This window comes from Trichomycterus rosablanca, chromosome 23 (assembly GCF_030014385.1).
Source record: "Trichomycterus rosablanca isolate fTriRos1 chromosome 23, fTriRos1.hap1, whole genome shotgun sequence".
In the NCBI taxonomy this organism is placed as follows: Eukaryota; Metazoa; Chordata; class Actinopteri; order Siluriformes; family Trichomycteridae; genus Trichomycterus; species Trichomycterus rosablanca.
Genome location: NC_086010.1, coordinates 15049028 through 15121116, shown reverse-complemented (window position 1 = coordinate 15121116; position 72089 = coordinate 15049028). Strand labels below are relative to the sequence as shown.

Below are 72089 nucleotides of genomic sequence, written 5' to 3'. Positions count from 1 at the left end.
AATCCTGTATGACCTTAATTTGATGTGCACAGGTGATTATTACACTGCACTGCAGACGAAGGGCCATGGTGCTGAAACGAATTGGTGTAAATGTTGCAGGCTTTTTTTTTGCGCACAACAACAGCAGGCAGTCGATCTTTCATTTACAATTATCCACCAGCAATTGTAATTAATATCTAGCAACAGGCAGCCACATGTGTGTGTGTGTGCCACAAATACACGCCTGGTCTAAACTTCTAGGGCAGCTGTAAAGGAGATCAACAGACTAATGACAATAATAACAATATATAACTTTTTTTTTTTCCTTTTGGTCCCAAACAGGCGCTCAATTCAGACCCGTATTTAAAGTCGCTATGTAATTTAGGGCCACAATTTGATTCATTTATACGCACTCTGTTATTAACCCAAGAAAAGAAATGTCAGGGACTATTACCGCCAGCAGGATATCCGCGCTTTGTTTAAATGCACTAATTACACGCACACACGTTTGAGCGAAAAAGGCGCAATTTTCACATATTCATGCAGTTTTCAGGGGCTATTTAGCGCCGGGCGCGCGGGCCGCTCGCGTGTTAGTGCGGGTGCCCGTCACTCCGCGCGCTCCTGCATTTAGCCGATGCTACCGCGTGTCATATTTTCCCAACAAGCCCAAATTGATAATTTCCAAAACAATCTGCTGTTGTACGGTGTGTGCATACAGACCAGAATGGAGCCTCCAAACGGACTGGGCTGGATCTCATGTCAGTCTTGGAATTTTAATGATTTCTGGAACTGTTCTCTTCTGTGACCGAATTAGCTGGTAACAGGTGGTGGTGTAAAATGTTTTTCACCCTCTGATTTAACCTTGTCATTAGCCTCATCATTCCTCATTACTAATTATGATTGATTGAAGCTGGTGACTCCTTTGTGCGCATATAAATAGGGCTAGTTTGCCGACAGCCCATAGGACTGGGACAGTGGTAGCCTAGTGGATAGAGTTTTGGAATATCAATTGAAATTGAGGGCCAGTGTTGGGCAAACCTCTCAGCTCCAGGAGCGCAGTGTAATAGCTGACCCTGCGCTCTGACCCCAGCACTGTACACCTGTGTATGTATATATGACAAATAAAGGCATTCTATTCTACCTAAAACAACTTTGCTATGATTTGAAGACTGGAACATCATCAACACTGTCCAGAATCAAGTGAGCTTATGCCTTTGTTTTTTTTGTCCATGTGATTAACAACAAACTTCAGGAGCTTTAAGGTGCCGATGTGGACAGTATCACCTCTATTCCAGAACCTTCCACCTCATGTACACTTACATATTTCTGAACAATCACAAGAACTATTTTTTTTCCCAACAAATAGGTGTGTGTGTGTTCCCTAGTCACAGCAAACTAACACTTGCAAATATCATTGAAATTCCAAGCCATAATTCTTACCTCATACAAGTGTATGTAAACACTTAAATGGTCTCAGTGGCATTTGAAAATGATCGATATCAAACGGAGGGGACCAGCAAAATCCAGCCATTCAGCTCAAGGAGGGATTGTACTTTCCTAAGAGGCATGTAAAGAGGGGTATTAATTTGTGAGATTTTTCTAGAGGCCAACATATTTATATATAATAATAATAATAATAATAATAACAAAATAAATATAATAATATTATGAATAATAATGGGCTAACAACAACAACAATAATAATAATAATAACATAAAATATAATAATATTATTATTAATAATAATGGACTAAAAACAACAACAATCATAATAACAAAAATACCAATACCAATAATATTTATATATAATAATAATAATAATAATAATAACAAAATAAATATAATAATATTATGAATAATAATGGGCTAACAACAACAACAATAATAATAATAATAACATAAAATATAATAATATTATTATTAATAATAATGGACTAAAAACAACAACAATAATAATAACAATAATAATAATAATAATAATAGGCTAACAATAATAATAATAATAATAATAATAATAATAATAATAATAATAATAGTAATAATAATAATAATAATAATAATAAGCTAACAACAATAATAATAATAATAATAATAACATAAATATAATAATAATATTATTAATAATAATGGGCTAACAACAACAACAACAACAACAACAATAATAATAATAATAATAATAATAACAAAAATACCAATAATAATAATAATAATAATAACAGAAATACCAATAATAATAATAATAATAATAATAATAGGCTAACAACAACAACAACAATAATAATAATAATAATAATAACAAAAATACAAATAATAAAAATAATAAAAATAAGTCAATATAAAATATATTACTGACTGCAGTCCATTTGTTTCTCTACATACTGTTTTAGCCAATAAATAAATATAATCAATATAAATCACAAAGCTGTTCGGTTACATGAATCAAAATGAGTAAATTCTCGGACTCTTATGTCGGCTCACCAAAATGATTCGATTCAGATTCCCTTTATTGTACCTACTATGCATATAATGTGAACGTTTACCCCTTAAAAACAGGACGCATGATTCTGCAATACATGCCCTATTTTAATTGTGCTCTTGCCCCTTTAACAGTCTCTTCACGTTCCTGCTGTCAGTCATGTTTGCATACATGAAAGAAGAGAACAACACACCTAACAGAGGTGCTGGATATGATTGCTTGTTAATCTTTCAAATCTTCGAGCTTCAGCCAAAATGACTGACAAGTATTTTAAGTGCTCGTGTTGATCCAGCTCTGAACAACTAAACCCTGTGTGATTTTATTAAGGTTTATTAGTGTAATAGGTGGGGTCAATGTTCCCGATTTAGCAGTAGTATTTTTTAAGAGCATGACTTTGGGGGCACAGTGAAGGAGATAAATGTGTTTGTTTTGATAAAAAACTGACAGAATAGCTGACTGTACAATTTAACACGTTACATAGTCTACATGGCTTTGTTCTACATGGCTTTGTTTCTATTCTTACTAGATTTTGCTGTAAATAATACATTTAAATTTGTTTCCATGTTTAATGTTTTCCATAAAATGTATTATAAAATTAAACACATGTATAATAATAATAATAATAATAATAATAATAATAATAATAATAATAATAATAATAATAATAATAATAATGTCTTACACTCAAAAATATATCTTTTACAATAATAATACTAAAAGCACAACCAATAAAACTATGGATTTTAAAATGATATGCATTTTAGAATAAACTAAACAAGCCAATAGATCAGAGACAAGATTTCATTTCATTTATAGCATATCAAAATTATTGTTTTTTTGTTTTAAAAATTCCTAAATTGTGCCCTGTTCTGTTCTCTATATATGCTTAAATACAATTAAATAATGCAATTTTGTCATACAAAATAAAGCTTTTAAATTACAACATTTTGCAAAAAGGTGGCTTTATTTTTTTCCTTAACAATGTCCACACAAATTAAAATCTCAAACCTGTAGTATTTTGACAGAATACAGCTTGCTATGTAGAAAAAAGTCAATTGTTGTTGACAGTAATGGTGCAGTAAGTATAGATCAGTAGCCTGTAAAAATTGAATTATATTGCGTTCCTTAAAAAAACAAACCCCAGAATGTATAATAATAATAGCAATAATAATAATAATATTAATATTAATAATAATAGTAATATTAATAATAACAATAACAATAATAATAAGGATGATAATAATAATATTAGTAATAATAATAACAACAACAATAATAATAACAATAACAATATTACAAATAATAATAATTATTATGATAATAATAGTAATAATAATAATAATAACAACAACAAAAACAATATTACAGATAATAATAATAATGATAATAATAACAATAACAATAATAACAACATTGCAGATAATAATAATAATGATGATAATAATAGTAATAATAATAACATTAACAATAATAATAATAACAATAACAGTAATAATAATAATAACAATACCAATAATAATAATAACAATAACAATATTACAGCTAATAATTATAATAGTAATAATAATAATAATAATAATAATCATCATAATAATAATAATAGTAATAATAGTGATAATAATAATAATAATAACAACAATAACAATATTACAGATAATAATAATAATAGTAATAATAATGATAATAATCACAATTGTGTATTTTTATTTAGTGAAGCCAATTGCATGCACTGACCAATTTCAAAAGTACCAAATTAATCTGGAGGATTTTAATGACTCTCATCATTTGCACACTTCTCTGCTCGGTGTTTCTTCTCATTGCCATGGTCCCAGGTGCAATTTTTCTGTGTGGAGTTTGCAGTTTCCTCCAATGTACCATGTAAGTGAACTGGTTATTGAAAACTATGTACTATTAAACTAGGTATTATTAAGAGTGTGATTGATGTTTTATAAAAAAAGTGCTTGTCCATGTTGTTTTCCGGCCTTATGCTGGACAGGCTTACTGGACTCTTTGGATAGCTGTTAAGGGGTCTTTTTGAGATGCATTTTGTAAAACAACCCTAAAAGTGATCTCAATCTTCTTTACTCTACTGATGGCTGCTTCTCTCTTGTGTGGAGTCAGCTAAGCTGTTAAGTCTATTTGCTCAGTGATCACCAACCATACTCCTGGTGATCAATCAGATTTCAGCTCCAGCACTAATCCAGCCGAGCCAATCAAGTAGGTATTAGTGGGCAGATTAGGGTCAGAATTAATTCTGTGAAGTAGATCGGTCTAGAAACAGGGTTAGAGATGACTTTTTCATGTGGCGCCCTCTTCTGGTGGCTCTGAATGCAACACGTGTTGGAAATGAACTCCTTTGCATTGCACATTGCATAAGTTTTGGTAAATACTGGTAATGCCCATTGTTGTGCAGAGCTTCCAACATCTGATCCAGTCTATTCAAAAGAGAATCAAATACAGTATTGTCATGGCTTTAGTAGACCATGTTTGTGTTCTCCTAGATCTAAAGATATGGTTAAACCAAAAGTAGCATGTGACAATAGTTCTAATAAGGCAGTTTTCTGTCCCCTGTGGACAAAGTAATGTCCATAAAGACAAGGTTTAATAATAGAGCCCTGGCCTTTACCCCACTGAACAGTTGTGGATAATTGAAATAATTCATTTCAAACCAGGCTGTCTTACAATGTCTAGAAAAGCTGGCCCAGAAGAGTCGAGCCTCTTAATTTTCAAGGTTTTGGAATGGGACGTCCATATGCATGGGTCAACAAACATTTGGCTATCAATCAATCTACACCTAACCACTCAAATCAAAAGTAAAAGATGTTTTAGAGGTTTAAAAACATTAAAAACACATTAAACCCCCCCTATTTGTTTTATTTATGAAAGTATTGAGATGTTTTCCTGGGGCACTCCAAATTGTGGTCAGGTTGAATCTTTGAGATGTGTCTTGAACTCAACTGGAGTCCTCTATTCGCAATCTGAACTGATTGGACATAGTTTGGAAAGGCCTTCACCTGGACGGCACCCACTATTTATAATGCATTGTCAAGACAGAAACCAAGCCCTCAAGTCCAAGGAACTGTCTGTGGATCAAACATAGATCTGGGTAAGGAGAAAAACAATACTGAAGGCTTGGAGTCTTCCCAGGACCACAGTGACCTCAAATAAATTGAATAAAGTGGAAGAAACTTGGCATAACTTTGAACCTTTCTAGAATTGGATGTCTAGGCACCTAAATTCCTAAATTGTGCCCTGTTCTATTCTCTATATATGGTTAAATACAATTAAATAGTGCAATTTTGTCATACAAAATAAAGCTTTTAAACAAAAACTAAATAAATTTTTGTTGACAGTAACGGTGAAGTACATTAGTAGCCTAAAACAAATTGGGAAAATATAACTTGAGTTATATTGCACAGTTGTGTTCCTTAAAATAACTCCAGAATGTATAGTAATAATAATAATAATAATAATAATAATAATAATAATAATAACAATAATAATAATAATAATAACAACAATAATAATAATAATAATAGTAATAATAATAATAATAATAACAACAACAATAATAATAATAATAATAACAACAACAATAATAATAATAACAATAATAGTAATAATAATAATAATAACAACAACAATAATAATAATAACAATAATAGTAATAATAATAATAATAATAACTATAATAACAATAACAATAATAGTAAAAATAATAATAATAGCAATAATAATAATAATAATAGTAATAACAACAACCCAGGTGGCACAGCGGGATATTCTGTTAGCACACCAGCACCAACGTCTTGGTTCGAAACTCGGTGTTGCCACCGGTCGGCTGGGCGCCATCTGGCGGGCATAATTGGCAGTGCCTGCAGCAGATACTAATTGGCCACCGTATCTGCAGGGTGGGGGCCGGACTATGTGTGGGTGGGTGGGTCTTCATACGCTGTGCAAGGACCCTGATTGGCGGAAGAGACGTGCTCTCCTTGAATGCAATCTGGTTGTCTGGCTAAATTGGGCATCTGGGCAAGAAGGACCTTGGGAGCACTTGTTGGATTCATAACCATCTCTTCAGCTCTCCACAAATCAGAGTTAAATCCTAATGAACGTCTGTAGAAAGACCTGCTGATTGCAGTTTACAGATGCTTACCATCAGATCTGACAAAGCTTGAGATGAAGCCATGAAGAAAGGGATAAACTGCCTAAATCTAGGTGTGTAAAGCTGGTAAAGATGTAGCCAAGAAGCTGCCGAATGGGTTTCAAATACTGATTAAAGAGCTTTTATCCAAAGCGACTTACAGTACTGTGACAGTATATATTGTCTAAGCAATTTAGGGTTAAGGGCCTTGCTCAAGGGTCCAACAGTGGCAACCTAGCTGTGGTGGGGCTCGAACCAGCGACCTTTTCGATTACTAGTCCAATACCTTAACCGCTAGGTACAGCAATCCTACAAATCAGAACTCATGTTCTCATGACTCTGTATTCAAATAAAGTTAATCCGCTCAAAACTTATGAAGCATATTAGCGATTCAGCTTGCGCTATTTCCGCACGGATGAGAGGAAATGAAGGGAATATACAGTGTATCACAAAAGTGAGTACACCCCTCACATTTCTGCAGATATTTAAGTATATCTTTTCATGGGACAACACTGACAAAATGACACTTTGACACAATGAAAAGTAGTCTGTGTGCAGCTTATATAACAGTGTAAATTTATTCTTCCCTCAAAATAACTCAATATACAGCCATTAATGTCTAAACCACCGGCAACAAAAGTGAGTACACCCCTTAGTGAAAGTTCCTGAAGTGTCAATATTTTGTGTGGCCACCATTATTTCCCAGAACTGCCTTAACTCTCCTGGGCATGGAGTTTGCCAGAGCTTCACAGATTACCACTGGAATGCTTTTCCACTCCTCCATGACGACATCACGGAGCTGGCGGATATTCGAGACTTTGCGCTCCTCCACCTTCCGCTTGAGGATGCCCCAAAGATGTTCTATTGGGTTTAGGTCTGGAGACATGCTTGGCCAGTCCATCACCTTTACCCTCAGCCTCTTCAATAAAGCAGTGGTCGTCTTAGAGGCGTGTTTGGGGTCATTATCATGCTGGAACACTGCCCTGCGACCCAGTTTCCGGAGGGAGGGGATCATGCTCTGCTTCAGTATTTCACAGTACATATTGGAGTTCATGTGTTCCTCAATGAAATGTAACTCCCCAACACCTGCTGCACCCATGCAGCCCCAGACCATGGCATTCCCACCACCATGCTTGACTGTAGGCATGACACACTTATCTTTGTACTCCTCACCTGATTGCCGCCACACATGCTTGAGACCATCTGAACCAAACAAATTAATCTTGGTCTCATCAGACCATAGGACATGGTTCCAGTAATCCATGTCCTTTGTTGACATGTCTTCAGCAAACTGTTTGCGGGCTTTCTTGTGTAGAGACTTCAGAAGAGGCTTCCTTCTGGGGTGACAGCCATGCAGACCAATTTGATGTAGTGTGCGGCGTATGGTCTGAGCACTGACAGGCTGACCCCCCACCTTTTCAATCTCTGCAGCAATGCTGACAGCACTCCTGCGCCTATCTTTCAAAGACAGCAGTTGGATGTGACGCTGAGCACGTGCACTCAGCTTCTTTGGATGACCAACGCGAGGTCTGTTCTGAGTGGACCCTGCTCTTTTAAAACGCTGGATGATCTTGGCCACTGTGCTGCAGCTCAGTTTCAGGGTGTTGGCAATCTTCTTGTAGCCTTGGCCATCTTCATGTAGCGCAACAATTCGTCTTTTAAGATCCTCAGAGAGTTCTTTGCCATGAGGTGCCATGTTGGAACTTTCAGTGACCAGTATGAGAGAGTGTGAGAGCTGTACTACTAAATTGAACACACCTGCTCCCTATGCACACCTGAGACCTAGTAACACTAACAAATCACATGACATTTTGGAGGGAAAATGACAAGCAGTGCTCAATTTGGACATTTAGGGGTGTAGTCTCTTAGGGGTGTACTCACTTTTGTTGCCGGTGGTTTAGACATTAATGGCTGTATATTGAGTTATTTTGAGGGAAGAATAAATTTACACTGTTATATAAGCTGCACACAGACTACTTTTCATTGTGTCAAAGTGTCATTTTGTCAGTGTTGTCCCATGAAAAGATATACTTAAATATCTGCAGAAATGTGAGGGGTGTACTCACTTTTGTGATACACTGTAACGGTGGACGTAATGTTGGGTGGTTATTAACCGCTTCATTTAGGGATTTTCCAACAGTCTGACCGACTGCTCCGTGTCTTCAGGACGTTCAGCAGTTCAGAATTTAGGAGGCACGCTGCTGACAGTTCATTCCAATTGCTGGGACTTAATTGGATGCTGCTCTGCCTGGAAAGGCAAACAAAAAAAAAGAGAGAGAGAGAGAGACACGAGAGCATGAGCAAAGTTAATTAGCGGTTATTAACACTCGGCATAATGAGGGTGCGAGGGAGTCAATTTAATGACTTTGTTAGCCCAAGTTTAGAATGACAGGCGATGATCGCAACAACAATAGCGATCCCGAGCGGGAGTGATCATCCGTAATTTTCCAACGGCAATACGCTCTAATAAAAACAAAAGCTCTCTAATTTCGCTCGACTGACTCGATAATTTGAATTTATTGAAAAAAAGAGGATGACTCAAACATTTAAACCCAAGATTAAACCCTTTCCTCGAAGACAAATAGGCCTGCACAGCCAGACTCCAGCGTGCAGCTTGTTTATTTGTGTATTTAGCCAGTTTATCTCTGTTCTCACTTTTCTCCATCACTAAATACATTTGCATCTTCTCTCACTATCCATTTTATCAGCTCCACTTACCATATAGAAGCACTTTGTAGTCCTACAATTACTGACTGTAGTCCATCTGTTTCTCTGCATACCCTTTTGCCCTGTTTTCACCCTGTTCTTCAATAGTCAAGACCCCCACAGGACCACTACAGAGCAGGTATTATTTAGGTGGTGGATCATTCTCAGTACTGCACTGACACTGACATGGTGGTGGTGTGTTAGTGTGTGTTGTGCTGGTATGAGTGGATCAGACACAGCAGCGCTGCTGGAGTTTTTAAATACCGTGTCCACTCACTGTCCACTCTATTAGACACTCCTACCTAGTCGGTCCACCTTGTAGATGTAAAGTCAGAGACGATCGCTCATCTATTGCTGCTGTTTGACTTGGCTGGATATTTTTGGTTGGTGGACTATTCTCAGTCCAGCAGTGACAGTGAGGTGTGTCTTATCCTCACTGCAGTGCTGAGAATGATCCACCACCTAAATAATACCTACTCTGTAGTGGTCCTGTGAGGGTCCTGATCATTGAAGAACAGCATGAAAGGGGGCTAACAAAGCATGCAGAGAAACAGATGGACTACAGTCAGTAATTGTAGAACTACAAAGTGCTTCTATATGGTAAGTGGAGCTGATAAAATGGACAGTGAGTGTACAAACCAGGAGGTGGTTTTAATGTTATGGCTTTAGTCATCAGTCCATTACCATTGAATATTATCTCAGAATATTTTACATTTTGTGGCATTGAGCAGATGCTTTAACCTCAAAAGACTTTATGACAATTATGACTGTGGTGGGCTTGAACTGGCAACCTTCTGATCACTAGTCCAGTACCTTAAGCGCTGAGCTATCACTGGCCTGTATATTTTACTTGATGTAATTTGTACACCAACACCCTATATATGTTTCACTTTTATAGTGTTTTGCTTATCCAGCTGTCACTGAGCGTTAACGTTGTTGTTCAGGGCCAAGTTGGCATTGGTGGGGCTTGAACTGGCAACCCTCTGATCACTAGTCCAGTACCTTAAGCACTGAGCTACTACTGGCCTGTATATTTTACTTGTTGTCATTTGTACACCAACATCCTATATTTGTTTCACGTTTATAGTGTTTTGCTTATCCAGCTGTCATTGAGGGTGTGAGAGGGTGTTGCTCAGGGCCAAGTTGGCATTGGTGGGGCTTGAACTGGCAACCTTAATAGGCAGCATTTTAAGGCATCAAACTATTTAGGCAGCCTTCTTCTCGGGAGGTGACATAAAATGCCGCCTAGAGAGCTCACTAGGTTTTCGGACAGACCCATAGAAAGCCCTTCCAGAAGAGCACAGCCTGTTATAGGAGCAAGGTGGGACCTAAATCTCATAGAGGACCTTTAGGATGTCACGTCCCCTGACAAATCTGCAGCTATATGGACCAAAATCTAAAAGCAAGGCCAACATTTCTAGGAACCCATTAAAGCAAAAATGATTAGTGATTTATTTGAGCTATAATGGACTTCAAACAAGCACCAAATGTATTCTGTTCTATTTCTTCCACCAATAGTTTTACTTTATTTTCTGGGGTAATCTCAGATGTGCAGAATAGCCTCTGCTCGCCCTGCGCTGGAAGTTTCTGCAGATTGCATTTTGCGCATCATTTCATACGAAGCGATATTGTATATGCGCCGTGTGTAGATTAGGGTGAGCGCGCACATCGACTCGACCAGGCCGAGGCGCGGAATGGACTTTTTCTCCGGCGTGCGGGGGGTCACCGGGTCACGCGCCACGCCGCTCGTTACGGCTCGAGCGCCGAGCACATGCACGAGTGCTTTTCCGCTCTCGATCTATTTCTGTATCTGTGTGTCTTCCTGGGGTCAGCGCGAGCGGCAGGGCGTGCGTGCGTGAGGGCGCGCTAGGTCTTTATTGATGAGCGCGCGCAGTGGAGACGCGCAGTCCTTTATTAAGTTAATCAGAGTAATGCATGCAAATGATGCTCCTTCGAGTGAGCTTTATCAAAAAGCTTATCAACGTGCTCTCCCCTCGAATTGGAACAAGTCCGATTATTCACTTAGCGTCAATATCGCGCGCAAATATCGTCATGCAAATGAAAGCTGATTAGAGTAAATTAGGGACTTAGCTGCTATTTGACCTTGTCTGAGTTTTATGTAAATGGCTGAAAACCACACAATGAGGCAAATGCCATTTACCCAGCATTCATATACAACCACTAATCAAGGGATTTTCTGCAGAAGAGAAAAAAAGGGTGTTTTTCTTCTTCCTTTATAAAGATCTCAGTGCATGTGGCTGTGTGCACTGATCAGCCATGCCATAACATTAAAACCACCTGCCAAATATTGTGTCCTCTCCTTGCTGTACCAAAGACATGGACATTACAAGACCTTGAAGTTGTCTTGTGATATTGGGCACCAAACGTGGGGCCTCCATGGATCAGACCTTTTTGTCCAGCACATCCCACAGCTACTCAGTCGGACTCATATCTGGAGAACCTTAAACATTTCTGCAATTTGTACTACAACCAGATGTAGCCTTTGCTCCCCACACACTAAACCTGCAGTTAGACTTGGGCACTGAAGATGCTGTTGGGCACTGCATGCATGGTACACCCCACAAGACCTGCTGTTCTGGAGGTTCTCTCCATTGTCAAGCCACAGTTTGACCCTCGACATTCCCCATTTTTCCTGCTTCCAACACAGCAACTTCAAGAACTGACTGTTCACGCCGCTCAGGTGGCGCAGCGGTAAAGTGCGCTAGCTCACCAGAGTTGGGCTTTCGAATACATCGTATCGAACCTCAGCTCTGCCTTTCCGACTAGGCTGGGTGGCAGTATGAACAACGATTGGCTGTTGTTCAGGGTTAGAGGGTAAGAAAGTCGGATCACAGGTCCTCATAACTGGTGCGACTGATGGTGCCTGCACAGGGCTGAGGAATAATGCTGATGGGGGTGTGGCCCTCCGTGCACAGTGCCTGTCAAGTATATGAACCCGACTCGTGCAGGTGAAAAATGCAGTCTGTACTGACTGTGCGTACCGGAAGGGGGCGTATGTCAGTTGAGAGGCGTCCTCAGTCAGCGGTGAAGGGTCGAATCAGTATAGAGGACGCATTCAGGGTAATTGGACACGACTAGACTGGGGATAAAAATTGGGGGGAAAAAAAGGGGAAAAAGGTGGTCACAGGATGATGCCCACGGGGCGCCGTTGGCTGGACGTTTATGGTTGGTGGACTATTCTCAATCCAGCAGTGACAGTGAGGTGTTTAAAAACTCCAGCAGGCTGCTGTGTCTGATCCACTCATACCAGCACAACACACACTAACACACCACCACCATGTCAGTGTCACTGCAGTGCTGAGAATGATCCACCACCTTAATAATACCTGAAAGGGGGCTAACAAAGCATGTAGAGAAACAGACAGACTACAGTCAGTAATTGTAGAACTACAAAGTGCTCCTATATGGTAAGTGGAGCTGATAAAATGAACAGTGAGTGTAGAAACAAGGAGGTGGTTTTAATGTTATGGCTCATTGGTGTATACTGTATATAGTCCTATATCCACTGATTAACTAGGTAAAGATTGTGGATAGCAAAAGATGGGCAACATTTAGTAATTGTACCAACAACTCGCCCTGTGTGGACGGTATTCCAAATAAAACCCCAAGTTTTACTGACATCTAGTGGATGGAAGGAGTGTCGAACCTGCTTTAATGTGATTACTTGTTGAACCATCAGATCTGAAACAGTGTCCATATGGGACCTCATTCTAAAAAACATTTATATATATATATATATATATATATATATATATATATATATATATATATATATATATATATATCATATATCATATATCATAATGTTTTCGGTAAGTCTTGCACCACTTGAGTATGGACACTGTAGTTTGTTAGACCCATGCATGAAGTGTTGAGTAGATATTCATACAGAACAAGTATTCATTGGAATAGAAATAGAGAACATTGTGATCTATCTATCTATCTATCTATCTATCTATCTATCTATCTATCTATCTATCTATCTATCTATCTATCTATCCATCCATCCATCCATCCATCCATCCATCCATCCATCCATCCATCCATCCATCCATCCATCCATCCATCCATCCATCCATCCATCCATCCATCCATCCATCTACTCGGCTGCTCCCGTTAGGGGTTGTCAGCGGATTGTGATGGCACAGTTTTTACGCCGGATGCCCTTCCTGACACAACCCTCCCTATTTATCCGGGTTTGGGACCGGCACTACAATGCACTGATTTATGCATCCAAACAACTAGGTACCTATAGGACAATTCAGTTGTTAGCTGAATTAGCCTGACTGCACGTTTTTGGACTGTGGGGGGAAACCGGAACACCCGGAAGAAACCCACGCAGACATGGGGAGAACATGCAAACTCCACACAGAAAGGACCCGGACCGCCCCACCTGGGGATCGAACCCAGGACCTTCTTGCTGTGAGGCGACAGTGCTACCCACTTAGCCACCGTGTCACCCGGGGAAAAGCTCAATAACAACTTGATTACAAACAGATTAAAAAGATCAAGTGGCTGATGAAACTAGAATGAAATAAAATTCAGGTTAGTCTAGCAGCTCCCTGCCTTCAGTCTCACCCTCCACATAATGGCATTTATTTGATTCATCCTCTCTTTCAGTCTCTGTTCCCATCAGGTGGCCCTACCTTGGAATGATCACATTTATTTAGCCCCTTCTGCAGCCAGCCGTCAAAAAAGTTGAAGCCTGTCAAAGGTGATTGGTCGCGGCGAGTACAGACACTTCAATTTGGTTCTCCCTGAGTGTGCTTGTGAGATACAAATTGAATTTGACCAACACCTCAAGCACTGACTGGGCATCCTGAGAGGCCCAGGTATTTTTATGGGGAGAAAGCAGAGGACATCATTAGGTCCGTAGTGACCCAGAGACCGAGGGCCGAGGACTCGGCACTGAAACTCTTCGGAGCAGTTTAGGAGTGAGAAAATGATTTGGATCCTTGACTGAAGGTCTAAACGTCACAGTGGGGGGTGTAGAGGGGAATTTACTGAAACTGTGCAATCTATATTGGATTTATTCCTGTTCTGTCTACGGGTGTTCGGGGTTCCCCGCGGCGAGAAAGTCATAATAGTAAATTTTGCGTCTGTGTGGGGGTCGTGACGGTTACCTGCTGACAGAAGAGACTTAGGAGCTGTCGCTCAACTCGCCTCTGCCTCTCGTATTGCTTCTGGCTTGTTTCAATCTCCTGTTTCATTCAGTCTCGCACCCGTATATTTTCTCCCCATTACGTCGATTACACGACTGGTTGTGTAGTCCATGAATGACTGTAGAAGAGGATTTGGTACAAGCTTGAAAAGTGAATCCCAAAACACCTTTGCATCCCTGCTGCTGTGCAATATTACTTCTTGATGAGAACATGCCAGAAACATCACCATACACTACCCACCCAAAAGTATCTGGACATCCAAACACAGCACCGGTATTTACTCGTTGCTTCTCTTTGCTGGTCTATAGACTCCAATCTGGGTGACAAGGCCTGGATTGCAGTTGGCATCTCAATAGGCATTGAGCATGTATTAGCCATAACATTAAAACCACCTCCTTGTTTCTACACTCACTGTCCATTTTATCAGCTCCACTTACCATATAGAAGCACTTTGAAGTTCTACAATTACTGACTGTAGTCCATCTGTTTCTTTACATACTTTTTTGGCTGCTTTAACCCTGTTCTTCAATGGTCAGGACCCCCACAGGACCACCACAGAGTAGGTATTATTTAGGTGGTGGATCATTCTCAGCACTGCAGTGACACTGACATGGTGGTGGTGTGTTAGTGTGTGTTGTGCTGGTATGAGTGGATCAGACACAGCAGCACTGCTGGAGTTTTTAAATACCGTGTCCACTCACTGTCCACTCTATTAGACACTCCTACCTAGTTGGTCCATCTTATACGTACATCTATTGCTGCTGTTTGAGTTGGTCATTTTCGAGACCTTCATCAGTGGTCACAGGATGCTGCCCAATGGGGCGCTGTTGGCTGGATATTTTTGGCTGGTGGACTATTCTCAATCCAGCAGTGACAGTGAGGTCACAACACACACTAACACACCACCACCATGTCAGTGTCGCTGCGGTGCTGAGAATGATCCACCACCTAAATAATACCTGCTCTGTAGTGGTCCTGTGGGGGTCCTGACCATTAAAGAAAAGCATGAAAAGGGGCTAACAAAGCTCACAGAGAAACAGATGGACTACAGTCAGTAATTGTAGAACTACAAAGTGCTACAAAGGGGTGTTTTTCAGGAGTTGGACTCGGCCCCTTAGTTCCAGTGAAAGGAACTCCTAATGCTTCAGCATATCAAGAGATTTTGGACAATTTCATGCTCCCAAGTTTGTGGGAACAGTTTGGGGATGGCCCCTTCCTGTTCCAACATGACTGCGCACCAATGCACAACCTCAACCCGATAGGCCTTCTCGTCCAACATCAGTGTCTGACCTCACAAATGCGCTTCTGGAAGAACTGCTAAACCTTGTGGAAAGCCTTCCCAGAGGAGTCGAAGCTGTTATAGTTGCAAAGGGTGGGCCGACATCATATTAAACCCTATGTATTAAGAATGGGATGTCACTCAAGTTCATATGCGTGTGAAGGCAGACGAGCGAATACTTTTGGCAATATAGTGTAATTGATTTCGGACACCCAGTGGGTGTGGGGAAAAAACATGAGCCCATTAATCAGAGTTTCCATAGCCGTATAGTGGATTTAAGATAGCCATATTAATATAGACACATGAGCAGACATGGAAGACCTTACAAATCTCTTCATTTTATTGAATCCTTTGAATCATCAAGCAGGAAATATATTTCAGCAACAATAACATTTCCATCTAAAGTAATTATGCTGGAGCGTTCATGCATGTGTATAAAGTATATGTGTGTTTATTCCTCGCTTTTACAAAATGCATCTGTATAACCAAACAATTCCGGGGCAATTTTCTCTGTGGGAAGAGTGTGTAATTTTCTATTTGGTGACATTCTGATGTGTAAGAAACTAAAAGCTGATGTGCTTAGAAGTGTGTGTGTGTGTGTGTGTGTGTGTGTGTGTGTGTGTGTGTGTGTGTATCTGTGTGTACAGCGCTTTAATGGCCGGAGTGGGCGACGGAGGGGAGCGATGTCAGAGAGGGCACAGCTTTAATGACTCCAGAATAATTCCTTTCTCATTAGCGGGAGCTCACAGGAGCCGCCGGGGCTCGAACTATCACGGCGTAGTGCCGGGCAACGGACTTTGGCTCCGTATTATCGCATTTGCATAACATTATGGCCCCCCGTGGGAGAGGGTCCACTCCGAAGGCCGCGCGCACTTAATTTCAAAAGGGTACAGTGGATGTCCCTGCAAATCTAATCAGAAGTAAGTGGAGGTGGTGGCACCGCCGGTGTGGTAGGAGGTAAGTGGAGAGTCGGCACACAATATGACATGCGGGGGAAGAACAGAGTTATTCGAGCCATTAGAGCACCATTAAGTAATATTTACAAAGACTGACTCTTAGACTGTGTGGCCAAAAGTATGTGGACGCTTTGAATAATCAGCGAGCTTGTGTATTTCAGCCACACCCTTTGATGACAGGACTTCTTAGACATAGACATTTATGACCGATACTACCCTCCACTGACACACGCCCCCTCCGACACGTGTGCAGTACCGACTGCATCTTTTCACCTGCACCAGCTTTGTGTACGGAGAGCCACATCCTGTCCGCAGGCGCCATCAATCAGCAATTATGAGGAAACCTGGTCCGGCGTTCCCACCCTGTATGAACAACAGCCAATCGTTGTTCATGTAGCCACCCAGCCCAGTCGGAAGGCAGAGCTGAGATTCGAAACGATGTGTTTGAAATCCCAGCTCTGATGTGCTAGAGTGTTTTACCGCTACCTGGCCACCTGAGCGGCTCACTGCTGCCTGAGAAGCGCCGCAACTGACACACGCCCCCTCCGACACGTGTGCAGTACCGATGCATCTTTTCACCTGCACGAGGCGAGTTCATGTGTGGATCAGATTTGTGTACGGAGAGCCACACCCTGTCCGCAGGTGCCATCAATCAGCCAGCAGAGGTCGTAGCTGCAGCAGTTATGAGGAACCCTGGTCCGGCTTTCCCACCCTGTATAAACAACAGCCAATCGTTGTTCATGTAGCCACCCAGCCCAGCCGGAAGGCAGAGCTGACATTTAAAACGATGTGTTTGAAATCTCAGCTCTTGTGTGCTAACATATTTTACCGCAACCTGGCAACCTGAGCGGCTCAGGATGCCACTCTTCTGACAAATCAGCCTCTCAAATTCCGTCCCTCTTAAAGCAACCTTGGTCAGTTGTGTAATGTGGAAACATCTACAAGTCTTGAACCCTCTTTACAGAATCCTGGACCAACAGACCAAAACCCCCTGTTGAGCAAGCAGAGAATGACAGTGGTACGGAAAAACTCTCTTAAAATTACAGGACGAAACCCTGAGAGGACCAAACTTAGCAGGAACCCCTGTCCTCCTTGGGTGGCCTGGAGGATAATGTGAATAAATAGATATATAAATAGATATAATCAGCCATAGCATTAAAACCACCTCCTTGTTTCTACACTCACTGTCCATTTTATCAGCTCTACTTACCATATAGAAGCACTTTGTAGTTCTACAATTACTGACTGTAGTCCATTTATTTCTCTGCATGCTTTGTTAGCCAGCCCTCTTTTATGCTGTTCTTCAGTGGTCAGGACCCCCACAGGACCACCACAGAGAGGTATTATTTAGATGGTGGATCATTCTCAGCACTGCAGTGACACTGATATAATGGTGGTGGTGTGTTAGTGTGTGTTGTGCTGGTATGAGTTTTTAAATACCGTGTCCACTCACTGTCCACTCTATTAGACTCTATTATATTTCCTACCTAGTTGGTCCACATTGTAGATGTAAAGTCAGAGACGAGCGCTTCATCTGTTGCTGCTGTTTGAGTTGGTCATCTTTGAGACGAGGCGCTGTTGGCTGGATATTTTTGGTTGGTGGACTATTATCAGTCCAGCAGTGACACTGCTGTGTCTGATTCACTCGTCCACACACCACCACCATGTCAGTGTCACTGCAGTGCTGAGAATGATCCACCACCCAATAAAAATACCTGCTCTGGGGGGGTCCTGACCATTGAAGAACAGATGGACTACAGTCAGTAATTGTAGAACTACAAAGTGCTTCTATATGGTAAGTGGAGCTGATAAAATGGACAGTGAGTGTAGAAACAAGGAGGTGGTTTTAATGTTGTGGTTGATTGGTGTATGTGTGGAGACAATCAATGCAGCAGGAAAGTACAGATGTAATGTTAAGTCAGGTCAATGAAGTTGTACAGCTCTTCTTACAGAGTGACCATTGTCTCAAAGCATTCCACATACTTTTGCCAATGGCTACAGTTAAACCTCAAGAGCTTTTCCTGATCTGATGGCCTCAATATCGAGTCCGGTGATAGAAAAGCTATTTCAAAGCTATTTATCAGCATGTAGCTTTGTTCAAATGACAGCGCACCACCAAGATACTGTATGTTCTCTACTCTGGCCTATTTCTAGCCTAATGTGCCGTTTTGTTCCCTCGGACTATAAACATTGCACCACAGCCTGCATGTATATATATTTTTTAAAAGAAAAGACAGCGACTGAATTAAAATCAGTCATTTTCCGCCCCCCAGCAGCGGATCAATTTCCATAGACCGGCTCGGGATATTTTCCACCATTAAGCTTTCTTATTTTAAGCGTAGTCCCTAAACTGCAGAGCAGCAGGGTACCGGGTGCAGCTGTGCACTTCACTAGAGAGCCGAGATTCTAGATTTATCCTTGCCTTGCTGAACAAAATGGGTCACTCGATGAAAAGGGACAATCAGCAAAAAAAACGATAAAGGAAAAATGCGCTATTATGAGTGTGTAATAATTCTCTGCTAAACATAATACTGATTAAATGTCTCAACCACTGAATGTCTCTCTCTTGTTCTCTTGAAATCTGTTATAATGTCAACAATACAATATGTTGTGTGGTCTATAAAGCCCAACCCCCCAAAACTGCATTAATTGTAAAGAAAAACACTGCAAATGTTACATGTTTATGTACAACCCCAAATCAGAAAAAGTTGGGACAGTATGGAAAAGGCAAATAATAAAAAAAATTTGTGTTCCTTACATTTGCTTTGACTTCATTTAATTGCAGACAGTTTGAACCTGAGATGTTTCATGTTTTATCTGCTCAACTTTATTTCATTTGTTAATATACCTCCATTCCTGCATTACAGGCCTGCAACACATTCCAAAAAAAGTTGGAACGGGGGCAATTTAGCGCTAGTAATGAGGTGAAAAAACTAAATAATGATGTGATTCCAAACAGGTGATGAACAAAGATGATCAGAGGATCTCCAGTTTGTCAACAAATGCGTGAGAAAATGATTAAAATGTTTAAAAACAATGAGCCTCAAAGAAAGAATAGAAGGGATTTGCATATTTCTCCCTCTACAGTGCATAATATCATTAAACCATTCAAGGTATCGTGAGGAATTTCAGTCCGTAAAGGCCAAGGGCACAAGCTTAATCTGAACGCCCGTGATCTTCGATCCCTCAGACGGCACTGCATCAAGAACCACCACTCAACAATAGCTGATATAACCACATGGGTGAGGGATTACTTTGGCAAACCTTTGTGTAGTGAAGCACTACAATAGAGTTACATGCACAAATGATACTTAAAACTTTACTGTGCAAAAAAGAAGCCTTATGTTAACCACGTCCAGAAGTGGTGTCGACTTCTCTGGGCTCGGAGGCATCTAGGATGGACCGTCACACAGTGGAAACGTGTATTGTGGTCAGATGAATCGCCATTTCAGGTCTTTTTTGGACCAAAGACGAAAAGGACCATCCATGCTGCCTTCAAGATGTCGTCTTTTCCAGGAACGTCCATGCATTTTTCAACAAATGCTGCACACATTACTAAGGCATGGCTGCGGAAGAAGAGGGCACGGGCACTGGACTGGCCTGCCTGAGAGTGTGTGGAGAATTTTGAAATGGAAAATGCGAAAACGACGACCCCGTACTGTTGTACATGTTAAGATGTGTTTGCAGGAAGAACGGGACAAAATAAAAACTGAAACACTGAATCGCTTGGTCTCCTCAGTGCCAAAAGGTTGTTTAAGTGTGGTGAAAGGAATGGCAACATTACAAAGTGGTAAATGCTTTACTGTCCCAACTTTTTTTTGGAATGGATGGAAATCTCAGGTTCATCCTGTCTGCAATGAAATAAAAGTCAACGTAAATGTAAGAAACTGTGGGGGTAATAAGTAATAAGCTTTGGGGGTCTGAATACTTTCGGAACCTACTGTAGCTCTCTATGCCTTTGAATGAAACTGAATTAAATTCAACCTATAAAAGCCAACGTATACAGCCTGAGATTGCACAAAACAATTTCCCATCGCTACGAGGTGTCGTTTTCCTTGAGCTGTTCAAAAATTCACAAGATAATTTGAAATTGAATTAAATCGAAAATGTTTTTTTTTTTTTCTTTCATGGCATGACCCATTTACCTTCGGAACACAGCGAGAGAAAGGACACAGAGGGCAGAGCATCGGGAATGAGAAAGGCAAATTGATTCTGCGTGGTGTTGAAATGCATAAATAAAGCACAGCAGATAAATGCGGTGGAATTCAATGCATAACCTCTAAAGGTTCAGCTCATAAAGAGACCCAGCCAGAGCGGGTTTCCTTATTTTCACTTTCTGACACACGTTGGCAGGGATATTAAGGGCTGGGGAGCCTCTGATTGCCTTGATCAAGTGTGTTAGGACCTACAACAAAGATGAAACAGGGCTGTCGATTTGACATGGGTTTGAACCCAATTTTTTCTCCATACATATTCTTTCCACCAAGAGGTTGGGCGGCCAATACACAGTGATGACAAAGGGCGTGAAGGCTTTGGCATCCAGTACAGACCAAATTGCAGATATTTTTAATAGTGAGGTGAATGTTTCCCTAACCCAAACCCAAAACCAAACCCTAACCCTAACCCTAACCCAAACCCTCACCTTACCTCACACAGTGCTTTGACCTTTTCTGGGTTGTGTAGTTGCAGCCCAGTCAGAGTGCCCATGTTAACTCCTGTCCACTGTCGAAAGCACCTACGATGGGCACACAAGCATTGAAACTGGCATCATTATTCGGCATGTAAAGTAGGGTGTCTGAATTTATGCACATGATTCAATTCATTCATTCATTGTCTGTTTTACCACGGCTTTATTCTGGTCACTGGGTGAAATGTAGGAAACACCCCGGACAGGTCAAACACATATACACCGATCAGCCATAACATTAAAACCACCTCCTTGTTTCTACACTCACTGTTCATTTTATCAGCTTCACTTTTCATATAGGAGCACTTTGTAGTTCTACAATTACTGACTGTACCTTCATCTGTTTCTCTACATACTGTTTAGCCTGCTTTCACCCTGTTCTTCAATGGTCAGGATCCCCACAGGACCGCCACAGAGCATGTATTATTTAGGTGGTGGATCATTCTCAGCACTGCAGTGACACTGACATGGTGGTGTTGTGTTAGTGTGTGTTGTGCTGGTATGAGTGGATCAGACACCTCACTGTCACTGCTGGATTGAGAATAGTCCACTAACCAAAAATATCCAGCCAACAGCGCCCCGTGGGCAGCGTCCTGTGACCACTGATGAAGGTTCTAGAAGATGATCAACTCAAACAGCAGCAATAGATGAGCGATCATCTCTGACTTTACATCTACAAAGTGGACCAACTAGGTAGGAGTGTCTAACAGAGTGGACAGTGAGTGGACACGGTATTTAAAAACTCATACCAGCACAACACACACTAACACACCACCACCATGTCAGTGTCACTGCAGTGCTGAGAATCATCCACCACCTAAATAATACCTGCTCTGTGGTGGTCCTGTGGGGGTCCTGACCATTGAAGTACAGGGTGAAAGCGAGTTAAAAAAGTATGTAGAGAAACAGATGGACTACAGTCAGTAATTGTAGAACTACAAAGTGCTTCTATATGGTAAGTGGAGCTGATAAAATGGACAGTGAGTGTTGAAACAAGGTGATTTTAATGTTATGGCTGATCGGTGTATATATATACTGTATATATATATATATATATATATATATATATATATATATATATATACTGTATATATATATATAAATATAAGTGAGAGATAAATAATAATGACATGAACATTTTTGGGGTGGGGCAATGTGTTAAAAACTACTATTCTTTTTTGGGATAAGGTATGTTCTATCTGGTAAAGAGACGTGACAGTAGTCAGGTAGGTCTCATCTAAAGGTTTCATCAGAGTTGATTTTGGCCGCAGATCCAGATGTTTGTTTGCATGCCTCTGATTGACCACGTTGCTTCTCCTCCCCTTGTAGCTGAAACATCTGCTCACGTCATACACGAGGATAATTAAACCCAGATTGAGAAAAGCTTAAATCCAGCAGAGCTCCTGTCTCTCTTTCTCCTTTTCTGCTCTTGAGGTTGGAGGTGCTGCTCACTGCACAGCTTGTTGTTGTGGAAAGTTCATTTTTAGAACATTAAAGATCATAAGATCATTAAAGATTCAGTCATAATGGCCGGTCTGAAGGTAAGTAGCGCTCATTATACAAGAACATTATAAGCAGTACATAGTAATGTAGTGTCTCTGTGTTTAATGTTGTTTGCACTGTTTTGGAGTTTGAGGGGCGTTTCCGGTTAACCAATCAGATCGCAGCAAAGGCAGCACAGCCAGAACAGATGACTTTCAGCTCAGGGAAAGAAAGCAAAGTTTGCAGTAATGCAGTCTGGTTTTAGCATTTTTTTAAATTTACAACCTGATACTGTATATTTCTGTTGGCTCTTAGTGTTTTATTAATTTGATCAATTAATTAAATAATAATAAATATATTTAAACCTAAAACTAAAGAACCTAAACCTAAAAATACAGTGGGTGAAGCCCTGGGTGAAAATGCTTTTATTCTATAGTTTTTTAAGACAACAATTTAAATAAAACAAGGACATACAATATATGTATATATATATATATATATATATATATATATATATATATATATATACTGTATATATATACACACACACATATACATACACACAGATAAATATACATAAACACATATTTACATACACACATATACACACACACACACACACACACATATATATATATACAGTGTATCACAAAAGTGAGTACACCCCTCACATTTCTGCAAATATTTTATTACATCTTTTCATGGGACAACACTATAGACATGAAACTTGGATATAACTTAGAGTAGTCAGTGTACAGCTTGTATAGCAGTGTAGATTTACTGTCTTCTGAAAATAACTCAACACACAGCCATTAATGTCTAAATAGCTGGCAACATAAGTGAGTACACCCCACAGTGAACATGTCCAAATTGTGCCCAAATGTGTCGTTGTCCCTCCCTGGTGTCATGTGTCAAGGTCCCAGGTGTAAATGGGGAGCAGGGCTGTTAAATTTGGTGTTTTGGGTACAATTCTCTCATACTGGCCACTGGATATTCAACATGGCACCTCATGGCAAAGAACTCTCTGAGGATGTGAGAAATAGAATTGTTGCTCTCCACAAAGATGGCCTGGGCTATAAGAAGATTGCTAACACCCTGAAACTGAGCTACAGCATGGTGGCCAAGGTCATACAGCGGTTTTCCAGGACAGGTTCCACTCGGAACAGGCTTCGCCAGGGTCGACCAAAGAAGTTGAGTCCACGTCTTCGGCGTCATATCCAGAGGTTGGCTTTAAAAAATAGACACATGAGTGCTGCCAGCATTGCTGCAGAGGTTGAAGACGTGGGAGGTCAGCCTGTCAGTGCTCAGACCATACGCCGCACACTGCATCAACTCGGTCTGCATGGTCATCATCCCAGAAGGAAGCTGACGCACAAGAAAGCCCGCAAACAGTTTGCTGAAGACAAGCAGTCCAAGAACATGGATTACTGGAATGCCCTGTGGTCTGACGAGACCAAGATAAACTTGTTTGGCTCAGATGGTGTCCAGCATGTGTGGCGGCGCCCTGGTGAGAAGTACCAAGACAACTGTATCTTGCCTACAGTCAAGCATGGTGGTGGTAGCATCATGGTCTTGGGCTGCATGAGTGTTAGAGTACTGTGACAGTATATTATCTAAGCAATTAAGGCTTAAGGGCCTTGCTCAAGGGCCCAACATTGGCAACCTGGCAGTGGTGGGACTTGAACCAGCGACCTTTCAATTACTAGTCCGGTACCTTAACCGCTAGGCTACAACTGCCCCAGTACAGAGAAGAGCCTTAATTCATGTCCTCTGATGGGTGGATCAAGATGTGCCAGATTTAAAGCTCAAAGGGTACGTGATACAGAACAAGGTTTGCCAAATGCTCCAAGGTAAAATGGAACTGGTAAGCCAGCATCATTGTTTTAAATTGAACCTGGGAATGTACATTTACGTTTTTAGCATTTAGCAGACGCCTTTATCCAAAGCGATTTACATTATAGTTACAGTATACAGTCTGAGCAACTGAGGGTTAAGGGCCTTGCTCAAGGGCCCAACAGCAGCAACCTGGCCATGGTGGGGCTTGAACCAGCAACCTTCTGATTACTAGTCCTGTACCTTAACCACTAGGCTACGGCTTGTCCCTGTACAGGAAGCTGGGGTAAGAAAGCACAGCAGTGGAGTTGATTGAAACCAGGTGTGCAGCCACATTTCATATTGGTTGAAGAGCTCTGATGGTGGACATGGGAAGATCTGCCTTAAGGGAGTTGCAGTAGTCCAGTCACGAAGTGACAAGAGATTGGTCAAGAATCTGAGTGGTTTCCATAGAGAGGAATGGCTGAATCTTTCTGATATTGTATAGGAAGACTTAACACGATTAACTCAAGTTAGCAACATAAGCCGAAAATTATAGCTGGCTATCCAGGAAAACACCCAGGTTTTGTACATTTTCAGATGATTTAATCTAAGAGTCATTAAGAGAGATGACTAGATCTTGGCATGGTTGTAGAATAGAATTTCCAACATGTTAATGGTCAGGTGTCCACATACTTTTGGCCATATACTGTATTTATCTATGATTGAAGCCCAGGATTGTCAATATGCTTTCCTATATGTTTTCAGTACCTGAGTGGCTTTGACAATGAGTTTGCCTCAGAGGATCCTCGCTGTCCTGGGTCCCTCCCTGAAGGCCAGGTAATGCCAATGCCTACAGTTTTGTCACGTATGAATATGAAGTACTATGTCCAATATCATCTTGTCATGCACTGAGTGAACCTAATTGTATTTTAGAACTCTCCTCAAGTGTGTCCATATGGCCTGTATGCTGAGCAGCTCTCTGGTTCTGCCTTTACTTGCCCACGAGGGAGCAATAAAAGAAGGTACGTTTAGGTTCTTTGAATAATAAGCCATACATAATACATTTTATAGACACTTCTCTAGTGACTTCCCTGTGCCCATGTACGTACACAGAGGGGGCAATCGGGCAATTGGACGAGCTAAAAGGGAGAAAAAGGGGAGAAAATGCATAAACAATATACAGTGTATCACAAAAGTGAGTACACCCCTCACATTTCTGCAGATATTTAAGTATATCTTTTCATGGGACAACACTGACAAAATAACACTTTGACACAATGAAAAGTAGTCTGTGTGCAGCTTATATAACAGTGTAAATTTATTCTTCCCTCAAAATAACTCAATATACAGCCATTAATGTCTAAACCACCGGCAACAAAAGTGAGTACACCCCTTAGTGAAAGTTCCTGAAGTGTCAATATTTTGTGTGGCCACCATTATTTCTCAGAACTGCCTTAACTCTCCTGGGCATGGAGTTTACCAGAGCTTTACAGAATGCCACTGGAATGCTTTTCCACTCCTCCATGACGACATCACGGAGCTGGCGGATATTCGAGACTTTGCGCTCCTCCACATTCCGCTTGAGGATGCCCCAAAGATGTTCTATTGGGTTTAGGTCTGGAGACATGCTTGGCCAGTCCATCACCTTTACCCTCAGCCTCTTCAATAAAGCAGTGGTCGTCTTAGAGGTGTGTTTGGGGTCATTATCATGCTGGAACACTGCCCTGCGACCCAGTTTCCGGAGGGAGGGGATCATGCTCTGCTTCAGTATTTCACAGTACATATTGGAGTTCATGTGTCCCTCAATGAAATGTAACTCCCCAACACCTGCTGCACTCATGCAGCCCCAGACCATGGCATTCCCACCACCATGCTTGACTGTAGGCATGACACACTTATCTTTGTACTCCTCACCTGATTGCCGCCACACATGCTTGAGACCATCTGAACCAAACAAATTAATCTTGGTCTCATCAGACCATAGGACATGGTTCCAGTAATCCATGTCCTTTGTTGACATGTCTTCAGCAAACTGTTTGCGGGCTTTCTTGTGTAGAGACTTCAGAAGAGGCTTCCTTCTGGGGTGACAGCCATGCAGACCAATTTGATGTAGTGTGCGGCGTATGGTCTGAGCACTGACAGGCTGACCCCCCACCTTTTCAATCTCTGCAGCAATGCTGACAGCACTCCTGCGCCTATCTTTCAAAGACAGCAGTTGGATGTGACGCTGGGCACGTGCACTCAGCTTCTTTGGACGACCAACGCGAGGTCTGTTCTGAGTGGACCCTGCTCTTTTAAAACGCTGAATGATCTTGGCCACTGTGCTGCAGCTCAGTTTCAGGGTGTTGGCAATCTTCTTGTAGCCTTGGCCATCTTCATGTAGCGCAACAATTCGTCTTTTAAGATCCTCAGAGAGTTATTTGCCATGAGGTGCCATGTTGGAACTTTCAGTGACCAGTATGAGAGAGTGTGAGAGCTGTACTACTAAATTGAACACACCTGCTCCCTATGCACACCTGAGACCTAGTAACACTAACGAGTCACATGACATTTTGGAGGGAAAATGACAAGCAGTGCTCAATTTGGACATTTCGGGGTGTAGTCTCTTAGGGGTGTACTCACTTTTGTTGCCGGTGGTTTAGACATTAATGGCTGTATATTGAGTTATTTTGAGGGAAGAATAAATTTACACTGTTATATAAGCTGCACACAGACTACTTTTCATTGTGTCAAAGTGTCATTTTGTCAGTGTTGTCCCATGAAAAGATATACTTAAATATCTGCAGAAATGTGAGGGGTGTACTCACTTTTGTGATACACTGTATATATATATATATACAGTATATATATATATATATATATATATATATATATATATAAAACAAGGCCATAACCAAAATGTATATTGGGGTGGGCACAACCCCCAGTATTTACTCACTCACTCACTCACTTTCTTAACCGCTTATCCAAATTGTGTCGCAAGGGGGGGGGAGGGTGGCTGCTGGAGCCCAGCTTTTCAATGGGCACAAGGCACACAGCAACACCCTGGACGGGGCGCCAGTCCATCGCGGGGCGGACACACATACACCCACACACATTCACCTATAGGGCAATTCAGTGTCTCCAATTAACCTGACTGCATGTTTTTAGACTGTGGGAGGAAACCGGAGCTCCCGGAGGAAGCCCAAACAGACACAGGGAGAACATGCAAACTCCACACAGAAAGGACCCGGACCGCCCCGCCTGGGGATCGAACCCAGGATCTTCTTGCTGTGAGGTGACAGTGCTACCCACCGAGCCACCATGCCCCCCATCCCAAATGCCCCCTTATTCACACTGATAAAAGTAAATAATAATAAATTATTATATTCTACTCTGTAGCTTTGCATAACGTTAGGATCCGTCGATTCCCATCAGCTGTTGATATGGCCGGAAACCAACCCCCCAGATTTGGTCAATCCAGTGTTCAATTCATGGCTACGGTTTTGGGTCGCAAAGCATCTACTGTATACAAACAGCTTTCCATGAGTATAAAATACATGGATCACTGGTCTCCTTGCAAAGGCAGAAAAGAAAACTCAAGCTGTACCAAATACAATATAGTTTAACAACCGTCCAATGGCCCCTTTTCCTATTCTTTTATGCTTTTATATCCGCTACAGGTAATGCATATAATGATGTATCAAGTCGAAGATCACTACTAGGTGAGTTTTTTGAGTAGTTAAAGTATTTTTTTGTTTTAGTTGGCTGTACCGGATACTACCATCTGTCAGACACAAACCCTTCACTCCCATTAACAGTGGAAATCTAACTGAGAACTGGAATGAAATGGAGCCTGATCCCAACCAGGTATCAGTAAAGTAAAATGCTCTACTTGGCTTGCATATATACATATTTTTGTCAGTCTATTATTTACTGTTTCAATATTTAATTGTTTTTTTATTTTTATTTATTTAACAAGCTTCGATGGTTGCCATTTACCATTACCAAATCCTCAGCGAAGAAAGTGGACTTTGTAGATGTAAGTTTCAAACTGTAACATACCCCTATCCTTCATTTTTCTCAGGTGTTCAAGTGTCAGTGCTTTCTTTAAATCTTGCATTACATGTTTCTTAGGGTCTGCATACTGTCTGTGGTGCAGGGGATTCAAAATCCCGTAATGGGGTGGCCATCCATGTGTACACCTGCAACGTCTCTATGGTTAATCGGTCAGTGGCTACCGCAGCTTAAACATGGCTCATGATGCTACTGTAGTGTGTTGCCCAATTTTTTATTTAACATTTTTATTTTACCCCCTAGATGCTTCCAGAACTCAGATGGAGATTTCCTTATTGGTAAGAAACCATAACAATTATATTATGTCAATAAAGCTACTATTTATTATTTACCGATAGATGATATTAATGGCATTAATAAATATTTATCTAATATTTCAGTGCCACAACAAGGTGAAATCCTGATCACCACAGAGTTTGGAAAGATGCTGGTTAAGCCCAATGAGATCTGTGTCATTCAGGTTGGTCTGCCACAACTTTAAATACATCGTTATTGTTTTTTAAAACTGATTTTAAATTTGAATTGTCTTCCTTAATATCCTTTAGCAAGGAATGCGCTTTAGCGTGGATGTGTTCGGCGAGACAAGGGGCTACATCCTTGAGATATATGGTGCTCACTTTGAGCTGCCAGACCTTGGACCCATAGGTATGCCCCAGGCTGAACCACATAGAGTCTGAGGTGTTTTATTAATTAATTAAGATAATATTAACTCACTATTATTTTCTATATTTATTTTAGGAGCTAATGGACTAGCTAATCCCAGAGATTTCTTGACTCCAGTGGCTTGGTTCGAAGATCGCACTGTTGCCAGTGGTTATACCGTCATCAACAAGTACCAGGGGAAGCTCTTCTCATGTCAGCAGGTAAATTAGAGGCAACACTCTCGAGCAACAATGTTAAGAAGTGGGACCCTGTAGGTGGGTCATAATTTGGATTGGGTGGCAAGAGTGGGACTGGGGCATGGGACCTGGGGCATGGTATATATTCATAATAATCAACCGCTTTATTCTGCTCAGGGTTGCACTGGGTCCAGTTCTACCCGGAAACACTGAGTGCAGGGCAGGAATACCTTAGACAGGGCATTATTGCAATCCATTGCATGGCTTAGGTCACCCCTCTTCCTTAGACATAGCCAATCATGTTTTTGTAGACCCTTTGCCAGCTGATAGCACCACTGATATTTGAACCCGGGTCTTAGCAGTGTTGAGCAAGCGTAGTAGACTTTGATATGACGTCTCTTTCAGTAATGCATATTTAACATTTTGTCGAAAGAATAACACCAATATTGATAGCTAATTTATTTATAACTAATTTATAGAAAAAATAAATTTTTCTGTTTAATTTAATGTAATTGTTGTCACATTAAATGCCTTAAACACAAGTGAAATCATAAATAAATGTTTACATTTACATTTTAATAACATGTTACACATTACATGTTTATTTATTGTTTGTTTATTAGGGTTTTTAATGTCGTGTTTTACACTCTTTGTAGTTACGAACACAGTCATGGACAATTTAGTATCTCCAGTTCACCTCACTTGCATGTCTTTGGACTGTGGGAGGAAACCGGAGCACCCGGAGGAAACCCACGCAGACACGGGGAGAACATGCAAACTCCACACAGAAAGGACCAGGACTGCACATTACATGTAAACAGTCTGAAGTAATTTGAGTTTAAATAGGTTTTGTTGTTTGGCATTAGTGTTACACTTCTATTTTATAGTATTTTCTCATTTTAATGAAAAATGACTGATGCAAATGATTTTTTTTAGCAATTATTGTGTCCTTTTGATGAACAAGTACTTCAGTTATACCCTATCTAACAACTTAAACGTGTTTAATCACATGATTCTTTAAAAATAACTATTCATTTAAGGTATTCATCTCGAAAAAAACACAAAAGATGATTCGTTTTTGAGAAAACAGCAGCTTTCAATGTAAAAGCTTCAAAGGGTGTCGATTCAAAGAGTCGATTCTTCGATTCCAGTCATTCCAATTACGAATTTAAATTCGACTCTAAAGATTCAAACCGTAAGATTTAGTTTCTTCGTTGAACGGCGACTGAAGAAGTAAAAGATTTCAGTGTCTCAACAATGTCTTTCTCCAAACCACAAACGTCAGTAAACAGGTAATATTTCACTTTTATTAAAGCTTAGAACAAAACTGAAAGGAATTAAAGGAAAAAAAACTTAAAAACTAGCTTTTACTAATTTTACCGTGTCGATGCTAATGATGCTAAGCTACACGCTAGCGTTAGCGAGTTCGGTTGTTAGGGGAGCTAAATTAATGAAGCTAATGCTAAGCGCTTTAAATTACTAACAAAATGGAAAACAAAATGTTTTTTTTTTTTGTACTTTATCATTTCTGGACAACACATTTGAACACTTTCTAAATGCAATTATAAAGCTTTAGTTACGTGTATGGTCTAACAGTGTAATTGGTAGAGGAATAAAAATATTCACATTTTAATTGTTATTTGTTTGTTTATTAGGATTTTAACGTCATGTTTTACTCTTTGGTTACGTAGTTACTCATTACACAAGATTCATCACTTCTCAGGGTTATATTAAACACAGTCATGGACAATTTAGTATCTCCTATTCACCTCACTTGCACGTCTTTGGACTGTGGGAGGAAACCGGAGCACCCGGAGGAAACCCACACAGGCGGTGCGAAAATATACGCAAACACAGCACTACACATTCACGTTATTAAGGTCCTGGGTTCGATCCCCAGGTGGGGCAGTCCGGGTCCTTTCTGTGTGGAGTTTGCATGTTCTCCCTGTGTCTGAGTGAGTTTCCTCCGGGAGCTCCGGTTTCTTCCCACAGTCCAAAGACGTGCAAGTGAGGTGAATTGGTGACACTAAATTGTCCATGACTGTGTTTGATATAACCTTGTGAACTGATGAATCTTGTGTAACGAGTAACTACCGTTCCTGTCATGAATGTAACCAAAAGTGTAAAAACATGACGTTAAAATCCTAATAAACAAACAAATAAACTCAGAGTATCTATTATTCTAAGTCTGAAGCACTGCTGGTGGCTACTGGAGCAGTTGTTGTGCATAACTTAGCAAAAATAAAGCGTAAAACACTGAGGAAAAAGGCGAAAAAAGGTTAAATTCGAAATCTGTTAAATGGAGGTTCCACTGTATGTATGTTTGTATATACACACACACACACATACACATGCACTTAAATACATACTGGACTGGGCTAGGGCTACAACTAACGATTATTTTAGTAGTCGAATAATCTGACGATTTTTTTTTTTTTTTTTTTTCAATTAGTCGACTAGTCAACGATTTATGTCATACCCTCCATCTCTGCCTTAACATAACAAAACTCTGTTATGTTATTTAAGTTCCAATATCAAATAAAAATAATGACCCATGAAACATGAATATGAAACTTCAGCTTGATAGTTTAATTAAATATATTTGAAACATTAATACACAATCACAATAAAAAAAACTCAATGAAATAAGAAAGCTTTGGACAGCATTAGAAACTGTTATGTTTCAGAAGTTATCACTCTGGAAGTCAAAAACATATATAACATGTCGTTGAGAAACATGTGAATGCTGTCTGTGAAGATCTCAGCCATCTGAGGGGTGCATGAACCTCTTTTCATCCACACTCCATTGCTTAGTGCTATTAATAGAAAGAGCAAAAGAGAAAGCTGTATTAATTATCACAAACTGAAGGCTATGTATCATAGTTTATTACAAATAGTTTACTGGCTATGCCAACTAAACCATAACAGGGTAAATATCTTAACTGAATTATCTGCTGAGCTAACTAGCTATCATTAAGTGGATGAGGCTTATTATTTAGAATGAAGGCTTTCATTAACAAGAGCAAAAAATATGGAAGACGAGACAGGGTAGCGTTAGGCTATAATGTTAAGTTATATAACGTTACTCATATAAATTACTGATTAACTATTGCACTTAATGCGTTAGCTAGCTAACAAACCTAAAAAATAGCAAACTCTTAGGAAGTTTTCCGATAAGTGCTCTAGCATTAACAAACATTAACTACGTTGGTTAAAGAACAAAGCTGTGTAAAAACTTACCTGTCATCACAGCTGCAGGGTGCTGGCGTTTCACCGTAGTGCTGGCGTGAAACCATAACTTTGCTTTGTAGCGTCTGCGTTCAGCTCGTTTCTTTGGGTTATTTTGGCTGAAATGCTCCTGAAATACTTTAGAAGGTTTCGGTCTCTCTATCTTTGCCTCTCTGTCTTCATAAACTCCCCGCTGCGCCATGGAAGCGATGCTGCGCCCCCTGCAGTCCCTTTAGTGCGTTGCAATAATAACGACGCGTCGACAGTGAAATTCCACGTCGTCAAATTTTTGTAGTCGACGTTATCGATTATGTCGACTAATCGTTGCAGCCCTAGACTGGGCAACACATGGGGTTTACTTTAGGGCTGGGGACTGGGATGGCTATGACAAAACCTTGATTCTGTGGTCAGAGAACCACTTTGGTTTTGATTTTGAGGTATACTTTGGGCCATTGTCCTGCTGAGAAAACCAACCATGGCCCAGGTCGATCTGTCCCTGCATATAGAGTAAGGTGCCTTCTGCCCTCTGGCCTGGCATTGGCGGTCAACACCTAATCTGAATTTTACAGAGTGGGCATCTATTCCATTAAGAACAGCTGGATCAGTTAGCTCTGTAGCAAAAGTCAGGTTTGTGGAACTTGCTCACTGAAACGGTTTCATGAATTGCATTAATGGCAATCTTTTTTGGAGTTACAGTGTCAGTGTTAGGCAGTTCTTTTCTGCACAGCAAAAACTGGGATTTTTACCTCTCGTCTTCATGCTCAAACCCGTGATCCTTTGAAAGGTTCAGTTTCAGATTCATCATTCTGATAACGGCAGGTTGTTAATTATTAAAGCCGTTAATGGTTTAATAAAGAATCAGCATGCTCCCGTTTTCTCAAATCCGTGGGTCTTAATTATATTTAATTAGCGAAGTTTAGCACCCTTGGTATTTTTACTTTGAAAAATCTTTCCATCCGGAAGCTATTTCCTGAGTTCGGCATTCATTACAGCATATTTAGTTCGAAAATTACTTTCACCAGTGTCCTGTTGTGTGTGTAATTAGATTGACTCGCTGGTGTTTGTTAGAAAAACGTACCGACTGAGCATTCTCACATCAGAGCTAAACATCATCAGGGTGGGATCGTTCGGCATCATAATGCATCAGATATGTAGAGGAAGTGTTCATGCCAGACAGAACCAGATTAAGCGCAAGAGGTTGGAGCTCATCTCGGCGGCGAGCGACCGCTGTCTTGTCCTGCTGTTCTGATCCCCAGCTGAGCTCTGAAATTGCTCAAATTAACTTATTATTTGCTTGACTGGGCCAGTGTGTTTGTGTTTTGTGCGTACGGTGGTTTTTTTTCCACCGTTTTAATGAAGTCTGGTGGAGTTATCCTGCAAGCCGTAACGTCTGCGAGATTGCAAACCTCAGGGTCCGGGAAGCCCCAGGGCGTGTAGAAAACGTCTTTGTTAGAGCGAATGTAACCGTACAAGCTCTTGCGTGCATTTGGGTTTGTGATTTAAGCTGTAGCAGAGATTTGTTGCACAATATGAGCTTTGTGATTCTGGTAAAGCAACAGGAAAGAATAAGGGGTCAGGACTGCAGGTAGTTTTGGCTGTAATGAATTATATTGATTTTACAGCCACCATTCAAGGTCTACCTAGTGCAACGTTTTTAACAAAGCTTTATATAAAATTGCTTTTTCTTTTCTAACAATCAAGATAAAGAAATTTCTTCACTATATAACCACTCCACAATTTTCTTCTTGGTAGAAAGAAAATATTTGAAAAGTTTTACTCGATGCATTATCTGGTCTAGTTAAAAAAAAAATAACCCAGGGAATAAATTCTGATCTGGTCAGATTTCTCTCACTTGACATTTCTAGGCCATTTCACAATGTGCTCCTCATCATTAGTATGTTGTCTTGTTTTACAGGACCATTCACCATTTGATGTGGTGGCGTGGCATGGAAACTACACCCCATACAAGTACGACCTTGAGAAGTTCATGGTTATCAACTGCGTTGCGTTCGACCATGCAGTGAGTACCGCAACCTACACCTTTGACTGTTTCAAGTCCAAGTGGGTTTCATCGTCATAGAGTACAGTACACAGAGAAACAAACCCACGCTCTGACAAATATGTTGACAGGACCTACACATGACCTGTACACACAACACGGTTGTATTGAGGTAGTCGTGCTACATAGCTTGAATAAACCTGAATACATTTGAGACAGGCGTAAGTTAAAAATGGTTGTGCATTGGAATTAAAGTGACAGTCCAGTGGCCATGAGTCCAAAAGAGAAAGTGATCAGGGTTGCTGTTTGTTTGTTTGTTTATTAGGATTTTAACGTCATGTTTTACACTTTGGTTACATTCATGACATGAACGTTAGTAGTTACTAATTACACAAGATTCATCAGTTCACACAAGGTTATATCGAACACAGTCATGGACAATTTAGTATCTCCAATTCACCTCACTTGCACGTCTTTGGACTGTGGGAGGAAACCGGAGCACCCGGAGGAAACCCACGCGGACACGGGGAGAACATGCAAACTCCAGGCCCCACCTGGGGACCGAACCCAGGACCTTCTTGCTGTGAGGCGACAGCGCTACCCACTTAGCCACCGTGTCGCCCTGCTGTTTGTTGAGGTAAAGTTCAGGGTGATACGTGTGGAATGGGGCAGGATTGAGTTCAATAGCCTGATAGCCTGTTGCATTCTGCTAGGCCTCGAGCCAACGCTGCAGAAGCTTCTGCCAGTTGGCAAAAGGGTGAATGAGAGAGGTAGGAGTGATCTTTTGCAATTCGCTAGAATGTAGTTGTATGCTATTTTAACAGGCCTGCTATTTCTCCTTGGGATGACCAAAGACTGGGCTAATTTATCCTTTAATGTACTTGCTCTGACCCATGTTTGATTGCCTGTGAAAGTAATTAACTGGGTTAAAAACTATAATTAGAAATCCCTAAAAACAAAAGTAGTATATGTTTAATGTAGTCTAATAAGTAATGTAATCAAATATAGCCAACAGTGTGAGCTAGTTTAGAGCCCTGACCTTAACCCATTAAGGAAGCACCTTTGAGAGAAATTTGGGGGCAGGCCTTCTTATTTAGCATCAGTGCCTGCTCTTACAAATGCTATTTTGGCAAAACTGGCACAAATTCCCACAGACAGACTCCATAATTTTCTTAAATGCCTTTTCAGAAGAACAAGGCTGTTATAGCCACTACTCCATATGAAATGCGATGTCAAACAAGCTTACGGTTAGGGGTTTGCATTGTCTTTCTCTAAAAAATGTCCTGCATTACCATCTTCATTTGTACACACCGTGCCACACACCACGTCTAAAACTTGCACACAACCAAACCCTCTATTCTTGCCGATATACAGTAATTCCAAGAAGGTGCATGCATGGCCCAGCAAATCTTCAAACTAAAATGACTTTAAAAATGTCAGGATGTTTTAATCAAAGTGACCCTTATAACCCGTGAGAATCTAGGACAATTAACCAGGAGAAATGAGTGAAATTTAAATCACCGTGCTGCAAAAAAAGCGAATACTTACCCAAGTCGTCTCAGTCGTTTTCATCAACCGCTTTATCCTGGGCAGGGTCACTGCAGGTCCAGATTCATGTTTATGAATAGATGATATAATATAAATGGATAGAAGTAGTGTTGGGTAGATTTGTTTGTTTATTAGGATTTTAACGTCATGTTTTACACTTTGGTTACATTCATGACAGGAACGGTAGTTACTCGTTACACAAGATTTATCGGTTCACAAGCTTAATATGGAACACAGTCATGGACAATTTAGTATCTCCAATTCACCTCACTTGCATGGCTTTGGACTGTGGGAGGAAACCCACGCGGACACGGGGAGAACATGCAAACTCCACACAGAAAGGACCCAGAACGCTCCACCTGAGGATCAAACCCAGGACCACCTTGCTGTGAGGCGACAGTGCTACCCACTTAGCCACCGTGCTGCCCGTGTTGGGTAGATAAATTGAATAAACTGGATATACTACCCCAACTCCAAAAAAGTTGGGACATCATGAAAAGCACACATATTTTTCAACCAATCAACACGCACACAGACACACACACACATATATACACAGTGTATCACAAAAGTGAGTACACCCCTCACATTTCTGCAGATATTTAAGTATATCTTTTCATGGGACAACACTGACAAAATGACACTTTGACACAATAAAAAGTAGTCTGTGTGCAGCTTATATAACAGTGTAAATTTATTCTTCCCTCAAAATAACTCAATATACAGCCATTAATGTCTAAACCACCGGCAACAAAAGTGAGTACACCCCTTAGTGAAAGTTCCTGAAGTGTCAATATTTTGTGTGGCCACCATTATTTCCCAGAACTGCCTTAACTCTCCTGGGCATGGAGTTTACCAGAGCTTCACAGGTTGCCACTGGAATGCTTTTCCACTCCTCCATGACGACATCACGGAGCTGGCGGATATTCGAGACTTTGCGCTCCTCCACCTTCCGCTTGAGGATGCCCCAAAGATGTTCTATTGGGTTTAGGTCTGGAGACATGCTTGGCCAGTCCATCACCTTTACCCTCAGCCTCTTCAATAAAGCAGTGGTCGTCTTAGAGGTGTGTTTGGGGTCATTATCATGCTGGAACACTGCCCTGCGACCCAGTTTCCGGAGGGAGGGGATCATGCTCTGCTTCAGTATTTCACAGTACATATTGGAGTTCATGTGTCCCTCAATGAAATGTAACTCCCCAACACCTGCTGCACTCATGCAGCCCCAGACCATGGCATTCCCACCACCATGCTTGACTGTAGGCATGACACACTTATCTTTGTACTCCTCACCTGATTGCCGCCACACATGCTTGAGACCATCTGAACCAAACAAATTAATCTTGGTCTCATCAGACCATAGGACATGGTTCCAGTAATCCATGTCCTTTGTTGACATGTCTTCAGCAAACTGTTTGCGGGCTTTCTTGTGTAGAGACTTCAGAAGAGGCTTCCTTCTGGGGTGACAGCCATGCAGACCAATTTGATGTAGTGTGTGGCGTATGGTCTGAGCACTGACAGGCTGACCCCCCACCTTTTCAATCTCTGCAGCAATGCTGACAGCGCTCCTGCGCCTATCTTTCAAAGACAGCAGTTGGATGTGACGCTGAGCACGTGCACTCAGCTTCTTTGGACGACCAACGCGAGGTCTGTTCTGAGTGGACCCTGCTCTTTTAAAACGCTGGATGATCTTGGCCACTGTGCTGCAGCTCAGTTTCAGGGTGTTGGCAATCTTCTTGTAGCCTTGGCCATCTTCATGTAGCGCAACAATTCGTCTTTTAAGATCCTCAGAGAGTTCTTTGCCATGAGGTGCCATGTTGGAACTTTCAGTGACCAGTATGAGAGAGTGTGAGAGCTGTACTACTAAATTGAACACACCTGCTCCCTATGCACACCTGAGACCTAGTAACACTAACAAATCACATGACATTTTGGAGGGAAAATGACAAGCAGTGCTCAATTTGGACATTTCGGGGTGTAGTCTCTTAGGGGTGTACTCACTTTTGTTGCCGGTGGTTTAGACATTAATGGCTGTATATTGAGTTATTTTGAGGGAAGAATAAATTTACACTGTTATATAAGCTGCACACAGACTACTTTTCATTGTGTCAGTGTCATTTTGTCAGTGTTGTCCCATGAAAAGATATACTTCAATATCTGCAGAAATGTGAGGGGTGTACTCACTTTTGTGATACACTGTATATATACCTGTCTTGCTTGATGTAACACTCTAGCAGCAGTCTGGCTTCTCTGTTTTGTATCTCTAAAGGCCAGTCTAGCATCTGCACTCTTTACTAGGTGCCCGCCCGGCCGTTAAGAGACGTTAACCACAGGCGACGTGGCCTTCAATTGCACTACAAGTCTACCATAGTCAGGGTCACAAAAACCTACTAGAATGATTTTGGGTTTCGCCATTGTAACAATTAACTGAAAGTCTCAGGATACTTAGCAAACTAATGTGACAATAGACACACTGAAGTCGTGCGTCATTCTGTAGTCCTCGTTACACCCATATTTGGAAACCCGGGTCTAAGTCAGATTTCCTATAGGCTAAATGAACGGGGTTTTTCAAAAAAATCGGCTCTAACGCATCCTGTGCTGAATAAACATGTTCAGAACCCTGTACGTTTTGTCCTATGTACATTTTTCTCCTGTACATCACTGGATCCTCTGAATTACGAGGTTGTTAAAGGATCGTAATACTAATAATGCTACACGAAAGCTAACGCTACTGCGCATTAATTAGACGTCACTGAACTACAATGAGCAGCCCGCAATACCTCCAGTTTGGTGTCTGCAACCAAAGGCGTAACACCCGACCATCCTCGCTTTCTACTTTAATGTAGCTAGCTACTAAAAATATAAAGTAAAACTTGTGGATATCACTGCACTGTTACGCTGGTGAATCCCGCTGCTTTGTGCGCTTAATTAAGAGGCTTCCAGTCTAGTGACGTCAATTCAGTGCGCAGTAGCATTAGCTTACGTGTAGCAATATTCATATTTTGACATAATTCAGACGATCCAGTGATAAGACAGAAGATTCTCCATAAAACAAAACGTAACAGCTTTGGAAAAATTTTTATGACTACAGGATGCGAGAGGCAATTTTCGAAATCTCCATTCATTTTTCCCCATTTAAAATTTCTCTTAGACCCGGGTTACCAAATATGGGCATAACAACATGGCGTGGGCGACAATATGACGACACGACTTCAGTGGTCTATTAAAAGCAACACAACTTAAACGAAGAAAATTATATACATTTTTATGCAGTTGCATGATTGCACCTGAACGTTACCCCAAGTTAAAATCACATTTTGATATTTTGTTGTTCCTGGTGTTAAATTAAAGATTTATTTACATACATTTACTAATAAAATCCACCGATATGTGAACAATGCAATACACAAATAACCATTGAACATGTATTGACAAAATGTACTAAATATAACATAGGACGACAAAGACTTGCAATGCCAAATACAATGACAGAAATTTTTAACAAAACCAAAACAGAGACTCAATGTTTTGAAAAATACAGGACTGATAGTACACATCTAGAACTAAACCCAGAAAGGACAGTAGACAAAGAACATTAATAAATAAACTGTACAACTGTTAGGTACCTATCCTGCCATGAGAATAACCAATGTGTAAACATGGCGTTAAACAACAAACAAAATACTAATAAAATCAAAAACGTTGATGAGGTAAAACATTAAATATCTTTTCTTTGCTCTTTTTGTTTCATTTGCATTCTACCTACAGTCTCAACATTTTTGGAACTGTATACAGATTTCAATCACTTGTGATATTGTGTCTTTTTTATTTGGTTTGGTTGGTTTCACATTGTAATGAATTTAAAGTGCACCAGATTACTTGTAGCTGTGAGCTTTTAATCAATCACAAATATTTTATTGATGGATTCTACCACAGGAACAGGTCACCCAGGAGAGCAGTTCTCTGAAATATTCTGCACACTTTATTAGAGGCGCTTTAATGCTGTACTGTTTTTACTTCTTCTAGAAAGAACATGGAAAAAACATTTTCATGAAATGAGCCACAAACCTTTTAAATAAACAGAAATATAACATTATCTGACCTCTCATTTTTATACCAGATGTCTTAGTATGCGAATACAAATAACCCATATGTCTAAATTCAATACAAGTATTAAAACACTTCTCTGTTGTAGGATCCCTCCATCTTCACTGTACTGACTGCCAAAACCACCCGGCCTGGTGTCGCCATCGCCGACTTCGTCGTCTTCCCTCCTCGCTGGGGGGTCGCTGACCGCACTTTCCGACCCCCTTACTATCACAGTAAGTCTGAACCGCTTTAAACATCCAGTTAAAATAAAAGGCAGCCTGCAGTCCTACAGCACCCTCTGTGTGTGTCGTAGGGAACTGTATGAGTGAATTCATGGGCTTGATCACGGGGCACTATGAGGCGAAGGAAGAGGGTTTCCAGCCTGGAGGAGGCAGCCTGCACAGCATGATGACCCCGCACGGACCCGATGCCGACTGCTTCGAGAAGAACAGCACGGCCGTGCTCAAACCCGAGAGAGTCGCCGAGGGAACTATGGTATGTTTCGTTTATTTTAAACCACCCTATCACTTGGTATCACGTGGCAGTGCACTTTCACAACAGGAATGACGAAATATTTTAATGGAGGGAAAAAAATTTAAACATTATTTCAATATTAGGAATTTTTAGACTGTTCAAAATTATTTATTGCTTCATTCTTTTTAACCTTTCGGCTGCTCCTGTATTTAGGGATCACCACCATCATTATGACCTGCATACCTGATTTGGCCACAACTTCACTTAGATGATTTGGCCTTTTATTGTAAAATCTTTGCAAACTGTGATTTAGATTCTTGCCCTGCTCCTTGAATCTGTTTTAAAACACTTGATTTATTTATGTTTCTACACTCACTGTCCATTTTATCAGCTCCACTTCACATATAGAAGCACTTTGTAGTTCTACAATTACTGACTGTAGTCCATCTGTTTCTCTACATGCTTTGTTACCCCCTTTCATGCTGTTCTTCAATGGTCTGGACCACTACAGAGTAGGTATTATTTGGGTGGTGGATCATTCTCAGCACTGCATTGACACTGACCACACATGGTGGTGGTGTTAGTGTGTGTTGTGCTGGTATGAATCTGACAGTGACAGTCTGACATCACTGTCACTGCTGGACTGAGAATAGTCCACCAACCAAAAACATCCAGCCAACAGCGCCTCATGGACAGCGTCCTGTGACCACTGATGGTCTAGAAGATGACCGACTCAAACAGCAGCAATAGATGAGCGATCGTCTCTGACTTTACATCTACAAGGTGGACCAACTAGGTAGGAGTGTCTAGAGTGGATAGTGAGTGGACTCGGTATTTAAAAACTCCAGCACAACACACACTAACACACCACCACCATGTCAGGGTCACTGCAGTGCTGAGAATGATCCACCACTTAAATAATACCTGCTCTGTAGTGGTCCCAAGCATTGAAGAACAGGGTGAAGGCAGGCTAAAAAAGTATGTAGAGAAACAGATGGACTACAGTCAGTAATTGTAGAACTACCAAGTGCTTCTAAATGGACAGTGAGTGTAGAAACAAGGAGGTGGTTTTAATGTTATGGCTGATCGTGTATATTTGTTTATTACAGTTATTTTGTAATATCAAGATAAAATGTAATTTGTCTTTAAATGTCTGATACAGGCCTTCATGTTCGAGTCCTCCTTCAGCATGGCGGTCACCAAGTGGGGTCTGGAGACATGCCAGCGTCTGGACAAGAACTACTACCAGTGCTGGGAACCTCTCAAGAAACATTTCAACCCAAACTGGAAACCTGGCAGCAAGTAGAAAAAGCTGCAGTTTGTGTCCACTAGATGAGAATATGCAACATCAGAGTGGAATAAGTTTGATGGTATAAACACAATGTATCCGGTTTTACGCTGCAGTTTAGACACTCCTGGTCGAATGTCATGATTTGGTTTTACATTTATAGCACAGATGCTGAATTAAACAAAAATGTGTGATAAAGCTAATGGCTTGTTATAATATTGTGAAAAATGTTACCATATTTTCATTGCTTACCAACAAAACATGAGGTTTGACCAGGATTGTCCAAACTGCTTCAGAACTGTAGCTTCTATTTCTAAATAAAGAAAAATGTAACGCTTAGCTATAGTGAACTATAAAGAATAAAAATGATTAATAAAGAGCTCAAACCTGCAGTCGGATGTCCTTCAATAAAGGGAATTTATTATTAGTTACAAGTAAATTTAATATTAAAGTAATAATACAAGCGAGTGCTCAGTATGAAAGTCTGTAGGGGCGCTGGTAAGTTCCATCTTTTATCTGCTGCTCCCTCTTGTCCTGAAATTACAGTGAAAGGCATTATCATCATTAACGTCTACTGTTCATTATGATGTAACTGAGGCCGTTTTCATTTTGTCCTTCACACAACTAGCAAAAAATTCTGTCTCATTTCTACTTATTTGCAATCATGTAAAAGCAGATACAAGTTAATAAAGGATCTAGATGAATGTTTCCTGGTGTACTGTGTTTGTTTGTTTATTAGAAGGTTATTGGTTACTTTCATGACCGGAGCAGTAGTCACGCATTACACAAGATTCATCAGTTCACAAGGATATATCAAACACAGACAATTTGGACAATGGACAATTTTGTGTCTCCAATTCACCTTACTTGCATGTCTTTGGACTGTGGGAGGAAACCCACACGGACACGGGGAGAACTTGCAAACTCCACACAGAAAGGACCCGGACCGCCCCACCTGGGGATCGAACCCAGGACCTTCTTGCTGTGAGGCGACAGTGCTACCCACTTAACCCCTGGTGCATTGTGCTTTACTAACAACAGAAGTTCTGATCATGCTGAGCTGTAAAACTGTAAATGTCATGAACGTTACTGTTGTATTCATCATGCACTTGACTAATGCTGAACTATTACATGGATTTTAGCTCAGTTAACAGTTCAACTAGAATCTACTTTAACAGATAATACATTTAAAATACAAACAGTTTGGTGCTTATAAATGAAAAAGCTCATATATACTCTGTCTTCTAGCAGAATGTCTTGGCAAAGCCAGATACGATTTTACTAAAACAGTTTATAAAGGGTGCTCCAGAGGTGCAGTGGTCTGATGCCCTGTGAAACGAGCATGGGTGGTGCAGCATCACAGGAAGCTACAATCAAGAAACTGGACAGGACTAGATTAGAGGGAAAGAAAAATAATCCACACAGAATAGTGTATTAGGTATTTATATTATTTACATCACTGAATTCACTCACTTTCTAAGCCGCTTATTATAATCGGTCGTGGGGGGTGCTGGAGCCCTTCCCAGCTCTCAATGGGCACAAGGCACACAGAAACACCCTGGACAAGAAGCCAGTCCATCACAGACACACACCCAAGGGCAATTTTTAGTATCTCCAATTAACCTGACTGCATGTCTTTGAACTGTGGGAGGAAACTGGAGCTCCTGGAGGAAATCCATGCAGAACTATCACTTAACTATTTAGCATTAAAATCCTAAACAAAGCTGTTTTGCATCAGTAGGGAGTCTGACTGCATGCAAGGCTTTGTGCATGTGGAACTACAGTATGCGTTACCTGATTTTGTATAAAAATAAATGTGGATATTTTGCATCATATCGCAGTATAAAGGTTTATTATTTATTTATTATTATTTTCATTTTATAATCATATATAATTATATCTATATTTTAACTAATAATTTTTATTAACTAATTTATAATTAGTCTAAAAGAGCATTAATTTCTCAACCGCATCTTTACTCTATGATTAGACTAACTACATAAAACGACTATTTTTCGACATTATGCTTTATTTAAATAAAGTCAGCGTGGCAGTAAAGACTTTTTAATTCAAAACGTGCTAATTATATTGTATATAATGCGACACGAAGCTTGAAGGTTAATAGAAATTGGCAATTTTGCATACCTATTATTAGTAAACCCCTTGCACCACAAAAGTCCACAATTAAACATCAGCAGAGTAAATATTTAAAGAAAGACTGCAGGGCTGCGGCCGTCATTTCAAACTCGTTATTGTGCAGAATGATCATAAATAAAGGAATCAATATTTTACTAGTCCTAAAGGTGGCATTTAAGAAGTTGGTTTAATGGTGTGAATTCCTTTTTATTTGTTTACCATTTTTGATTAGGTATGAGCGTAAGGCAAGGAACTGACTCAGTTCTATGAAAAATTTACTTGACCTCTGATGGATACAACAGCAGAAACATTCATGTCTCGAGTTCCCAGTTTACTTACCCTGTCAGTCTTCAGTACATAATACAGCACAAAAAGTGGGACGACTCCAACCAAGCCGGCGATCAGCGATGATTTGGGCGATGGTCTGAAGTGGTTATATACCTCGGTACGTGCGAATATCCAGCGGGTGAGGGCAGGGTCCTCCTGCAATTAAGAAACGATAAAACACCAAAAAACAGAGCATTAAGACTCGTCAGCCATTACAATAGCTCAATCAATAGCAACATGCCATGAGACATAACATGTACATAAAAGTGGGCTGTAAATTTATCACCAAGCTCCTATTATTCACAATAAAATAAATGTAGTATTTTAATCAGTTTACAAACTGCTTGGCTGATGCAGAAGTGTATAAAGCAAGCCCATCACTACTCATAGGCTGGGTGGGCATCTACACGTAAATGATTGGCTACGTTTAGGGATGGGTTGGCACCCTGTCCAGTGTATTTCTGCCTTGCACACAGTGTTTCATGGTGAAACCGAACCCACCACGACTCTAACCAGGTGGTTTATGAAAATGAAAAGTGTATATATATTATTTGATTAACCCTTCTGTTAATGCTGTTGCTTAAAATAACCATTTAAATTACAGATGCTAATTCTAAATTTCTTTTAACAGATAACCAACCGTCATTAATAGACAGTTGACTGATAAGCGACAAGCGTACAGCATCCCATTAAAAGAAAAAAAATTTGTATGCTACGCATGCACCATAAGACCAACGTTTACATATAAATACCTACATTTCTGGACGTAGGTATTGTTGGATATACCTACATTGTTGGATATACCTATACATTGTTGGATGTTTATCTGATGGGAACAAACCGGAATATAGGAGGATCATCAAGGACTTTGTTACCTGGTGTGAACTAAATGTGCTTCACATTAACACCAGTAAAACTAAAGAATTGGTGATTGACTTCAGAAAAAAGTTGCATCACACCACACCTGTGAGCATCCAGTGTTTGGACATTGAGATAGTGAAGGAGAACAAATACCTGGGTGTTCACCTCAATAACAAACTGGACTGGTCTAGCAACTCGGATGCCCTATATAGAAAGGGCCAAAGTCGCCTCCACCTACTGAGGAGACTGAGGTCCTTTGGAGTGTGCCGACTACTGCTAAGATCTTTCTATGACACTGTGGTAGCATCAGCCATCTTCTATGGAGTGGTGTGCTGGGGAGGTGCAATCTCAGCAGGAGACAGAAAAAGACTAAACAAGCTCATCAAGAAAGCGAGCTCTGTCCTGAACTTTCCTCTCCAACCTGTAGAGGAGGTGGGAGAAAGGAGGATGATAGCCAAGCTGTCATCCATCCTGGACAACACCGCACATCCACTACATGAGTCTGTAGGGGACCTAACAAGCTCCTTCAGCACCAGACTCCTCCATCCACTGTGTAAGAAGGAGCGCTACCATCAGGGCTTACAACAATAATAATATGTAACGTCACTCATACCTATACCTACATGTTCATGGTGTAATAAGAAATGCAATGTGTAATGTATTACAATAAGTGCAATACGTAATATATTTTGCATATTTCTAATGTATATATAATTTTTTGATGTGTTTTAGAGTAAACAACTACACACTATGTGTGCAATATTTTCACTTAGTTGTATTTCTTTCTGTTTTTTTCTGTCTTCCTACTGCTGTAAGTTAATTTCCCTAAGGGGATAAATAAAGTCTTATCCTATCCTATTTTTGTATGCTGTGCATGCACCATAAGACTAATGTTTACTGTGAATACTGTTAGTGAATGCTGTAAGTATGTAAACAGTTGTTTGTTGTCTGATGTGAGCTGCTGTAACAAAGAAATTACCTGCAAAGGATCAATAAAGTATCTATCTGTCTGTCTGTCTGTCTGTCTAATCTAATCTAATCTAATCTAATGCACACAATTTATCCTAAATCGTCTTGCATTTGCAAAGCAACCACAAGCTATGATGATAAATGGCAAAAATATCTCATGTTTCTTTTAAATTGTATTTATTATTTTAAGTTGTTCTCTTTTAACAGCCAGAGTATAATTAAATATATTACTGTAGTGTGGCAGTAATTATCTGATAAAACGACAAACATTGCACAATATAAACAAATAAATTTAAGCCTGCTGAGAACATTTCACATATTTTACATTTTATACAAATTAATGCTGCAATTAATTAATATAATTCAATTACTGAAACGTGTTTACAACTTACACTACACAAGTAAAATATCATTCATCGGTTACCTTCGGTAGCGTTAGCTAACAAACAACCACCAAGGTCACGATAACCGAGCGGCTTGTTGTATTTATTTATTTACTTGTAGTTATTTATCAACACTGTCTGTGTTTTAAAATGTAATAAAATAATAAGTTTGGTCTATTTTAATAAAAATATTCATATTTTCCAACTTCAATGTTTATACCCTGTCGACGGCCGTTTGCGCTCGAGACGCTGGTTAGCCACAAGCTAACAGTTTCTCTCCTACTCACAATGAGCTCTTTTCGGAGGGGATTGTTGAGCTGGAGCTGGTACTGCCGCTTCAGCTGAGCTCTTATCGAAGCGCGTTCCTCTTCAGCCCTTCGATACTCCGGAGAAACATTAAAATACTCCGCTGGGTCCAATGTTTTCGGCCGAGTAGCCAGAGGTGCCTCCTTGTAGTCCGCCATGTTTCGGCTGACACCAAGCACAGTGATTGACATCGCAATTAAACGCACTCGGGACGCGTCCTAAACGGCATCTACAGCTGTGCTATACTGCCTATTCCCTACAAACTGCTAGATGTACTACAACACGCCAAAGTACATGAGTACATAGCTATTGCAATGTTGTATTATTTTATGTGCCTGTTTAAATCTAAAGTTGGTGTTTATGCGTGATTTACCTTATATAGATATAAACCTCCCTCCATGAGGTGCCATGTTGGAACTTTCAGTGACCAGTATGAGAGAGTGTGAGAGCTGTACTACTAAATTGAACACACCTGCTCCCTATGCACACCTGAGACCTAGTAACACTAACAAATCACATGACATTTTGGAGGGAAAATGACAAGCAGTGCTCAATTTGGACATTTAGGGGTGTAGTCTCTTAGGGGTGTACTCACTTTTGTTGCCGGTGGTTTAGACATTAATGGCTGTATATTGAGTTATTTTGAGGGAAGAATAAATTTACACTGTTATATAAGCTGCACACAGACTACTTTTCATTGTGTCAGTGTCATTTTGTCAGTGTTGTCCCATGAAAAGATATACTTCAATATCTGCAGAAATGTGAGGGGTGTACTCACTTTTGTGATACACTGTATATATACCTGTCTTGCTTGATGTAACACTCTAGCAGCAGTCTGGCTTCTCTGTTTTGTATCTCTAAAGGCCAGTCTAGCATCTGCACTCTTTACTAGGTGCCCGCCCGGCCGTTAAGAGACGTTAACCACAGGCGACGTGGCCTTCAATTGCACTACAAGTCTACCATAGTCAGGGTCACAAAAACCTACTAGAATGATTTTGGGTTTCGCCATTGTAACAATTAACTGAAAGTCTCAGGATACTTAGCAAACTAATGTGACAATAGACACACTGAAGTCGTGCGTCATTCTGTAGTCCTCGTTACACCCATATTTGGAAACCCGGGTCTAAGTCAGATTTCCTATAGGCTAAATGAACGGGGTTTTTCAAAAAAATCGGCTCTAACGCATCCTGTGCTGAATAAACATGTTCAGAACCCTGTACGTTTTGTCCTATGTACATTTTTCTCCTGTACATCACTGGATCCTCTGAATTACGAGGTTGTTAAAGGATCGTAATACTAATAATGCTACACGAAAGCTAACGCTACTGCGCATTAATTAGACGTCACTGAACTACAATGAGCAGCCCGCAATACCTCCAGTTTGGTGTCTGCAACCAAAGGCGTAACACCCGACCATCCTCGCTTTCTACTTTAATGTAGCTAGCTACTAAAAATATAAAGTAAAACTTGTGGATATCACTGCACTGTTACGCTGGTGAATCCCGCTGCTTTGTGCGCTTAATTAAGAGGCTTCCAGTCTAGTGACGTCAATTCAGTGCGCAGTAGCATTAGCTTACGTGTAGCAATATTCATATTTTGACATAATTCAGACGATCCAGTGATAAGACAGAAGATTCTCCATAAAACAAAACGTAACAGCTTTGGAAAAATTTTTATGACTACAGGATGCGAGAGGCAATTTTCGAAATCTCCATTCATTTTTCCCCATTTAAAATTTCTCTTAGACCCGGGTTACCAAATATGGGCATAACAACATGGCGTGGGCGACAATATGACGACACGACTTCAGTGGTCTATTAAAAGCAACACAACTTAAACGAAGAAAATTATATACATTTTTATGCAGTTGCATGATTGCACCTGAACGTTACCCCAAGTTAAAATCACATTTTGATATTTTGTTGTTCCTGGTGTTAAATTAAAGATTTATTTACATACATTTACTAATAAAATCCACCGATATGTGAACAATGCAATACACAAATAACCATTGAACATGTATTGACAAAATGTACTAAATATAACATAGGACGACAAAGACTTGCAATGCCAAATACAATGACAGAAATTTTTAACAAAACCAAAACAGAGACTCAATGTTTTGAAAAATACAGGACTGATAGTACACATCTAGAACTAAACCCAGAAAGGACAGTAGACAAAGAACATTAATAAATAAACTGTACAACTGTTAGGTACCTATCCTGCCATGAGAATAACCAATGTGTAAACATGGCGTTAAACAACAAACAAAATACTAATAAAATCAAAAACGTTGATGAGGTAAAACATTAAATATCTTTTCTTTGCTCTTTTTGTTTCATTTGCATTCTACCTACAGTCTCAACATTTTTGGAACTGTATACAGATTTCAATCACTTGTGATATTGTGTCTTTTTTATTTGGTTTGGTTGGTTTCACATTGTAATGAATTTAAAGTGCACCAGATTACTTGTAGCTGTGAGCTTTTAATCAATCACAAATATTTTATTGATGGATTCTACCACAGGAACAGGTCACCCAGGAGAGCAGTTCTCTGAAATATTCTGCACACTTTATTAGAGGCGCTTTAATGCTGTACTGTTTTTACTTCTTCTAGAAAGAACATGGAAAAAACATTTTCATGAAATGAGCCACAAACCTTTTAAATAAACAGAAATATAACATTATCTGACCTCTCATTTTTATACCAGATGTCTTAGTATGCGAATACAAATAACCCATATGTCTAAATTCAATACAAGTATTAAAACACTTCTCTGTTGTAGGATCCCTCCATCTTCACTGTACTGACTGCCAAAACCACCCGGCCTGGTGTCGCCATCGCCGACTTCGTCGTCTTCCCTCCTCGCTGGGGGGTCGCTGACCGCACTTTCCGACCCCCTTACTATCACAGTAAGTCTGAACCGCTTTAAACATCCAGTTAAAATAAAAGGCAGCCTGCAGTCCTACAGCACCCTCTGTGTGTGTCGTAGGGAACTGTATGAGTGAATTCATGGGCTTGATCACGGGGCACTATGAGGCGAAGGAAGAGGGTTTCCAGCCTGGAGGAGGCAGCCTGCACAGCATGATGACCCCGCACGGACCCGATGCCGACTGCTTCGAGAAGAACAGCACGGCCGTGCTCAAACCCGAGAGAGTCGCCGAGGGAACTATGGTATGTTTCGTTTATTTTAAACCACCCTATCACTTGGTATCACGTGGCAGTGCACTTTCACAACAGGAATGACGAAATATTTTAATGGAGGGAAAAAAATTTAAACATTATTTCAATATTAGGAATTTTTAGACTGTTCAAAATTATTTATTGCTTCATTCTTTTTAACCTTTCGGCTGCTCCTGTATTTAGGGATCACCACCATCATTATGACCTGCATACCTGATTTGGCCACAACTTCACTTAGATGATTTGGCCTTTTATTGTAAAATCTTTGCAAACTGTGATTTAGATTCTTGCCCTGCTCCTTGAATCTGTTTTAAAACACTTGATTTATTTATGTTTCTACACTCACTGTCCATTTTATCAGCTCCACTTCACATATAGAAGCACTTTGTAGTTCTACAATTACTGACTGTAGTCCATCTGTTTCTCTACATGCTTTGTTACCCCCTTTCATGCTGTTCTTCAATGGTCTGGACCACTACAGAGTAGGTATTATTTGGGTGGTGGATCATTCTCAGCACTGCATTGACACTGACCACACATGGTGGTGGTGTTAGTGTGTGTTGTGCTGGTATGAATCTGACAGTGACAGTCTGACATCACTGTCACTGCTGGACTGAGAATAGTCCACCAACCAAAAACATCCAGCCAACAGCGCCTCATGGACAGCGTCCTGTGACCACTGATGGTCTAGAAGATGACCGACTCAAACAGCAGCAATAGATGAGCGATCGTCTCTGACTTTACATCTACAAGGTGGACCAACTAGGTAGGAGTGTCTAGAGTGGATAGTGAGTGGACTCGGTATTTAAAAACTCCAGCACAACACACACTAACACACCACCACCATGTCAGGGTCACTGCAGTGCTGAGAATGATCCACCACTTAAATAATACCTGCTCTGTAGTGGTCCCAAGCATTGAAGAACAGGGTGAAGGCAGGCTAAAAAAGTATGTAGAGAAACAGATGGACTACAGTCAGTAATTGTAGAACTACCAAGTGCTTCTAAATGGACAGTGAGTGTAGAAACAAGGAGGTGGTTTTAATGTTATGGCTGATCGTGTATATTTGTTTATTACAGTTATTTTGTAATATCAAGATAAAATGTAATTTGTCTTTAAATGTCTGATACAGGCCTTCATGTTCGAGTCCTCCTTCAGCATGGCGGTCACCAAGTGGGGTCTGGAGACATGCCAGCGTCTGGACAAGAACTACTACCAGTGCTGGGAACCTCTCAAGAAACATTTCAACCCAAACTGGAAACCTGGCAGCAAGTAGAAAAAGCTGCAGTTTGTGTCCACTAGATGAGAATATGCAACATCAGAGTGGAATAAGTTTGATGGTATAAACACAATGTATCCGGTTTTACGCTGCAGTTTAGACACTCCTGGTCGAATGTCATGATTTGGTTTTACATTTATAGCACAGATGCTGAATTAAACAAAAATGTGTGATAAAGCTAATGGCTTGTTATAATATTGTGAAAAATGTTACCATATTTTCATTGCTTACCAACAAAACATGAGGTTTGACCAGGATTGTCCAAACTGCTTCAGAACTGTAGCTTCTATTTCTAAATAAAGAAAAATGTAACGCTTAGCTATAGTGAACTATAAAGAATAAAAATGATTAATAAAGAGCTCAAACCTGCAGTCGGATGTCCTTCAATAAAGGGAATTTATTATTAGTTACAAGTAAATTTAATATTAAAGTAATAATACAAGCGAGTGCTCAGTATGAAAGTCTGTAGGGGCGCTGGTAAGTTCCATCTTTTATCTGCTGCTCCCTCTTGTCCTGAAATTACAGTGAAAGGCATTATCATCATTAACGTCTACTGTTCATTATGATGTAACTGAGGCCGTTTTCATTTTGTCCTTCACACAACTAGCAAAAAATTCTGTCTCATTTCTACTTATTTGCAATCATGTAAAAGCAGATACAAGTTAATAAAGGATCTAGATGAATGTTTCCTGGTGTACTGTGTTTGTTTGTTTATTAGAAGGTTATTGGTTACTTTCATGACCGGAGCAGTAGTCACGCATTACACAAGATTCATCAGTTCACAAGGATATATCAAACACAGACAATTTGGACAATGGACAATTTTGTGTCTCCAATTCACCTTACTTGCATGTCTTTGGACTGTGGGAGGAAACCCACACGGACACGGGGAGAACTTGCAAACTCCACACAGAAAGGACCCGGACCGCCCCACCTGGGGATCGAACCCAGGACCTTCTTGCTGTGAGGCGACAGTGCTACCCACTTAACCCCTGGTGCATTGTGCTTTACTAACAACAGAAGTTCTGATCATGCTGAGCTGTAAAACTGTAAATGTCATGAACGTTACTGTTGTATTCATCATGCACTTGACTAATGCTGAACTATTACATGGATTTTAGCTCAGTTAACAGTTCAACTAGAATCTACTTTAACAGATAATACATTTAAAATACAAACAGTTTGGTGCTTATAAATGAAAAAGCTCATATATACTCTGTCTTCTAGCAGAATGTCTTGGCAAAGCCAGATACGATTTTACTAAAACAGTTTATAAAGGGTGCTCCAGAGGTGCAGTGGTCTGATGCCCTGTGAAACGAGCATGGGTGGTGCAGCATCACAGGAAGCTACAATCAAGAAACTGGACAGGACTAGATTAGAGGGAAAGAAAAATAATCCACACAGAATAGTGTATTAGGTATTTATATTATTTACATCACTGAATTCACTCACTTTCTAAGCCGCTTATTATAATCGGTCGTGGGGGGTGCTGGAGCCCTTCCCAGCTCTCAATGGGCACAAGGCACACAGAAACACCCTGGACAAGAAGCCAGTCCATCACAGACACACACCCAAGGGCAATTTTTAGTATCTCCAATTAACCTGACTGCATGTCTTTGAACTGTGGGAGGAAACTGGAGCTCCTGGAGGAAATCCATGCAGAACTATCACTTAACTATTTAGCATTAAAATCCTAAACAAAGCTGTTTTGCATCAGTAGGGAGTCTGACTGCATGCAAGGCTTTGTGCATGTGGAACTACAGTATGCGTTACCTGATTTTGTATAAAAATAAATGTGGATATTTTGCATCATATCGCAGTATAAAGGTTTATTATTTATTTATTATTATTTTCATTTTATAATCATATATAATTATATCTATATTTTAACTAATAATTTTTATTAACTAATTTATAATTAGTCTAAAAGAGCATTAATTTCTCAACCGCATCTTTACTCTATGATTAGACTAACTACATAAAACGACTATTTTTCGACATTATGCTTTATTTAAATAAAGTCAGCGTGGCAGTAAAGACTTTTTAATTCAAAACGTGCTAATTATATTGTATATAATGCGACACGAAGCTTGAAGGTTAATAGAAATTGGCAATTTTGCATACCTATTATTAGTAAACCCCTTGCACCACAAAAGTCCACAATTAAACATCAGCAGAGTAAATATTTAAAGAAAGACTGCAGGGCTGCGGCCGTCATTTCAAACTCGTTATTGTGCAGAATGATCATAAATAAAGGAATCAATATTTTACTAGTCCTAAAGGTGGCATTTAAGAAGTTGGTTTAATGGTGTGAATTCCTTTTTATTTGTTTACCATTTTTGATTAGGTATGAGCGTAAGGCAAGGAACTGACTCAGTTCTATGAAAAATTTACTTGACCTCTGATGGATACAACAGCAGAAACATTCATGTCTCGAGTTCCCAGTTTACTTACCCTGTCAGTCTTCAGTACATAATACAGCACAAAAAGTGGGACGACTCCAACCAAGCCGGCGATCAGCGATGATTTGGGCGATGGTCTGAAGTGGTTATATACCTCGGTACGTGCGAATATCCAGCGGGTGAGGGCAGGGTCCTCCTGCAATTAAGAAACGATAAAACACCAAAAAACAGAGCATTAAGACTCGTCAGCCATTACAATAGCTCAATCAATAGCAACATGCCATGAGACATAACATGTACATAAAAGTGGGCTGTAAATTTATCACCAAGCTCCTATTATTCACAATAAAATAAATGTAGTATTTTAATCAGTTTACAAACTGCTTGGCTGATGCAGAAGTGTATAAAGCAAGCCCATCACTACTCATAGGCTGGGTGGGCATCTACACGTAAATGATTGGCTACGTTTAGGGATGGGTTGGCACCCTGTCCAGTGTATTTCTGCCTTGCACACAGTGTTTCATGGTGAAACCGAACCCACCACGACTCTAACCAGGTGGTTTATGAAAATGAAAAGTGTATATATATTATTTGATTAACCCTTCTGTTAATGCTGTTGCTTAAAATAACCATTTAAATTACAGATGCTAATTCTAAATTTCTTTTAACAGATAACCAACCGTCATTAATAGACAGTTGACTGATAAGCGACAAGCGTACAGCATCCCATTAAAAGAAAAAAAATTTGTATGCTACGCATGCACCATAAGACCAACGTTTACATATAAATACCTACATTTCTGGACGTAGGTATTGTTGGATATACCTACATTGTTGGATATACCTATACATTGTTGGATGTTTATCTGATGGGAACAAACCGGAATATAGGAGGATCATCAAGGACTTTGTTACCTGGTGTGAACTAAATGTGCTTCACATTAACACCAGTAAAACTAAAGAATTGGTGATTGACTTCAGAAAAAAGTTGCATCACACCACACCTGTGAGCATCCAGTGTTTGGACATTGAGATAGTGAAGGAGAACAAATACCTGGGTGTTCACCTCAATAACAAACTGGACTGGTCTAGCAACTCGGATGCCCTATATAGAAAGGGCCAAAGTCGCCTCCACCTACTGAGGAGACTGAGGTCCTTTGGAGTGTGCCGACTACTGCTAAGATCTTTCTATGACACTGTGGTAGCATCAGCCATCTTCTATGGAGTGGTGTGCTGGGGAGGTGCAATCTCAGCAGGAGACAGAAAAAGACTAAACAAGCTCATCAAGAAAGCGAGCTCTGTCCTGAACTTTCCTCTCCAACCTGTAGAGGAGGTGGGAGAAAGGAGGATGATAGCCAAGCTGTCATCCATCCTGGACAACACCGCACATCCACTACATGAGTCTGTAGGGGACCTAACAAGCTCCTTCAGCACCAGACTCCTCCATCCACTGTGTAAGAAGGAGCGCTACCATCAGGGCTTACAACAATAATAATATGTAACGTCACTCATACCTATACCTACATGTTCATGGTGTAATAAGAAATGCAATGTGTAATGTATTACAATAAGTGCAATACGTAATATATTTTGCATATTTCTAATGTATATATAATTTTTTGATGTGTTTTAGAGTAAACAACTACACACTATGTGTGCAATATTTTCACTTAGTTGTATTTCTTTCTGTTTTTTTCTGTCTTCCTACTGCTGTAAGTTAATTTCCCTAAGGGGATAAATAAAGTCTTATCCTATCCTATTTTTGTATGCTGTGCATGCACCATAAGACTAATGTTTACTGTGAATACTGTTAGTGAATGCTGTAAGTATGTAAACAGTTGTTTGTTGTCTGATGTGAGCTGCTGTAACAAAGAAATTACCTGCAAAGGATCAATAAAGTATCTATCTGTCTGTCTGTCTGTCTGTCTAATCTAATCTAATCTAATCTAATGCACACAATTTATCCTAAATCGTCTTGCATTTGCAAAGCAACCACAAGCTATGATGATAAATGGCAAAAATATCTCATGTTTCTTTTAAATTGTATTTATTATTTTAAGTTGTTCTCTTTTAACAGCCAGAGTATAATTAAATATATTACTGTAGTGTGGCAGTAATTATCTGATAAAACGACAAACATTGCACAATATAAACAAATAAATTTAAGCCTGCTGAGAACATTTCACATATTTTACATTTTATACAAATTAATGCTGCAATTAATTAATATAATTCAATTACTGAAACGTGTTTACAACTTACACTACACAAGTAAAATATCATTCATCGGTTACCTTCGGTAGCGTTAGCTAACAAACAACCACCAAGGTCACGATAACCGAGCGGCTTGTTGTATTTATTTATTTACTTGTAGTTATTTATCAACACTGTCTGTGTTTTAAAATGTAATAAAATAATAAGTTTGGTCTATTTTAATAAAAATATTCATATTTTCCAACTTCAATGTTTATACCCTGTCGACGGCCGTTTGCGCTCGAGACGCTGGTTAGCCACAAGCTAACAGTTTCTCTCCTACTCACAATGAGCTCTTTTCGGAGGGGATTGTTGAGCTGGAGCTGGTACTGCCGCTTCAGCTGAGCTCTTATCGAAGCGCGTTCCTCTTCAGCCCTTCGATACTCCGGAGAAACATTAAAATACTCCGCTGGGTCCAATGTTTTCGGCCGAGTAGCCAGAGGTGCCTCCTTGTAGTCCGCCATGTTTCGGCTGACACCAAGCACAGTGATTGACATCGCAATTAAACGCACTCGGGACGCGTCCTAAACGGCATCTACAGCTGTGCTATACTGCCTATTCCCTACAAACTGCTAGATGTACTACAACACGCCAAAGTACATGAGTACATAGCTATTGCAATGTTGTATTATTTTATGTGCCTGTTTAAATCTAAAGTTGGTGTTTATGCGTGATTTACCTTATATAGATATAAACCTCCCTAAGTAGTGCACTTCATAGTAAATGTAGGGTGGTTTTAGACGTGCAGCGGTATTCTAGCGTTAGACGTAAGGCTGCAAACCCTGCGCATGCGTATTGTAAATCCAGGGCTGATGATACAGAATAAAAGCACATTATGCTGTTTTGACTACATTTGCCCTTAATTTCTGCGTTCTAAACACTTTACAGGGGATATAATGTTTTTTGAAAGTATTTTGAAAGGAGTATTATATATTATAGGTTTATTATTTGTGTATTTTATTTATTATTATTTTTTAAAACAGTTGAAGTACAGTATAATCAAATAAAATAGCTATAAATCAAAAAACAATAACGAATAAATAAAAATAAAATAAAACATTTAGCAAAACTACATATACATTTAAATGTGGATCAGATTTTGTAGATTTTACTATAATAACTATAGTATAGTTAGTACTACTTCTACTACAATGCTTTATCCTTCAACTCCTCCTGCTACAAATAATAGCATTATTTTATATTAAAGTGCAAAACATGAACATCCTAAATCATTTAAGTGCTTTCTTATTTATTATCAAAGCAAGAATAAAAACATTGTCTTAATAAACTATTAGTAGTCTGAACGTTTTGCTATTTGTTAGATCTTTTTAAAATCGTTAATACATACTAAGCATTTCAGCCACAAATTAAACTGCACATTGAGTATACAATACAGTAAAGATAACTAAATATAACAGAGGTTTAAAGCCAATAAATAAATACATATTAAATTGAACAATAAAAAAAAAAAACAGTCAATCCCATTAATAAGATTCAAACTTTAAATCTTTAATGCGTTCAGAAAAAATCCTATTGCTTTAATTTAGATTTCTTATAAACTAGTATACACCTTACACAATACACATATTGTGTTGGTCCCCCTTTTACTGCCAAAACAGCCCTGACCCGTCGAGGCATGGACTCCACTAGACCCCTGAAGGTGTGCTGTGGCATCTGGCACCAAGATGTCAGCAGCAGATCCTTTATCTCCTCTAAGTTGTGAGGTGGGGCCTCCATGGATCAGACTTGTTTGTCCACAGATGCTCGATTGGATTGAGATCTGGGGAATTTGGAGGCCAAGTCAACACCTCAAACGTGTTCTTGTGCTCCTCAAACCGTTCCTGAACCATTTTTGCTTTTTGGCAGGGCGCATTATCCTGCTGAAAGAGGCCACAGCCATCAGGGAATATCGTTTCCATGAAAGGGTGTACATGGTCTGCAACAATGCTTAGGTAGGTGGTACGTGTCAAAGTAATGTCCACATGGATGGCAGGACCCAAGGTTTCCCTTCGGCTTGCCTTCTTCTTCTGGATCGGACCACATGGGCCAGCCTTCGCTCCCCACGTGCATCAATGAGCCTTGACCCTGTCGCCGGTTTATCACTGTCCCTTCCTTGGACCACTTTTAATAGAACACTCCACAAGAGCTGCAGTTTTGGAGATGCTCTGACCCAGTCGTCTAGCCATCACAATTTTGCCCTTGTCAAACTCGCTCAAATTCTTACACTTGTCCATTTTTCCTGCTTCTAACATCAACTTTGTGGATAAAATGTTCACTTGTTGCCTAATATAATATATCCCACCCACTAACAGGTGCAGTGATGAAGAGATAGTCAGTGTTATTGACACTGGTCGGTGTGTATGTTAATAATAATGTACAAAATGATAGATTTTGACCTGTTAATTAACCTGTTAAAATCGTTTCCGAACAATTAAAGTGTAAAGGCAATTTGAGAATAGATGTTAATGAGTTTTATTATGTGCAGTACAGAATGAGCGTGCTTTGTTATTACGTCACAGTCTCTAAGCGACAGTGAATACACGCGTCCGGGTGCTATGGCAACAAGGGATACAACGCCGGATAACGGAGTCATCTTGGATAATTGGTGATTATTTTTAAAAGTGTTTATTACGACTTAGATCTGCATCAAAAATTGAATCCTGCTTTGAAGTAAATCCTCATCCTCTCCGATTTAACATTGGTAAGTATTAATAAAAGTTAGATCAGCTGTTTATCGTGTTTGTGGTTAGCTATCTAGCTAATTGATGTAAATAAGTGGTGGACATGGCTATTATCTGATACATGAAGACATGTTTACTATACATCATATGTATCATCGAGTTCTGCTGATTTTAAAGTTAAGGGGTTACATACACAGATGACCCAAAACATTTGGATCACACGCATAACAAATGATCATAACAGCTTTGACCCACCGAGACATGGACTCCACAAGACATCTGAAGTAGTACTGTTGTATCTGGTAGCAGGTACGATGTGGATCCTGAAGCACTAAAAGAGTCACTCACGCCTTTATTCATGCTCACGTCTGCTGTGTTACAAAATAGCCCTTTGCCATGCACATTATTTGGGGGTAAGAAGGGGGTGTCCTAATATTTTGGCTCACTGGTGTATGTATCAGTACTTGGGGAAATTGTGTAAATACTTATTGTAATTTTGGACTATATTGCAGGAAACAAAGATAATTGTATTTTTCAAAATAGAACAATCTATTTTTCTTTAAATAAAATAATAATTATAATATAATAATATTATATTATAAAATAATAACTAAAATATGAAAATAATAAAAAATAATAAAAATAAATATGACAATAATAGGTAAATAAATGGTTATTATTTTATTACTGCTGTTACTGTTATTAACAACAATAATAAACAAATTTATAAACAATTATTATTTTATTTTTTTAAATATAATTTTTCCCACTTTTTCCCCCAATTTTGTCCCCTAATCTAGTCGTGTCCAATTCCCCTGATTCCCCTTTATACTGATTCGCCCCCTCACAGTCACTACAGACTGCATTTTTCACCCGCACGAGTCGAGTTCATACACCGACGGGCACTGTGTATGGAGGGCCACACCCCCATCAGCATTATTCCTCAGCCCTGTGCAGGCGCCATCAGTCAACCAGCAGGGGCCGCAGTCGCACCAGTTATGAGGACCAATGATCCGACTTTTTACCCCTAACCCTGAACAACAGCCAATCGTTGTTCATGCTGCCGCCCAACCCAGTCGGGATACGATGCATTAGAGACCCCAACTCTGGTGCGCTAGCATACTTTACCACTGCGCTACCTGAGCGGCATTTATTTTTAATAAAATTACATTTTACAAATGAGTTATTTGATTTATATAAGGGCATGCACGTGTATTACAGCAATTATCAGGCACTTTTATTTATTTATTTATTTATTATTATTATTATTTTTTTTATTAATTATAATATTATTAATTTATTGTATTATTATTATTATTATTATTATTATAAAAATAATAATGCTATTTCATTTCATTTTTATTAATGCTTTATACTGTTCAGGCTTGCGGCAAGTTGTCTCCTTGGGAAACACTAGGTGCTAAGCAGAAAAATCATCACAGGGCCTCAGCCATCCCTTCTCAGACATAATCCACATATACAGAATTTTTGGGCTCTTGATCAAGGCCCTTAATCCTAAATTGCTTAGACTGTCACAGATGTAAGTCGCTTTGGATAAAAGTGTCTGCTAAATGTAAAGCTGATAGTGGAAATAAGATTCCAATCTGAATAATGCCCTTATATGAATCAAATAATGTATTTGTAAAATCTAATCTTATTAAAAATTAATTAATAAATTATTTAATATAAATGTGTTTGATTGTTATTGTTAATAACAGTAATAATAATAATAATAATAACACTAATAATAATAACACTAATAACAACAATAATAATAATAATAACACTAATAACAATAATAATAACACTAATAACAATAATAATAATAATACAATTTATCTACCTGCTGTAATTATTATTATTATTAAAAATAAGGTTGGATAAAGATTTTATATAATAAGGGTTTTAAACCTGTTTTTGTTAAGATTTAACTGTAAGGATTATTTGATGTCATATAATTAACATATTTCTCTCTGATGATACCAATTCTTTAACCAGCGCACCTTTAACCTCTAGACAGAAGATGCCTCTCCCGGACACTATGTACTGCGCCCAGCAGATCAACATCCCTCCAGAGCTGCCCGACATCCTGAAACAGTTCACTAAAGCTGCTATTAAAACACAGCCACACGATGTGCTGCAGTGGGCTGCTGCGTAAGTCTAATACACTTCATTCCAAAACACTCATATACATCTTACCACACCCGGCTGCTTATTACATCATTGCTGGTTTGTACACAGTAATTTAATGCATCATTACATTGTGTTTGATCAATAGGGTTATCAGAAATGTCTATGAATATTTGATTAAAGCTGTTAAAGCTGGATCCGTGGTTAAAGTTTTACAACCCCAAATCAGAAAAAGTTGGGACAGTATGGAAAATGCAAATAAAATAAAAATGCAGTGTTCCTTACATTTACTTTCACTTTTATTTGACTGCAGACAGGATGAACCTGAGATATTTCATTTGTTATTATACCTCCATTCTTGCATTCTACGCCTACAACACATTCTAAAAAAGTTGGGACGGGGGCAATTTAGAGCTAGTAATAAGGTGAAAAAACTAAATAATGATGTGATTCCAAACAGGTGATTGTAATCATGGTTTGGTACAAAAGCAGCATCCAGGAAAGGCTGAGTCTTTGATAAACAAAGATGATCAGAGGATCTCCAGTTTGTTAACAAATGTGTGAGAAAATGAACCTCAAAGACAGATTAGAAGGGATTTGCATATTTCTCCCTTTACAGTGTATAATATCATTAAACAATTCAAGGAATCGGGAGGAATTTCAGTGTGTAAAGGTCAAGGGTGCAAGCTGAAGCTGAACGCCCGTGATCTTCCATCCCTCAGACGGCACTGCATCAAGAACCGCCACTCAAAAATAGCTGATATAACCACATGGGCGAGGGTTTATTTTGGCAAACCTTTGTGTAGTGAAGCACAAGCGGTGTCGACTTCTCTGGGCTCGGAGTCATCTAGGATGGACCATCACACAGTGAAAACGTCTTTTAAGTGTGGTGAAAAGGAATGGCAACATTACAAAGTGGTAAATGCTTTACTGTCCCAACTTGTTTTGGAATGTGTTGCAGGCTCTGTTTTTTTTATTTTTTATTATTATTATTATTTGCATTTTTTATGCTGTCCCAAATTTTTCTGATTTAGGATTTATACTGACATCCTTTCTAAGTGGCTTATTACAGCCACACATATTGTTAACACAGTGAACGAAGTAAAAAAGATACAGCCATATTTCTGCACATTTAATACAAGCCAGTTAATGCAGCACTTAACCTCAACCCCATTCAACACACTGGGATGAACTGGAAAGCCAACAGTGGGCAGGTATTATTGCCTACCTTACCTTTATCTGAGCAGGCCCCATCAATGATGTTGTGCCTGAATGAAATCAAATTTTATGTAATTTTTAGCCGTCCACAAACTATTGGCCATATATTGTATTTATTCACTTATATTCAATTGTACTAACCGAATAATTCTGGTCAGGGTTGCGGTGGGTCTGACACTACTGGGAAACACTGTGCAGGAGGTACAATACACCTTGGGTTAGGACAAGGTGCTAATTTATCACAGGGCACACACACCCACACACTTACACATTTAAACCTTGGGGCAGTTTAGAGCAGACAAACCCACCTTCTGCATGGTTATAAAAGATGGGAGAAAACCAGTAGGAAACCATGAGAAGAACATGCCAAACTCTTTACCTGCAGTAACCAGACAAGGATCGATCCAGGTCCCTACGACCAATGTTGCTGTAGGGAGGGCAAACAAATAAATGGAAAATGTAGTACCTGCGTAACTGTGTTGCCAGCTTGCTAATTGCATGCCCCAATTTCAGTGTGGTGTACCCCTGGGATTATGTGTACCCAAGTCTACGAAATAGCAACTTCTATTTAGATGTAAATATAAAATAATGCCAACCATTGCTCTTTATTTGTAGATATTTCTCAGCATTATCGAAGGGCGAAACTCTCCCAGCCAAGGACAGGCTAGAAATGCCAGTCGCCACACAGAGGACAGACCTAGGACTCACACCAGGTCTGCTCAAGGTCCTCCATAAGCAGGTCAGTCTCAAAGACCTCTAAGTTTAGGGTTGATGGGTACACATTTATGGAATGAGTTTGTTTCCTTTCTTATCGTAGCTTTCACCAAAGATAACTGTTACAAAAGAAGAGTTAGAGCAGAGGTGGAAAGGTCTGTGCCTGCCCGTCGAACAGCTGGATACAATGCTAGCGCTTGGAAACTTCGATGCAGAGGCTGACTGGATGCAGTTCTTTGCACTGTGTTGCAGTGCTTTGGGTGGGGTGAGTAGTGAAGTGATGATTAGTAGTAAGGCTCAGTTATAAGCAATATAAAATAGTTTGCAGACATCCCAAGTTGCAAAAACTCACTTCAGGGAGGTACCCCCGGACCTCGACCCCCCCCCCCCCCCCCCCCATGTGTACTACATAGTGCACTAGATAGTATATTAGAAAATAATTTATGTTCCTTACTTAGTGCACTACATAGTGTACTAGATAATAGACTTATGTTTCTTACATAATGCTTTAGGTAACGTATTAGTTAACGGATTTAGGTTCCCTACATAGTGCACTAAATTGTATATCAGATAACGGATTTATGTTCCCTACATAGTGCACTAGATAGTGAATTAGACAATTGGTTTATGTTCCCTACACAGTGCACTAGATTGTATATCAGATCACGGATTTATGTTCCCTACATAGTGCACTAGATAGTGTATTAGATAACGCATTCATGTTCACTACATAGTGCACCAGAAAGTATAACTAGATGATGATTTGTGTTCCTTACATAGTGCACTAGATAGTGTATTACATAATTTATTATGTTCCTTACATAGTGCACTAAATTGTATATCAGATGACGGATTTATGTTCACTACATAGTGCACCAGAAAGTATAACTAGATGATGTTTTGTGTTCCCTACATAGTGCACTAAATAGTGTATTACATAATTAATTATGTTCCCTACACAGTGCACTAAATTGTATATCAGATCACGGATTTATGTTCCGTACATAGTGCACTAGATAGTGTATTAGATAACGCATTCATGTTCACTACATAGTGCACTAGAAAGTATAACTAGACGATGATTTGTGTTCCTTACATAGTGCACTACATAGTGTATTACATAATTAATTATGTTCCCTACATAGTGCACTAAATTGTATATCAGATAACGGATTTATGTTCCCTACATAGTGCACTAAATTGTATATCAGATAACGGATTTATGTTCACTACATAGTGCACCAGAAAGTATAACTAGATGATGTTTTGTGTTCCCTACATAGTGCACTAAATAGTGTATTACATAATTAATTATGTTCCCTACATAGTGCACTAAATTGTATATCAGATCACGGATTTATGTTCCGTACATAGTGCACTAGAAAATATAACTAGATGATGTTTTGTGTTCCCTACATAGTGCACTAAATTGTATATCAGATAACGGATTTAGGTTCCCTACATAGTGCACTAGATAGCATTTTAGATATGAATTTATGTTCTCTTTATGAATTTATGTAGTGCACTAGATAGGGCCAGTGATAGCTCAGTGGTTAAGGTACTGGACTAGTAAACAGAAGGTTGCCGGTTCAAGCCCCGCCACCACCAAGTTGCCACTGTTGGGTCCCTGAGCAAGGCCCTTAACCCTCAATTGCTCATCATGTTCCACTCATTGTGTGTAAGTCGCTTTGGATAAAAGCGTCTGCTAAATGCTGAAAATGTAAATGTAAATGTAGATAGTGAATTAGACAATTGGTTTATGTTCCCTACACAGTGCACTAGATTGTATATTAGTCGCCTGCGTGCGCGTTTGTGTCGCTCTTGGCCGCTCGTTCTAGATTCCGGGAGATTTTATCTGACTTTATCTGACAAGTAAGTTAGGAAGGACCAGTAAAACATACCAAACAGTTTGGTATGTTTTACTGGTCCTTCCTAACTTCCTTGGATACTTATGGTGTAATACATCCACATGCCTCTTGAGGGCAGTATTGCGCTGTAGATCATAAAAAAAGTAAGTCTATTTATAAATAAAAAATAATAATCAGCTCTTAAAGTTTAAATCAGCCCCCCAGCGAGTGTTTCAGTTCTCAAGTTTGAATCGTAGCAGTGCTTTTGACCTGGCCGAGTATCCACCAGGCACAATAGACTGCAATGTGACCTTTGCTGTCTGGTCGAGGTAACATTAAAACCACCTCCTTGTTTCTACACTCACTGTCCATTTTATCAGCTCCACTTACCATATAGGAGCACTTTGTAGTTCTACAATTACTGACTGTAGTCCATTTGTTTCTCTACATGCTTTGTTACCCCCCTTTCATGCTGTTCTTCAATGGTCAGGACCACTACAGAGCAGGTATTATTTGGGTGGTGGATCATTTTCAGCACTGCAGTGACACTGACATGGTGCTGGTATGAGTGGATCAGACACAGCAATGCTGCTGAGGTTTTAAAATACCGCGTCCACTCACTGTCCACTCTATTAGACACTCCTACCTAGTTGGTCCACCTTGTAGATGTAAAGTCAGAGACGATCGCTCATCTATTGCTGCTGTTTGAGTCGGTCATCTTCTAGACCTTCATCAGTGGTCATAGGACGCTGCCCACGGGGGCGCTGTGTGCTGGATGTTTTGGTTGGTGGACTATTCTCAGTCCAGCAGTGACAGTGAGGTGTTTAAAAACTCCATCAGCATTGCTGTGTCTTATCCACTCATACCAGCACAACACACACTAACACACCACCACCATGTGTGGTCAGTGTCACTGCAGTGCTGAGAATGATCCACCACCCAAATAATACCTGCTCTGTGGTGGTCCTGTGGGGGTCCTGACCATTTAAGAACAGGGTGAAAGCAGGCCAAACAGATATGTAGAGAAACAGATGGACTACAGTCAGTAATCGTAGAACTACAAAGTGCTTCTAAATGGTAAGTGGAGCTGATAAAATGAACAGTGAGTGTAGAAAAACAAATAAATAAAGAAATATCTATACCTACCACAGCAATCCAGCAGGGTTTCAGACCCAGCACAACACACTCTACACTCTACACAAATTCCTTGATCAGTAATGTGGCTCAGATCCCAAATGACTTGCCGTGTGATGCCAGCATACTTTTATGTCCTTCTGGGAACTCATCCATTGTCATGGTATTTTACGGGCCTCACTTGGAAACCATCCTGGAAGAGCGAGAACCCAGAAGCAGTGTGACATCCGTTTATTGCTGTCCCCGACTTGTGCTTAGGGGTCTCTATCTTCATCTGGATCAGCCTGTTATATCGTTTCAGCCAATTCTCAGGTCTGCACTATCCCTGTCCTATCCAATATCTCCATTGTGGGCTGCGGATGTTTTTGTGTCTTTTACTTGTTACTTTATTTGTTTATCGTTATTCTTGCCCACATTTTTGTTGGTGGATTTTTTGCCTCAGTATTAAACATCTTGGAGGTGCGTGACTTCATCTTGCACTTAACTCGAGAGGTATGACCCACCCGTTACATGATCAGTCCATAAAAAAGTAACCTTGTTTTACTTCTTAGTATTATAGTATTTCACTTATACATTTAAGGTAAAAAAGACCAACCCCACAGGTGACCCAGCTCCTTCAATACGATCTAGATGAAACGTTTCTGGTGGCTTTTCAGTGACCTGTCGCCTTAAGTATATTCACGACTCGTTTCACCATATCATATTTTTCCAATCATCTACAGTCCAATGAAGCAAACAAAAGTAACCTGTAATATTATTAAGCATTATTATACAGTTATTACACATGATGCCAGGTATCTAACGTGTATATGCCTAAAATTCATAAGATCCGTGTTTGTTCCCACAGACCATCAGCAGCGCTTTGAAGTTTGCATGTGAAATACTTACTGAAGACCCAGCGGGGGGAGCAGCTCGGATCCCCTTTGAAATGTTTGCCAGTCTGTACACGTATCTGGCCCAACTGGATGGAGACATTCCTCAGGATCAGATCGAAAGCTTTCTGCTCAGTCTGCATGGAGCTGTGTGAGTAAACGAAAACAAAAGTGATACTGTTTTGATTGGGTATTTGGGTACATTTAGAGGGTTTTTACCATCTACAGTCCATGAGAAAAACAACAAAGTGTAATGTACTTTTTAACTATGGTCAGTGACACTGACATGGTGGTGGTGTGGTGGTGTGTTAGTGTGTGTTGTGCTGGTATGAGTGGATCAGACACTTACTCTCCACTCTATTAGACACTCCTACCTAGTTGGTCCAGCTTGTAGATGTAAAGTCAGAGACGATCGCTCATCTATTGCTGCTGTTTGAGTCGGTCATCTTCTAGACCTTCATCAGTGGTCACAGGATGGCTGGATATATTTGGTTGGTGGACTATTCTCAGTCCAGCAGTGACAGTGAGGTGTTTAAAATCTTTATCAGCGCTGCTGTGTCTGATCCACTCATACCAGCACAACACACACTAACACACCACCACCATGTCAGTGTCACTGCAGTGCTGAGAATGATCCACCCCCTAAATAATACCTGCTCTGTAGTGGTCCCTACCCCGTTATTATTCCAGTCTTCTGATTGAGTGATTAATGTGGCATTACAGTAGCAGCGGTAGCAGAACCCACTGCTATTTTCTCCTCCCTCTTCTCAAGAATTTATTTCCCACATCATTTCAGTTCAGCTCACAAAATACTATTTGCAGTGTGAATATTCCAGCAATAAGCCACTCAGGTGGCGCAGTGGTAAAAACACACACTGCAACCGGAGCTGGATCTCGAGTACGTCGTATCGAATCCAGCACTGCCTTACCGACCGAGGCTGAGCGGCTATATGAACAACAATTGGCCTGTTGTTCAGATGGGCGGGACTAAAGGTCAGAAGTGGGTCTCTCTCTGTCAGAATGATGCGGTTACGACCTCTGCTGGCTGATTAGAGGCGCCTACACGGAGATGAGGAAGGACTGCTCTAAGGGTGTGTCTCTCCGCACGCAACGCTAGGTGGCGCAACACCCATCAATGTGTGGGTGGCAAAATGCATACGGCTTGCTGCTCACGTGTCGGAGGGGATGTGGGTTAGCAGGGATCGGAATAGGCAGAGAGGATGCGTGATGCAAATTGAATTGAAAAAGGGGAGAAAACGATATTGTAGAATAAGGAGGCTAATATACACGGCATTGTTTTGTGTGACCTTGACAGGGCAAAGCAAAATGGCATGATCCAGGTATCCGATTTCTACAGACGCAAAAAATAAACCCTTCAGATCTTCAAGAGACGCGGAAGCACAAGAGTGGAAATAAAATAAAAATGAAGAATGAGTTAGGACTCCTGGATTTTTATAATAATATGTCGTAGCTTTGATTGTGAGGATCACAGGTGCCAGCTTTAACAACAAGAAAACATATTTTAAACAGGGTACCAGCCCATCAATCACACTCTTGTTTAGCTACCTACACTTATTTATATGTATGGGCAAAAAAAACACAACTAGCCAGATGATCTTATGAGGTGCATGTCCATATAGAGAGTACCTGAAGACAGGGATCAAACTGTAACACTGGGCACAAGGACGGGGCGGACACACTCGTAGAGATGTTCCGAACATGTTTATTTACAAAATACCAACACAAGGCAGTTTTAATGACAAACATGGGGTGAACAAAGGCTAAGCTAATGCTAATGGATCCATCTACACCCGCTCGCTTGGTAGGGTCATATCCTACCATGGCACTTACCCAGACATCCCAAGTCTCCCGGAAGTTCCGGGAGTCTCCCGCATATACATAGCGGCTCCCTGATGCCCGCAAGTCAGATAAAATCTCCCGGAATCGAGAACGAGCGGCCAAGAGCGACACAAACACGCACGCAGGCGTTATCTGATATACAATCCAGCGCACTGTGTAGGGAACATAAGTCAGTTGTCTAATATACTGTCTAGTGCACTATGTAGGGAACATAATTAATTATGTAATACACGATCTAGTGCACTATGTAAGGAACACAAATCATCATCTAGTTATACTTTCTAGTGCACTATGTAGTGAACATGAATGCGTTATCTAATACACTTCTAGTGCACTATGTTGGGAACATAAATCCGTTATCTGATATACAATTTAGTGCCATGTGTAAAGAACATAAACCAATTGTCTAATTCACTATTTAGTGCACTATGTAGGGAACATAATTAATTATGTAATACACTATCAAGTGCACTATGTAGGGAACATAAATCCGTGATCTGATATACAATCTAGTGCACTGTGTAGGGAACATAAACCAATTGTCTAATTCACTATCTAGTGCACTATGTAAGGAACATAAATCCGTGATCTGATACAATCTAGTGCACTGTGTAGGGAACCTAAATCCGTTAACTAATACGCTACCTAAAGCATTATGTAAGAAACATAAGTCTATTATCTAGTACACTATGTAGTACACTAAGTAAGGAACATAAATTATTTTCTAATGTCCAATCTAGTGCACTATGTAGGGAACATAAATCTATTATCTTTCACACTATCTAGTGCACTATGTAGTACACATTAATGTGTTTGTGACGCGAACAGTTAGCTTAGTAGCTCAGTTAGCAGCTCCTAAAAGTTCTGTTATCACCAATATCCTTTGGTGTGTGCAAGAGGTTTTTTAGCTTTTTTTGGGGGGTCGGGGTCGGGGTCGAGGTCTGGGGGTACCTCCCTGAAATGAGTTTTTGCAACTTGGGATGTCTGCTTACCAAGTCTCAGCTCGCATCTCAGCATGTCTGCAGGATATTTCACTATAGATGTCAGCTCATCAACTAAACCTTAATCCCAGCAGAACAGAGCTAATCTTCAACTCAAGACCTAGTCATCTCTCGAGTTGTCCTGGATAACCAGCTGACCTTCTCTTATCATGCAGCCAACATGACAAGTACTGTTGTTTTGTAACAACATTTATTAGGTTAATGACATTTTTAACTAATTATGCAGAAATCCAGGTATGTATCAAGGGTTAACAAACTTTTTACTCTATGAACAGCGTATTTGTCACAAGGCTGAATACAAGAAGTGGTTTTTACCTCATACTGCCTAATAACTAATGGCTCTGTGCAGAAAACAGAAACCAGAAGTTGGTGATAAACTCAATTAGCTACTTGCGTAACACTCACAAGATTTCAAATGGCACAATATGGTATGTTAGGTTTGTATTTTGTTCCAAATGCCTACGCCCGGTTTTGTTTTCACTCGTTCCAGGAATGCCTATCCCTCAACATGTAGTGAAACACAGATGGAAACCTGAAGAACACTGAGGAGTAAATCTTTATAGGTCCAGTCAGATTACTGTAATACTGCAATAGTTTTAACATTTATGTGCCTTGCATTCACAGTCTGCTGTTTAATGGAATAACATGTTAAGGGAGTTATATAAGTGTTTATAGCTAAATACTAAATAAACTGGTCTTAAACTGTATGGAATTATGTTGTTAAAGGGATAAAGCATAAAGCTATTTCTGAGTATTATAGGCAGGGGAAGTTTTGGGAAAGGGGGTCCAACGTGACAGCACGTTTCCTGAATCTATAAACGTATTCGTTTATTAACTAATAATGAACTGACAGACAGACAGACAAGCAGGATGACAGACAGGCAAGACAAACAAAGTGATAGACACAGACAAAGCAGACATACAGACAGACTTACAGATACAGAAAGACAAACAAGACCAGACAGACAAGCACAAAAGACAAACTAATACAGACAAGACAGAAAGATAGACAAACAACTAGGCTGACATACAGACAAAACAAAAACTAATAAGAGCAATAGACATACAGAACAGGCAGAAAGATAGACAGACAGACAGACAGGCTGACAGGCCTACAGACAGACATACAGTCAGAAGGACAAACAAGACAGAAAGACAGACAGAAACAAACAAATGTAATAGACAAATAAATACAGACAAGGGAGAAGAACAGACAGACAAACAGGCTAACAGACAGGCTTACAGAAGGGCATATAGTCAGAAAGGCAAACAAGACAAAAAGACAGACAGGCAGACACACAGATGGAAAGACAGGACAAAAACAAACAAGCGCAATAGACAAATATAAAACAGAAAGGCAGACAGACAAATAGGCTGACAGACAGGCTTACAGCTAGACATATAGTGAGAAAGACAAACAAGACAGACAGACAGGACGAAAACAAACAAGTGCAATAAACAAATACATAAAAGACAGAATGACAGACAGACAAATAGGCTGACTGACAGGCTTACAGATGGACATATAGTCAGAAAGGCAAACAAGACAGAAAGACAGACAGACAAACACACAGATGGAAAGACAGGACAAAAACAAATAAGAGCAATAGACAAACAAATACAGACAAGGTAGAAGGACAGACATCCTTACAGATAGACATATAGTGAGAAAGACAAACAAGACAGACAGACAGGACAAAAACAAACAAGTACAATAGACAAATACATAAAAAGACAGACATACAGACAGACAAATAGGCTGACAGACAGACAGACCGGACAAAAACAAACAAGCGCAATAGACAAATATAAGACAGAAAGACAGACAGACAAATAGGCTGACTGACAGGCTTACAGATAGACATATAGTGAGAAAAACAAACAAGACAGAAAGATAGACAGACAAAACAGAAACAAACAAGCAGAATAGACAAATACAAGACAAAAACAGACAAACAGGCTGACAGACACAGACAAAACAAAAAAGAGCAATAGATAAATACAGACAAGACAGAAAAATAGGCTAGACAGGCCTAGACAGGCGTAAAGATAGACATATAGTCAGAAAGACAAGAAAAACAAACAAGTGCAATAGAGAAACAAAGACAGACAAGGGAGAAGGACAGACAGATAAATAGGCCGATAGACAGGCTTACAGAAAGACATATAGTGAGAAAAGCAAATAAGACAGAAAGACAGACAGACAAATAGGCTGACCGACAGGTTTACAGACAGACATATAGTCAAAAAGACAAACAGACAGACAAGACAAAAAGAAACAAGCACAATAGGCTGACAAACAGG

General features: G+C 39.9%; 5 protein-coding genes across 9 annotated transcripts; 3 read left to right on the top strand and 2 right to left on the bottom strand.

Moving 5' to 3' along the window:
- Positions 1-22841: 22841 nt before the first annotated feature.
- Positions 22842-42933, top strand: hgd (homogentisate 1,2-dioxygenase). Its single transcript, XM_062985737.1, has 14 exons — positions 22842-22951; positions 25473-25544; positions 25641-25729; positions 28451-28556; positions 28669-28728; positions 28824-28915; positions 29007-29041; positions 29144-29223; positions 29309-29408; positions 29502-29626; positions 34746-34850; positions 40570-40696; positions 40777-40958; positions 42100-42933. Exons 1-14 carry the CDS (start codon positions 22937-22939, stop codon positions 42241-42243), a joined length of 1332 nt encoding a protein of 443 aa, XP_062841807.1. The 5' UTR covers positions 22842-22936; the 3' UTR covers positions 42244-42933.
- Positions 42624-47479, bottom strand: ndufb4 (NADH:ubiquinone oxidoreductase subunit B4). Of its 2 annotated transcripts, XM_062985740.1 has the most exons (3): positions 47189-47395; positions 44701-44844; positions 42624-42759 (listed from the first exon to the last, which is right to left on the bottom strand). In XM_062985740.1, the coding sequence occupies exons 1-3, from the start codon at positions 47363-47365 to the stop codon at positions 42697-42699; spliced, it is 384 nt and encodes a 127-aa protein (XP_062841810.1). In that variant the 5' UTR covers positions 47366-47395; the 3' UTR covers positions 42624-42696. The 2 variants fall into 2 exon arrangements, with proteins under 2 accessions (XP_062841810.1, XP_062841811.1); XM_062985741.1 differs by lacking the exon at positions 42624-42759 and having other exon boundaries at positions 44754-44844; positions 47122-47479.
- A 2481-nt stretch (positions 47480-49960) lies between these two features.
- Positions 49961-52360, top strand: LOC134301158 (homogentisate 1,2-dioxygenase-like). The gene is made up of 3 exons (XM_062985742.1): positions 49961-50123; positions 50204-50385; positions 51527-52360. Exons 2-3 carry the CDS (start codon positions 50212-50214, stop codon positions 51668-51670), a joined length of 318 nt encoding a protein of 105 aa, XP_062841812.1. The 5' UTR covers positions 49961-50123; positions 50204-50211; the 3' UTR covers positions 51671-52360.
- On the bottom strand, positions 52051-56825 carry LOC134301156 (NADH dehydrogenase [ubiquinone] 1 beta subcomplex subunit 4-like). Its single transcript, XM_062985738.1, has 3 exons — positions 56616-56825; positions 54128-54271; positions 52051-52186 (listed from the first exon to the last, which is right to left on the bottom strand). Exons 1-3 carry the CDS (start codon positions 56823-56825, stop codon positions 52124-52126), a joined length of 417 nt encoding a protein of 138 aa, XP_062841808.1. The 3' UTR covers positions 52051-52123.
- A 2058-nt stretch (positions 56826-58883) lies between these two features.
- Positions 58884-68358, top strand: ropn1l (rhophilin associated tail protein 1-like). Of its 4 annotated transcripts, none has more exons than XM_062985962.1 (6): positions 58884-58933; positions 61026-61163; positions 62973-63096; positions 63175-63336; positions 66900-67075; positions 68240-68358. In XM_062985962.1, the coding sequence occupies exons 2-6, from the start codon at positions 61033-61035 to the stop codon at positions 68292-68294; spliced, it is 648 nt and encodes a 215-aa protein (XP_062842032.1). In that variant the 5' UTR covers positions 58884-58933; positions 61026-61032; the 3' UTR covers positions 68295-68358. The 4 variants fall into 4 exon arrangements, with proteins under 4 accessions (XP_062842032.1, XP_062842033.1, XP_062842031.1 ...); XM_062985963.1 differs by having other exon boundaries at positions 58888-58933; positions 61030-61163; XM_062985961.1 differs by lacking the exon at positions 58884-58933 and adding an exon at positions 58939-59029.
- Positions 68359-72089: the final 3731 nt, after the last annotated feature.

Coding starts and splice junctions, on each gene's coding strand:
- ropn1l (XM_062985962.1), top strand. CDS start 61,033: ATGCCTCTCCCGGACACTATGTACTGCGCCCAGCAGATCAACATCCCT. Junction 63,337..66,899: donor GTTGCAGTGCTTTGGGTGGG/GTGAGTAGTGAA, acceptor TTGTTCCCACAG/ACCATCAGCAGCGCTTTGAA. Junction 67,076..68,239: donor CTCAGTCTGCATGGAGCTGT/GTGAGTAAACGA, acceptor TGACCTTGACAG/GGCAAAGCAAAATGGCATGA.
- LOC134301158 (XM_062985742.1), top strand. CDS start 50,212: ATGAGTGAATTCATGGGCTTGATCACGGGGCACTATGAGGCGAAGGAA. Junction 50,386..51,526: donor GAGTCGCCGAGGGAACTATG/GTATGTTTCGTT, acceptor TGTCTGATACAG/GCCTTCATGTTCGAGTCCTC.
- ndufb4 (XM_062985740.1), bottom strand. CDS start 47,365: ATGGCGGACTACAAGGAGGCACCTCTGGCTACTCGGCCGAAAACATTG. Junction 44,845..47,188: donor CCCTCCGAAAAGAGCTCATT/GTGAGTAGGAGA, acceptor TCTTAATTGCAG/GAGGACCCTGCCCTCACCCG. Junction 42,760..44,700: donor ATGTACTGAAGACTGACAGG/GTAAGTAAACTG, acceptor CTGTAATTTCAG/GACAAGAGGGAGCAGCAGAT.
- hgd (XM_062985737.1), top strand. Junction 29,409..29,501: donor GCCAGACCTTGGACCCATAG/GTATGCCCCAGG, acceptor TATTTATTTTAG/GAGCTAATGGACTAGCTAAT. Junction 40,959..42,099: donor GAGTCGCCGAGGGAACTATG/GTATGTTTCGTT, acceptor TGTCTGATACAG/GCCTTCATGTTCGAGTCCTC.
- LOC134301156 (XM_062985738.1), bottom strand. CDS start 56,825: ATGTCAATCACTGTGCTTGGTGTCAGCCGAAACATGGCGGACTACAAG. Junction 54,272..56,615: donor CCCTCCGAAAAGAGCTCATT/GTGAGTAGGAGA, acceptor TCTTAATTGCAG/GAGGACCCTGCCCTCACCCG. Junction 52,187..54,127: donor ATGTACTGAAGACTGACAGG/GTAAGTAAACTG, acceptor CTGTAATTTCAG/GACAAGAGGGAGCAGCAGAT.